The sequence below is a fragment of the Magnolia sinica genome, chromosome 10 (assembly GCF_029962835.1).
Source record: "Magnolia sinica isolate HGM2019 chromosome 10, MsV1, whole genome shotgun sequence".
In the NCBI taxonomy this organism is placed as follows: Eukaryota; Viridiplantae; Streptophyta; class Magnoliopsida; order Magnoliales; family Magnoliaceae; genus Magnolia; species Magnolia sinica.
Genome location: NC_080582.1, coordinates 75,928,233 through 75,991,693, shown reverse-complemented (window position 1 = coordinate 75,991,693; position 63,461 = coordinate 75,928,233). Strand labels below are relative to the sequence as shown.

Genomic DNA, 63,461 nt, shown 5'->3' with positions numbered 1-63,461 from the left:
TAATCAAGGACTTTATGAATATGCATCAATTGTGTGGTTAATATAGACAGATCCAAGGGATGGATGTGGAAATGTGTGTGACTTACCATTGAAAATGGGATCACAAATTTGGTTGAAAGCAGCAAGGTGCTTCGTGGAACAGTGTGTTGATAAGCGGGGCAAAGGCAATTCCAAGAGCTACAACTACAAACAACCTAGCGTATAAGAGTAGGTGGACAAATTACAAGACTAGGCCTTCATTCAGATCTGGCGTGCTAGCACAGATGGAAGGGTATTACAATTACTGGATACAACTATGAGTTGGTTCAATGTGATCGCAAGGATAGACTGAGAACTATTATCCAAAGGGTCCACGGTTGATGAGCGGTGGATGGGCTAATCCTAGTCTAAGATAAACAACATCGCAGTGGATTAATTCGGCTTCATGTGCAGGATTTCAGGTTTGATTTCAGGGTTGATGATCGAGGATGCTTTTCTTCATATCTGCATCCTCTTTATATAGCCTTCTTTACAACGAAGAGAGAATAACAAATTATCCTTGTCGAATCCTCTTGTGTAATCAGCTTAGAAAGAACGATTATACCTTCTTCTTTTTTTAAAATTTTTAAATTTATTTTTTTTATCATGGTATGCTGTTAAATGTACTCCATTGCTGACGTGGCTTTAACAATTGTTCACCCATATTCAGAGATTTCTTTAATATTGAGGCTTCACCAAGACAAGGTCTATTTCCCTAATATTTGGTGCATATTTTGGAGATATCAAATATGGATATGAGACACTATTTGCACCATTGATCCAATTTGAAAGATTTTGGTACAAACACTGCCCCCACATTTCTTATCATTCGGCAAAGAATGACAAGAAACGTGATATACTTTGCCGAGTAATAAATGACTGGCTATTTCTTATCCTCTTCATTTTCTTAATTAATCTTTAAACATCGTCTCTGTTATATCATTTTTTACCATACACCACCACGCATCGAACGGGGAAGATTTCGTTGTATCTCCATGCAGATTTTGTCTCAAAATTTGTGAAAACTATCATACAATAATTAATGTGATGCATGCAACCTGCTTATAAATGTCAAATTCCATTCATTTCCTTCTTTAGTTTCACAATTCCAATCTTTTGAACCCTAACCTCTTTTCTTTCACTACACTAATCGCCATGGCTCTAAAGAAGTTGAAAACTTTTGATATTCCAATGTGATGATTATCTTATTCTCTTTTACCTCTAGTGGAACCTCTTCATGAATCGCCTTACTTGTAGAAAATTTTCGAATTCGATTTTTCTTTCTATTTAGGGCATACATTTCCTCTTGCTTGTATTCCAAATCTTGAAAACGTTCTTCCCTATTTTCCTTCTGATAAGGAAGAAGCTTTTCTGCATAGCTATGAATCCTTTAACTGGACCTATTGAGAACCTAATAAAACTCTTAGATCATGCTCGACATGTCTCGAAAAATGGGGAGAATGGTATAAATGAGTTAAGGTTGGGCATAAGGACTATTGGGATAGACTTGGTATCTCAATGTATTCATCCTGTCTACGTGTGATATTAAGCCTAATCATTCCATTCTCATCATTGTTACATGTTTTCGAAGCTATTCAACAAACTCTTTCCACTTTAAATGCGGTCCAATGAGTCCAACAATTATGGATATTTGTGCTTTAACCGGTCTTCCTCCCATCGGTATTGCAATCTTTCCAAGATACAACCCAAGAGATACTCTCGAGTCTACCTTTAGTCATTTTAGCATTTGTAAATCCTATAGTACTTTCATGACATTGGAGGCGAAGACTGAAGAGGAGGTCTCTCATAAAGAACATTGTTCTTGTCTCTCAATATGGATATGCCGATTCTTTCTTTATGCCCCATCTGATGAAGTGACCAAAGAATACATTGGTTTGGTTGAAGCTTTAGTTTATGGCCACAGAGTAGCTTTAACTCCTTTTCTTTTATCACACCTTACCGAAGTCTTCATGAGCTTTCATCCCAAGGTCCTCACTCGGAAGTGGGTCTCTTTTGGATTCTTTAATTGTAATTATGTGAATGCTTCCCAGATCTTAGGAAAGAAATCACCTCACCCGTGGATCAATTTACCTCTTATGGTCTGCGGCGGGACTCAACCCGCATTAAGCCTTTTTCTTTCAGCGAGAGCTTCGAGTATTTTTATACTCTTCCCTTCGACCGTTACGAGCAAACTTTCAGGGAGATATATCCATCCTGACTGATTTACTGACAGGGGATTCGATGCAAACTACTCATTTATGGTAGCAACTCTCTGTCAAATTTGAACGAGTTATCTAATTGATCAGGATATATACTAGTTGGCGGTGCTAAAATTAATAAGGGAAAGAATACTAAAAACAACATAGAGTTCTATTCTCCCAATCTTCGTGCTCAGCAATTTGATTTCGACCAAACCATTTCGTTTTCTTTATTGCAATGTTCTCTCAATTTACTCCCCTTCAAAAGTTGTCATATTAAATTGATCAAAAAGATCGCTTTTGTCCTTTCGAGCTATAGTGATGTCTTTCGTTAATTCAAGCTACTTGTCATCCCTGATAAGCCTTCATCTACAACGTCAGTCAAAGCTTGGTAGGCCGCTTATTACAGCAATTGGTGGACTTTACTGATCCAATATATTATCATGAGACTTTCACCTCATTCTTCCTCTCCTAAGGCGTGAACCGTCTTCTAATCCTCTTTTTCAAAAGAGAACCGGTTCTTCGAAATAAACCACTCTTTTGGCTAGCGGAACTTCATCTCAGCCCCAATAGAATGAAAAACAAAGAAAGAAACTGAAACGTATTGCTCTGGTCTAGCCAAAATAGGTATGTGTAATTAAATTTCGGCCATACAAAGATTTGAACAATTCAATCACTTGAAGTTCAACCCTATGATACCCTTCGAGGTATATCAGCTGCATATGCAAGTGTAATGCCCTGAGATTTTGACTCTTATGGACAACACGGTAAGTCGAATTTCAAGATATTAATGAGTATGTCAGAGTATAAATACTTCAGATTTTCCGTACAATCATATAAATTCACATTTTCATGGAAATCACGTCATAAATGACATAAAAATTAAATCTCATTCCATTGAAATAGCCACTTTAAGTTCCATTCACCACCATTACATCAACCATAACAATATAGTACATGCTCGGTCATTTCATACGACTTATTACAAATTCAAAATTCAAGTAACTACTACTAAGAAAAAAAAAAGAAATAAAAGAATGGTTTGAATAGTTTAGGTCTGATAATTAGATCTTTTACTTAAATTTGAGGACTAAGTTCATTAGTATCAATTCAAAATTTTTAGTGTCGACCCTTGGATTTGGGCTTGGATCCAATCGCTAACACATTGCATAAGGCACGATTCCGCACTTCCACGTGGGTGATTATTATGACGTTGTGGGAACCATTATGTATACTCCCAAAACATGTATAAAGAAAACATTAACAACCAATCACCCAAGACGAGTAATAGCAATTAATAAAACACCAAGACCTATGAAGTTCCATCTATTTTTCATCACCAAACCTACAAAAGATCTAATGTGAAGTATAAAACAGAGAAATTCACTGGTAGAAATAATTTTGAAACATGAAATGTGAAGATGAGAAACCTTTTAGTTCAACAATGATTAGAAGACACTTTCCTTAGTAACGCAAAGCGTCCAACAACTATGATTGATGAAGTGTGGGATAATTTAGATGAGAGAGACATGACCTCGATATAATTGTACTTGTCTGTTAATGTTCTTTATAATGTCTTGAATCAAAAGTCCAGAGGTTTGGATGAAACTTGATAGTTTGTATATGAAGAAATCCATGAGTAACTGTTTGTATCTTAAGAAACAACTTTATAATCTTAAGATGACGGAGATGTCAATCCCTTACTCAAAATCCTAAGTCATTGATCATGAGTCATTATAAAACAAAGAATTTTTGAATTCTTTGATTTTTAAGGATTCTAAGAGTTTAACTGATGCAGAGCGGGTCGCGGATAGTTTCATGGTGAAGATGGATTAGAAAAGGCCTAGTCGACGACAAAAGTGATCTGGACCGTCGGACCTTAAATCGGGCGTATCTCACAATCTGGAATGAGTTATCAGGCATAAAATATATGATTTTAGGGTAGAACGAGCTACTTTAGCGAACCAACTCTGCTATGCTGGGTTACCCAAGCCAGATTTGCGAAATACTCTTGGATCGACGGTCGTTTACCTATTTTAATTCCGTTTTTACTATAAATAGTAAGTTTTAGTTTGATTATAACTCTTCATCCGTTGGGCTTTAGGAGTTGCGCCCATGAGAAGAGCTTAGAATAATTAGGAGGATGGTTTGGTGAAGCTAAATAGGACACTTACTATTTTTGGCCAAAAACCTTGCGCACTAGTAGACATCACGACCGTCTATAAATAGTAAGTTTACTATTTATAGGAGGTTGCGAATTCTAAGAGTGTTAGTTGTAGTTTGCTTCTGATTTCTTTCCCATTGCTTTGTACCCTTATTTAAAGTGTTGTGAACTCGTTTATTTCATTCATTAATCAACTTCGAATTTTATAGAATTTATTTTCTATATATTTTGCTTAACTTTTTTCTCGTGGATTTGAGAAGCCTTGTGAGGAGTCCAGAGAAGTTCCATGGATTCGGAACAGTTATCCTCTTGAGGAAGATGGTGCTCGACCTCATCACATTCATCCCTGCGTCAGTAACCGACTATATAAATCTGAATTTATTTGGCTAATGGCAACTCCAAATCAACTATTTCCTACCATAAGTTAAACCACGTAACCACATAAGCAAAAGCCTAATAAAGCCCCGGGATTCCAACATTCATAGCCACCAAACATATTTTCACATTTTCTGCTTATTCATCTTCAAAACTGTTCCAACTCAGGCAGACCCTGTATTAAGATCACAGGTCGGGCCCACACTAGACTTTTTTAGCCCAACATGGGCCAGGATGGGTTTGGACATAGGATCAACAATGCTAGCAGATGACATCAAATTAAGAATCAACGGTGGTGAGATCTTCCTGGGGTGTTTAACCGTGGCCCGCATTTATGATCACAATAAAATGTAGAGATTACATGAAAAAAAAAAAAAAAAAAGAAGAAGAAGGAAAAAGCCATTTTACAGGAACCACAAAAGAAGAAAAACAAATAACCTTAAGCTGAAACATTAACTGCAATCCAAGCCATCCAGATCGCTGTGGATGGGGCACTGCCCTAAAACCACCCAATGGCACCGCCATCCAAACCATCCAATTGGTGGCCAACGACATGGACGGTTAAGAAACAATGTACTGTCCAAATTCAAACAATATCTATGGCTAACTTGGTCCAACCAGTGTGATCTTGGACTGTACCCATCCACAATAGAGCTCATGATCTGGACGGTCTGGATCCTTGTACATGCTTGATTGTGGTGGAGATGAGTCACGAGCACTAGCAGTAGATCAGAAGTCGTAGATCAGCTCACGGAAGTAGGCCATGTGGTCTGCGTACAGCGAAATGGCCACAGTCAAGCTCCCATCACTGGTTGGGCTGGGAAGGACATAAGCAAGGCCCTCATAGGCAACCCCACCGGGCCCCATGAATATGGGCCGGCCCCACCCAAAATCCGCACCGTATATCGGTAGCCTGGCCCAGCTTGTGATCCCGAGATTCGGGCACCCGAAAGTGTGGGGCCCACGTACTAATGCATTCAGGTCTGGATGTAATTCCAAGTAGTCCAATGCGGACCTCAGGTACTCATCATCAGCCCGTGCCACTGTGTCGTGAATTTTCCCCGCCGCATACGCAAGTGGGCCCACTACAAGGTCTCCAGCATTTGCAACCGGTGTCGTCGTGAAAATGGCATTCCCAAAGAAGCCCGGCGGGAGTGGTGGGTGTAGGCGGGTCCGGCCGTCTACTGCAATAAACAACTTAGTCTGTTGGTCTTCGGGCAGGTCACGGGCCTTCGATACGCATCGCCACACATGGCCCGCCAACGAATCGTATGAGCTGTAGCTGACATTGCAGTGTGGCCCATCTCTGCATTTGGCCTTGAGGAGGTTGAGCTGATCACGTGAGAATTTGAAGGCTGCGATCGTGGGGCTGGATTTTTGGGACTGGGGTGGGGCCTTTGAAGGAGGAGATGGCTCATATTCAATGTGCTTGAAACATGGAGTTGGTGGGTCCCGGGCCCACAAGAGGGTTCGGTCCATGAAGGGAGGGATAGTGAGATCGAGCCCACGGGCCACATCAGACCAGTGGTTGATGAAATGTAGGCCCGAGCAGCCATCTGCTGCGTGGTGCTCCATGCCCACACCAAGTGCTACGCCCCCACATTTGAAATATGTTACCTGTTATTCAGATCAAGAAAAAAATGAACGGTCAGGATGAGGTGATATAGATGGGAGTATTTCTATTAGGAATAGGCTTGAATTTTAAGCACGAGCCTGGCCATTGGACCTGATAACCAGCCATAGCTTTTCTTGTGGGCCCACTGTGGTGTTTATCTTTCATCAAAACTGTTCATGAGGTGTAAATCACCATATGAAGGGAAGACATTAATCAAATGGGCCACACCCAAAAAGTATTTTGAACTGAAAATCCTAATAATCAATGGCCATGAAAAGGTATAAAACAGGCAGTGTCATCCAAGTAACATTTCTAATAAAATTAAATTTTTTAATTAACTTTTTAAAATTTGCTTCGCATGGAAATATGCTTTAATTTTATTATTATTAATTTTATTTTTTTCAAGAGTCTACCAAACGGGCCCTAAGGAGATTGTCTGGTGCTGGTTCAACATAAGCCCACTGTTTTGATCTTTCAAAAACTACCTCAATACTTTGGTCTCTTGATAAATTTAGAATTATTCTGTTATTTGGTTGGGAGTGCTAGGGTTTGTTCATTAACGCTGATAATTTTTACTTAATGTGGAATTTAGAAAGCACTCGCATTTAGTAGTGTTTGCTAACATCGAACTTAGAAAGTGCTCCATAGAGGTGAATCCAAAATGTGCTCATTGAACTTTAAAAAATTATATAAAAAAAAAATCCAAATTTGTGAGAGATTTTCTCCATTTCATTATACAACCCAACTTTTAACGTGTGGCACTTCCCCGGGTTATCATGATTTATATATTAGATCCACATTATCCAGCAACTTTTCTATATCATTATATATGGCATGATCCCAAAAAATATGTACATCTAAATCTCAAGTCAACCATGCCACAGAAGTAGCGGGAATGGAATGACCACCGTTGAAACCTTCCTGGGATCCACTCGTGAAGCTTTTTTGCCATCTAACCTATTCATAAGGTCATACAAACTGGGATGAAACGAAAAAACAAAAATCAACTTGATTTGTGTGGTCCCAATAAGCTTTCAATGGTATGCACTCAGTTCCCACTATTTCTACTAGTGTGGCCTACTGGAGCCTTAGACCATTGTTTTTCTGTCTTATTTGCTAGAATGATATGGAAAATTAGGTGGAAGGTGTGGAGAAAACATACACATCGTTAGGCCCCACCGAACCCTTTGATAGAATGTCTGTCTCTAGCTGGATCCCTGTGAGGGTAGTAGGCAATCCTCGCCCGATTTGGGGGAGTGGATTAGGTGAGACCCCGAATGCCTGAGGTGGGTGGGACCCCTAACTGTGGGGCCCATTGTGATGTATGTGACTACATCCACACTGTCCATCCATATTGAAAGCTCACTGTAGGGCATGATCCAAAAAATGAAGCAGCTCCAAATCTTGGATGGAAGTAAAGGAAACAATAGTGATTGACAATTAAAAAATTCTTATGGGCGACAAAAGCTTTGGATTAAGATGTTATCTGTGTGGTCTCTTCATCCAGGTGTTTGTAAAATAGGTTGGATGGCAAATAAACATTTTAGTGGAGTAATGCTCACCTGCGCCACCTTCTTACATGAGCACATGTGCACACCTTTGCACATGATGCGTCACCCCTTGAAACCCAATGGGCCCAATTTTCAGCCTTATCCAAGACTCCAGTGGGCCATAGCAAAGAGAAATGCAAATCACAGGAGGAAATTGTTTCCTTTTTCCATGGCTCACCGGAGTTCTTATCAGGTTGAAAGTTGGGCTCTTGGGGTTTCAAGGAGTTCCGCGTCATGTTGACCATTTAGATTATGTGCATATGACACGTGTGCAAAGGTGCACTCAGTGCTCACGTAAGAAGGTGCGCACATGAGCATTCCTCCATTTGGTGGAACCATGAAGTTTTTAATGATGAGAATAAAATAACAACTGTTTCATATGGTGTGGTCTGCCTAAAATTTTGTGCCAGCTCCGTTTTTGGGATAGTGCCTTAAAATGAACTTTCAAAATGGTTGGATGGTGTAGATTTAATGTACACGCATCACTGTGAGCCCCACAGTCAGGGTCCCACCTATGTTGGTGGATCCAGGGTCTCACCTAAAGACATCCTTTCCCAGGAACTTCCTGGATGCTAGGTGGGGATCATCATGATGTTTGTGAGAAATCCACCTAATTTATACATTTTGCGAGCTCATTTTAGATCGTGATACAAATAAAATGAAGTGGATCCAAAACTAAAGTGGGCCACACAAGAGGAAAGAATAGAGATTAGGTGACCACCATTGAAACATTAGTATGACTACAAAAGTTTGTATTATCCCAAGTTTTTTGTCTTTTCACTTCTCCCCATGGCAATGACCTTATAAATAGTTTGGATGGCTTATAAACACCAAGGTAGAGCCCAAGAAGGTTTCAACGGTAGGCATGTTTTTCCTCATACTTTCCCTCTCGCATGGCTCACTTGAGTTTTGGATCCACCTCATTTTTTTGTCATGTGTCTTAAAATGAGCCTCCAAAATGGATGGACAGGTGGATTTCTCAACATCATGATGGGCCCACCTAACATCCCACCGCAGGAACTATTTGCAAAACTCCTTGGCTGGATATCCTTATCCGACCGTGATGTGTGTAACTACATTCATGCTGTCCATACTTATTGAAATCTCATTTTTGAACATGACTCGAAACAGATCCAAATTCCATGTGGACCATAATAGAGGAAACAATGGTAAATTACCATTAAAAATTTCTTGTGTACTAGGAAAACTTTGAATTAAGAAGATATTTGTGTGATCCCTTCATCCAGGTCTTTTTTACCTTATCAACAAGTTAGATGGAAGATAAAATATCAATAGAATGCATGAAGTTTTTAATATTAGGGATTCAATCACGATTGTATTTATCAGGATAATTAATATATTAAATTAACATATTACAAACATTCAAGAGGTTAGTTAACAAATAAGTTGATCGAAATTCACCGCTTAGCTTTCAATTTCAAATTCTGACTTTAGATCCAGATTTTAAATTCAACTTAAGACTTCAGATTTAATAAACAGGCCCTATAAAGCAGTCAAACAAGCTCTCACCTAAGGGCTACCTTGATGATATGTTATATATCCATGCCATCCATCTGCTTTTCCAGCCCATTTTAGGAAGTGGTCCAAAAAAATAAGCAGATCCAAATTTCAGGTGGACCACACCAAAGGAAACAGTGGTGAATGGACGCTGACCACTGAGCCGAGTTGACTTGGAAGCCTGATTTTCAGTTGAGCCAACAAGATAGCTGGAACTGTTTGGTCATGATCCACCAAGAAGTGGGGCCCACTAATTCTACCAACGAGTTTCCTTATTTAATGAGGATTGCTTTCCTGCGAGCTTCCCATCACCACTATCTCTCTTCATGATTGCTGGCCACTGAGTAATGCCATCAGCTGTCCATTGATTTTGACATTGCACAGCACTTTCATGTATGCATGCATGTAATCATCATGGTGTGGTCCACCATTTCATCGGATCAGATATTCTACAGACGTGACATTTTGCCAGGAAAGATATGGTTGCATTTGAAAGGTAACATGGACCACCTAAAGCAAGTCCGAGGGACTACCTAATCCGGTGGTCCTGCAGGCTCTAAAACACTAGCCATACGTTAGAATGCTTACCTGTAGCACCAAAAGGGGGTAGGAAGAGCTGTCCCCAGAGTAATCAATGGTGGGGATGAGCTTCTTGAGTTCCATGGTGGGTGTGAAATCCCCAAAGTCGTCGATCACAGCGCCAGTGTCCGCCTCGACGAACAGGACACCTTCACCGTTGCAATCTATCTGGATCCGACCGTCCACGTCTCTGCCGAGCCTCCCAGCCATTGGATAGAATGGGACCAGGGCCTTGCTGAGGGCCTCCTTGAGCACGTGCGTATCAAAGAAATTGGACGATCCATTCGGACGGTAGAAATACACACTCGGCGTATGCATTCTCGACACCACCAGGTCCACGTTAGAATTCCATAGGCTGCGCTTTGGAGTATCCTGCGCCGGGCGCACGATAGTCGACTCCCTTACGTTAATGATCATCTTCGGCACCTGCGAGAATAGATTGGTGAATGAATACCGTTTCAATCTCACGACGTGTATATATAATAAAAGCCGGCACGTGCAATGCACGTGGAAAAAGAGGAGAAGTGACACGTGCAATATCCAAGCCATTCATTAGATGGTTCTTGCCATGCTGATGTTCTCTTCTAGAAATAAATCTGGTCCATTGAGAAGGTGGGCTACAATGTCAGAAAATTTTGGACAGTTAAAAATACTTTATCAAAGTATTTTCCTGAGTGTAAATTGGTTTCGTAAACTGTGGCCCACCTGACGAATGGACGGATCTGATTCTTGGACAAGAGCATCTAACTGATGGTAGGCAAGGGCAGCGTGTGCATTAACAACCTTGTCCGTGCGTGAGCTTACATAATCATGCTGGGACTATAGCCGTTGGATCTAGATCATATTTAGTGATGATCAGGGTGGTAATGGGTTGGGCCCACTGGCTTCTTAAGCAGTTTGGACCAGCTAAATGGGTTGGTGGTCAGGCTCGGGTTAAAAAAATGGTCCATTCAAGTAAACGGGTCATGATTAGGTTGAACCCATAGAGCCTGGACAGGTGCTCTGTGATGTATGTTTTTATCCACGCCGTCCATTCATTATTCAGTATCATTTTAAGGTATAAGCCCAAACATTAAGGCAGCTCTAAGGCCCAAGTCATATAAGTTTTGGATCAAGTTAGATATTTGTGTTTTCTCTTCATCCAAATCCATGTGACCTTATGAACAGATTAAATGGCAATTAATAATCAAGGTGGGCCGTAAGAAAGGTTTCAATGGTGAGTGTCATTGTCATCGCTGCTTGCTATGGTGTGTGGTCTACTTGAGCCTTAGATATACTTTGTTTTTGGAAGTGATGTGAAAAAATTGATGGACCGTGTTTGAAACCCATGCATAGCTAGCGCTCATGAGCCACTATCGGGGACGCGGATTAGATACTGACGGGTGGAGTAGTGAGCCCCAGAGTGACGTCACCATGTTATGTGGGCCCCACTATGATGTATGTGTTGTATCCACACAGTCCATCTATTTTTGAAATATCATCTTTGGGCATGAGCCAAAGAGGACGCGGATAAAAATCTGTAGTGGACCCCAACACAGAAAACAGTGGGGAGAGTGATTCCCACCATTGAAACTATCCTAAGGCCCACCATCATGTTTACTTGAAATCCAACCTGTTCAAAAGTTAAAAAAGATATAAAAGAAGGGAAAACACAAATATCAGCTTGATCTAAAACTTTTATAGCCATTAGAAGTTTTTAACGGTAGGCATCACTGTCCCACTGTTTTCTATGGTGGGGTCCACTGGAGCTTTATATTTAACTCATTCTTTGGGTATTGCCTAAAAATGATCTTTTCAAATGGATGGAAGGTGTGGATACAGAATTTATATAATGGTGGGGCCGATGGAACTTGGTGACGTCACTTCAGTGGAGACTCTCCCTACTCAACCTGTCAGTAGCTAACCCGCGCCCCGCTACACTGCCTGAGGACGGGTGGGGGTAATACTCCATCTCCATTCTAGGATTTGGGTGGGCCACCTACCCTTTTGATGTAGAGTGGGTCACGGATGATTTCATGACCAAGTTGGACTATAAAAGGCCCGATCAGACACGAAAGTGATTCAAGCCGTCAGAATCTTCAAACGATCATATCTCGTGAAATGGAATGAGATATCGAACATGCCATTTATGATTTTAGGGTAAGACGAGCGACTTTAGCCACCCAACCCTGCGACGTTGGGTTGCCCACGCCGAATTTCATTATATTGATAGTTGAATTTTTATTTTATTTTTGTTTTTACTATTTATAGTAAATTTTAATTTAATTATAATTCTTCACCCGTGTCGAGTTTTAGAAATTGCGCCCGACATGAAGAGTGCTTGGAATAATTATAAGAATAAGAATCACATGGTTGGGCCTAGTAAGACACTATTTTTGGCCAAAAACATAGATGCCTGATAAGAATCACGATCGTCTATAAATAATAAGTTTACTATTTATAGTAAGTCACGGTTTCTAGGAGTTTTAGTTGTATTTTTAACTCCAAAACTTCTTCCAAGGTATAGTATCCCTATTTAAAGGGTTGTATAATAGTTTATTTCAATTATCAATCAATTTAGGAATTTCTAGAAATTATTTATATTTTCTTCTTTTTCTTATAGATTCAAGGTATATCTCTGTGAGCACTCCAAGGAAGCACCGTTGATTCGGAATAATTATCTTCCCGAGGAAGATGGTGCTCGACTTCATCACCTTCATCTGTGATAGTAAGGCTGGCCACCCTTTACTGTGTGAACTTTGTAGGGTCCACCATGATGTGTGTGTTTTATTTACCCCGTCCATCTGTTTTTAAGCTCATTCCAAAGCTCAAGTAACAGAAACACAGGAAACAATAGGAATTTAACGCCCATGGTGGAAAACTTCATGAGGGAAATGAATTTTAGATCAAGCTGAAATTTGTGTTCTCTGTTTATTCAGGTTTATGTGACCTCATGCACTAAAATAAGCTGGAAAATGGATAGATGGTATGGATAAAATACGCATCATGGTGGGCCGATAAAGTGTGAACGGTAAGGGGTAGTGAGTGCCTCTGTATACAATTCACCCACACCCACCTCTTATAGCCACATGTGGGTGGTACCTGCCTACTTGAATGATGCATCCACAAGCTGGTTGGCTTCCCTCCCAAGCCACAAGTCATAAAGAGCGTTTGCACCGGCTCTGCATGATAAAGGGCTGGAAATTTTATAGGAGCTTCCTACAATGGGAAGCTAGGTGGGGCTCACCACGATGTTTATGATATATTCACCTGTTCATCTGTTTTGTCAAATCATATTATGACATGAGCCTAAAAATAACACAAATCCAAAATTCACGACCTTGAACTGGCCACGATTGTCTTTACGTTAAAGGTGTGGAGATACCACTTGTATGGGGAGAAATTCAAGTTATTTCTAGATTATAAGAGTTTAAAGTACTTATTTTCTCAGAAGGAGTTGAATATGTAATAGAGATGGTAGATGAAATTTTTGAAGGACTATAACTTTGAATTACAGCATCACCCTAGAAAGGCCAATGTCGTGCAAAACACATTGAGTTGTATACCACATGCTGTCATAGCCTAAATGCAGATACAATGATGTAAGACTTTAGAAACCTTAAGGGTTTAACCTTAAGGGATTTCAAAAGCTAAGTTGAGGAATAGGAAACCAGGATGCATTTATTTAATTTAAAAATCTAACCAAATTATAGAAGCCTAGTGATCAAACCCTTGGTTATAAGTGCAAATGGTAAAAATAGATAAGAAGCCTGAATGGTAAATTGGTATAGATGGAGGACTTAGAATACATGGGAGGTTGCGTGTAACGTTTCAGATTTTCGCATTTTGGATTTTAAAATTCATCAATTTTTTTTCGCTATAATAGCTTATGTTGTCATTTACTGACCCTTAACACTCGATGTCAACCTATACGCGGTTATTTCCAGTAAAGAACGGTACAAATCTAGTAAATTAACCATAGAAAGCTATCGAATCCACCCGATTATTTAAACTTCGAGTCTAGCCTCGTGATTTATTCATCTAGGGCCCAAATCTAGTCGACCTATTACTGACTAATCAAGACAGTCGTGACTAAATAAATACATACCTAAAGCCGAGATAACTAGGGGTTAAATCTTAATTAACAAACCAAATTGACCTAGTTACTCTTTTATCTTAAGAATCAATAATTTATTAGGATCAAATTACCATTTTTACTAATTGTGGATAGGCTACACTATAAACTCAGTTAATCTAAACCCTAATCACCACGCACAAGAAATTTTGTTACCCAATGCATTCCAGAAATGACTCGATTATCCGAATAAGCTCTATATCGTTTGTTAGTAGGCATGATCAAAATAATGAGGCAGATCCAAATCTGGAGTGGACCCCACCATAGAAAACAGTGGGGAGAGTGACATCCACCGTTGAAACCTTCCTAAGGTCCACCATGATGTTTATTTGAGATCCAACCTATTAATAAGTTAAAACAAACATTAAAAAAGGGAAAACACAAATATAAGCTTGATCAAAAACTTTTGTGGTCCTTAGAAGTTTTTAATGGTGGGCGTGACTCTCTCCATAGTTTTCTGTGGTGGGGTCCACTTGAGATTTGGGTCTGATTCATTCTTCGGTTCATGCCCTAAAATGATCTCTCAAAATGGATGGATAGTGTGGATACAAAAAATACATCATGGTGGGACCTATGGAACTAGGTGACGTCACTTTAGTAGGGAGTCTCGCCCCACTGTTTTTTGTGATGGGTCCACTCTAGATTTGGATCCACCCAACCTTTCGATAGCCAATCCTAGTCCATTTTTATCTCACTTCCCTTGAATGGGACGCGGATTTCCTGCCAAAGCCTTTTGTAGGAAGTTCTGTGGTAGACTCTCAGGAGTTTCAACTCCCAGTCAAGGGTTCAAGTACCCATAGGTGGTGAAATTCCACCAGCGTGAGTGTGTTGGGTGTGTGTGTGCGTGTAAAAAAAAAAAAAGTTCCTGCAATGGGAACCTAGGTGGGACCCACCATGATGTTTATGAGAGATCCACCGCGTCCTTCCATTTTTGAGATCATTTAAGGACATAAGGCCAAAAATGAGCTAGGTCCAATAGTTAAGTGGGCCGCAAAAGTGAGGATTTAAAGTCCACATTTAAAATATTTATGGGGCCAAAAAAGTTTTGAATTAGTTTAATATTTGTGTTTTTAGTTTATCTAAGCAGTAATGACGTTATGAACAATTGGATGGCATGCAAACATCATTGTCGACTGAGATTTCAACAATAGGAATTTCCCTATCACCTTTTCCTTTAGTACGGCCCACTTAAGTATTGGATTCGACTCATTTTTGGCCTTTTGTCCTTAAATGATCTCAAAAACCGGATAAACGTAGTGGATCTCTCATAAACATCACGGTGGGCCCCACCTAGGTTCCCAACATAGGAACTTCCTACGAAAGGCAATTGGAACCTAGGTGGGGCCTACCGTGATGTTTATGAGAGATCCACCACGTCCTTCCGTTTTTTGAGATCATGTAAGGACTAAGGCCGAAAATGAGCCGAGTCCAATACTCAAGTGGGCCACAAAAGTGAGGATTTAAAGTCCACAATTAAAATTATTTGTGGGGTAAAAAAAGTTTTGAATTAGTTTAATATTTATTTTTTCAGTTTATCCAAGTAGTAATGACGTTGTGAATGGTATGGATGGCATACAAACATCACTGTCGACCCAGGGAGATTTCAACGGTAGGAATTTCTCTACCACCTTTTCCTTTGGTACGACCCACTTAAGTTTTGGAACTGACTCATTTTTGGCCTTATGTCCTAAAATGATATATAAAAAAAAAAAATGAACATAGTGGATCTCTCATAAACATCACAGTGGGCCCCACCTAGCTTCCCAATGCAGGAAGTTCCCACGAAAGGCAGTGGGAACCTAGGTGGGGCCCACCGTGATGTTTATGAGAGATCCACCACGGTCTTATGATTTTTGAGATCATTTAAGGACATAAGGCCAAAAATGAGCTGGGTCCAACACTCAAGTGGGCTGCAAAAGTGAGGATTTAACATCCACAGTTAAAATATTTGTGGGGTAAAAAAAGTTTTGAATTAGTCTAATATTTGTGTTTTCAGTTTATCCAAGTAGTAATGACGCTATGAACGGTGTGGATGACACGGAAGCATCACTGTCTACCCAAAGAGATTTAAACGGTAGGAATTTCTCTGCCACCTTTTCCTTCACTACAGCCCACTTAAGTATTGGATCCGGCTCATTATTGACCTTCTGTCCTAAAATGGTCTCAAAAAACGGATGACCATAGTGGATCTCTCGTAAACATCATGGTGGGCCCCACCTAGGTTCACAGCGCACGAACTCCCTGCGAAAGGCTTTCGCAGGAAATCCGCGTCCCCATTCAAGTACCTCTCGGACGTTATTGGGTCACGAGCTCTGTCAAAGACCGCCTATACAGAGCAATCAAATTCATCCATACACGTGGCAGTCAAACGGTGGATGGAACTATAAATGTAGACCGTTGGATGTCCTTAAAACCGATGGAAGAAAAAAGGACTTAAAAAAACAAGAGAGTTAAAAGAATGGCATTAGCAAGCTAAGGCCATTGAGATATTTTTCATTTTAACCGTCCATTAAATGTAATATCTAAGATGAGACCACCCTTCAATTTCAACAATTAATAAAAGCTAATTGGATAGGTGGGCCTGCAGGATTCCATGGCTTATAAGATTTAGAGGCCTCTGCAAAAGCTTAAGATGGACAGTTCACAAGATTAATAAATAACTGTTATTTTCCTATATCTTTTGAATGGTATTAATCAGAAAACGTCTCTCGCATTGTGAGAGTTTTATATTATGACTTTAATAAGGGAGGTATGAAAATTATCACCACTTATTTCTCAACCGTCCGTATGCAGTGGTTAGTTTTATTAGGCTAGCCCACTTTCCAGATCACGCTGCAATCCATGGTGGGTCCACATCGAACGGTGGGGACTTAGCAATGCCATAAGAACCCCTATAACGTGAGTATATGCAGAATGCAATAATCCGTGTACATTATAGTTAATAAGGATTTAAAAATGAAAGGCCTCCAAAGGGTACAACATCTGGACCGTTCATCATGTGTGCCCCACCACAAACGTACCGTGGCCCGAAAACCATCATCTACTTCCATCTTAAAACGACCGGTCAAAAAATGGATAGTGCGGATTCGATTTCCTCAAATCAAGCAAGCGATCAGGATCATCCGGTCTATCTAATCCTGGGGACATGTGGGGCCCTTATGTGTGCAAAAAGCTGAGTACTGTTACTGATCTTCAAACATGTAATAAAATAATAAGCTGCAGAAGATCAGAACATTTACCTTGGAAACTTATCAAAGCTCGAACCCGATAGTCGCGAGGAGACCCGAACCAATACCCGAGAGGTAGGAGAACCTACGAGGGGAAATGGGAAAGGAGAAGGTCGAGGCTCGAACGCTGAAACGCAGCCTCTATTTATGGGCTCCGAATGAATTCCATGGAATCGTCTCCACTAAGATAACGTGCGACCAATCTCCAACCGTACACGTGGCAGTGTCTAATAGGGGATAGGGGATAGTGATTTATTAATGCGTTGAAGCTTGGATGGGGCACGGTTTCAAAAAGGGGAGCTGATTACGTCCTGCTGCCGCTGGACGGAAATCGGTCCACTCAGGGGATTGTGGCCCACTTTGATGTATGTATTTTATCCAACCCGTTCATCCATTTTTTCAGATCATTTTAGGGCATCACCCCAAAAATTAGGCCGATCCAAGGTTCAAGTGGACCAAAAACTGGAGATTAAATGCCTACCGTTAAAAACTTTATGAGGACTACGGAAGTCTAGGATGAAGATGACATTTGTATTTTCCATTCCTAAATGTTTGTCAGAACTTGTGAACAGGTTGGATGACAAATAAACACTGGCCGCGTTTGGTCCGGAATTGATTGATATTGAATGTGGTTAGGTGACATTAATTGCATCTATGAAAATACCATCGTATCGTAGCCATCTAATTTCATGATTGGAATAAATAATTTGCTATTTTATATTATTAAGCAAAATTACGTTTGATGCACTATTAAATTGTAATCAATGGATCAAATTCACAAATGAAATCATTCGCTGATACACACACAAACACACACACACACACATATATATATATATATATCTATATATACACACACACTAAAATAATACAATTATAATTTAATAGTTTAAGTTAACAAAATGATTCATATTAATAAGTGCATTTGTGTATAGATTTTAAAATCCACATAAATCGTGCGTGCGACCAAATGAAATTTCAAGGACTAAATGTAATTGCATCCCACCTAATCCTATCCTTTCTCATTCTCTCCCGTTCAAAATGAAATTGTATCGACCAAATATAATTCTATCCCGCCTAATCCCACCTAGTACCATGTGCCAAACACCTCCTAACACTAAGATATTTTACAAATATATTTCAACTTCGGGCGTGATTATCACTTATTTCCCGTGATTTGGTCTACTTTCTCGAGAACGTCTCACATCTGTATATCATTTTTTTTTCTTTTTTCTTTTTTTTTTTATTTCAATCATTGTGGTTGATTTAAACCGTTGAATGGCTTGATTATTGCCATTAGTTCAAGAGAAAACTGTCGATTAGGATGAATAAACGGTCAGATGCATCCATGAAAGAATCGATACGTAGAGTCGTGGTCTGCACGTATATAATAAAGGCATGTAGAATGTGGGAGCGTATTAGATGATACCCCGGCCTCACCCAAGACGGTGCGACCCATACCTGAGCCCACCTTGATATGTGTAATCATGCAATCCATCCGTTTTTCTTTCTAGATAGTTTCAGGGCAAAATGAATCAGATCCAATTATCAGGTGGACAATACCATAAGAAACGGTAGTGATTGAACGTCCAACCATTAAAATCTTTTTAGGGCACACCTTAATGTTTTGGCCGTGTTTATTTTCCATCCAATCTATTGATAAGATCACGTAAGCCTGGATGTAGGGAAGAAAACAAATATCAGATTGACTAAAACTTTTATTAGTCAATCACCACTGTTTCCTATGGTATGGTCCACATGATTATTGGATGTCCTTTACTTTTGGAATAATGCCCTAAAATGATATGTAAAAACGGATGGACGGTATGGATACAGAATACATACATAAAAGTGGGCCCCACGGTAAGTGCCGCACGATCTTGGGTCAGTCCTGGGTCTCACCTAATCCGCTCCCCGTGGAATGAAGGCTCAGTTAAGACCGCTGGACTGTAGGGTTAGAATACATTCCTACGTATTCTAGTACAATGCGCCTAGACTTTATCCGTTCGACCAGGGTAATCTTGCAATGATCTAAACCGTTTATATGGTGGATCACAGTTTCTGACAAATTTTTATACGGGATTATCTTAACCGTTCGATCACTGGACCCCTTTCATTTGAATACGGAACTTTTGGATCAAATGCTTGTGTTTTCCCCTCATCCATGTCCGTGTGAGCTAAGCAATTGGTTGGATGGCAAATAAACGTTGCAGCGGGCCCTAGCAACATTTTAATGGTGAGCGTTCAATCACCTATTGTTTCCCTCTGATGGTCCACCTAAGATTTAGATGTGAGTTAACAAAATCAGACTAAGTGGAGATACCTCATTTCAACACCTGCGGTCCTGGCATCGATCCGTAGCGGGGGTGGCTAACATGGAGTGCGTGTACTGACATGGGTGTGTACTAACCAAAAAAAATAAAAGAAGCGTGAGTTAACAAAATGAGTTGGCAGCGTGATAAAACACACACATCATGGTAGAGCCCACATAATACTAGGGGTGTACATCGATTTGAAGCGAGTCGAGCTGGCCTCAGCTCGACTTGGCCCGAACAATAGCCGACCTCAGCTCGAACTCAGCCTGGCTCGGTCCTCAAGCCTGATTGGCAAGCTCGGCTTAGTTCGGTCAGCAGCTCGAGCTAGCTGAGGCGGAGTTTGAGCCAAGAACGAGCTAAGTTCGCCATTGAGGCATTTCCACAAACACCTTAACTGCAACTTCAAAATCTCACTATTTTACAAACAGAGGCAATGGTTTTATAGGTATTTTCTCAAACACCTTCTAAATAACATTAAATTATTATTATTATTATTTTAAAAGGGTATTTGTTTCATGTACAGACCTTCCTTGCTACCTTGCCACCAGCCAAACCTTCCTTGCCACTAGCCACATTTCGTTGAGTCATTTTATCACATAGTTGGTGAGCAACATCAATGGCAAAGTAATCGAGTCACTGAACTAGTTTGATTTGAGCTAGATTCGATCCAAGTTGAGTCGAGTTGGGGCCTGCTCGAACTCGGGTCGAACTTATTTTCGAGCTCAAAAAATCAGCTCGACTCGGCTCGAACTCAGCTTCAAACCAAGTCGAATCGAGCGAGCTAACCGAGATAGCTTGATTCATGTACACCCCTACATAGCACCAACCAGCACGGTCAGAAAGTAATCCGCCTCCATCAGATGAACCATTCGGCTCACCGACCAAAGGCTACAGTCGCAGGACATGGATTTCCTAGGGCCCACCGTTATGTTTGTGAGAAATCCTCTTCATCCATCTATTATGCTAGCTTATTTTAGAAAATGCGACCCAAAATGAGCCGGCTCTAAGACTCAAGTGGGCCACATGGTAAAAATAGTGGGGATTGAACAAACACTGTTGAAGCATTGGTATGACCATAAGAGTTTTGTATCAAGCCCAATGGGAATGACCTTATAAACGTCCTGGATGGCATATAAACATCAAGTTGGGGTTTCGAAGTTTTCAAATAACAACATTTTCCCCGTTTTCTCTGAGTGGCCCACATAATTAATCTTATATCTGTCGAAATGAGTTCTTAAAATAGATGAATGGAGTAGAGTTTTCAAAAACACCAGGGTGGCCCACCAAGGTTCCCATCACAGTAACTTCATGTGAAAGCCTTTGGCAGAAAACATGGATCCTCCGAAAACGGATTGGCTACTTCCCAGCCACCAGCCAATGGCCGATGGTCAGTGCTATGGCCCCACCATGATGTATATGTTTCATTCATGCCATTCATCTATTTTTCTAGATCATTTTAAATATAAGACCAAAAATGAGGTATATCCCAATTCCAAGTGGACCAATTTATAGGAAACAATGTTGAATGAGTGTACACCATTAAAACTTTTTGAGGCCAATAAAAGTTTTGGATCAAGCTGATCTTTGTTTTATTCCTTTCATCTATGTTTGTATGACCTAATCAACAGATTAGATGTCAAATAAACGGTACAATGGGCCTTAGGAGGATTTTAACAGTGGATATCCAATCAATATTGTTTTCCTGTGGTGTGGTCCACCTGAGATTTACATCCCTCTCATCTTTGAGATCAAGACCTAAAATGATCTGTAAAAATGGATGAACAGTATAGATGAAACACATACATCATTGTGGGGCCCACAGAGCACAGACCACCGGCCACCGGGCTAGGGGAGTAGCCAATCCGTTTCCGCGTCCTCTGGGCGGACGCGGATTGCGTCCTACCCCTACCCCGCCCTTCCCCAGCTGGGAACATTGGGAACGGGCAGCAGCTTCCCTTGATGTATGGGTATTATCCACACCGTCCATCCATTTTTTTTCCTATCAATTTAAGGTATAAATCCAAAAATAAGACAGATCTAAGGCTCAAGTAGACTTCACAATGGAGATTAAACACTTACCATTGAAAACATCTTGACAGCTACATGAGTTTTGGATGGAGCTCGTATTTGTGTTTTCTCCTCGTCTATATAAATTTATGAATAGGTTTGAAAATAAACATCACAGTGGGCCCTAGAAAAGTTTTAACGGTGAGAATCATCATCACCGCTGCTTCATATGGTGTGGCCCACTTGAGCCTTGGATCTGCCTTATTTTGGAGTTTATCCAGTAAAATGATGAAATAATAATAATAATAATAAATGAATGTGCGGTGTAGATAAGACCCATACATCACTGTGGCTACTCAAATCTTTTGCCCGCTCCCAGCAGGAATACGGAAGGTAGGACGCAATCCGCAATCCGCATCCCTCCTGTCAATGTATTCCATCCGGACGCGGACGGTTGGATGTGCTGCCCACAATGATGTAAGTGTTTTATCCACGTTGTTCATTGTTTTTCTCAAATTATTTTAAGATATGATCCAAAAACTTAGCTAGGTCCATAGTTTAAGTAGACCACAAAGTGGGGATTGAACTTCCACCATTAAAAACTTCTTGGGAGCTGCAGAAGTTTCGGATTAATCTGATATTTGTGTTTTCACTTCATCCATGTCTACATAACCTTATGAATAGGTTAGATGGTAAAAAAAACATCATGGTGGCCCTTAGAAAGGTTTCAACGGTGGTTGTCATTATTAGTACAGCTTCCTTCGATGTGTTTGCTTGGAGCTGTGGTTATGCTTTATTTTTAATCTGATATCTTAAAATGATCTGAGAAAAGTGATTAACGGCTTGGATAAAATACTTATGTCACTGTGGGTCCCACGGGTAGGACGCAATCCGCGTCCATTCCATCCAACCTCCTCCTTTCTGGCAGCTACGACGTCGTTCTTTTATAAACGGATTGCTTGGTGTGCCACACACCATCCCCCTCCATGCTGTGTTTACATCACCAAGTTCTGTGGGCCTCACTAAGAAGTATATGTTATATCAAAACCCTCTATCCACTGGGCAAGAAGGTTTTAATGCTTGAGCTAAAAAAAGAGAGAGATCCAAAGCTCAGGTGGACCACATTACGGAAACCATAGCGATTAAACGTCTACCGTTGAAAATTTCTTAGGGTCAAAGAAGTTTCGGATCAATATGATATTTGAAGTTTTGGATCATTTTGATATTTTTTTATTTTATTTTTCTAAAATCTAAGTCTTATAACTATTTAAAGATAGTTTATTAGTTTGGATGGCAAATCAACATCAAGGTGAGCATTAGGAATGTTTCAACTCATTTAATAACATCATTCAAACATTTAAACATATACAAATCTTAGGTGGAACACACTATTAAAAAAAGTGATAAATGATAATTAAAAGCTTTTTTAGGCTACTAAAGTTTTACATAAAATTAATTTTTCTATTTTCACTTCGTCTAGTTAATTTTGCCTTTATCAATGGGTTGGATGACAAATAGACATTAGAGATCTTCTTAAGGTGGAACTTAGAATGTTTTTAATGGTGAGCATTCAATCACGGCTGTTATGGTTTGATCCACTTGACTTTTGGTTGTGCTTAATTTTTGGGACCAAGTCCTAAAATGGATTAAAAAAACCAAATGGATGGAGTGGATGTACAAAATATTACGCCCTAAGTAAGGGTAATACCGACTAAACAGTTTCCTGTGGTGTGGTCCACCTAATATTTGGGTCACATTCATTTTTGGATTCATGCCCCAAAATGAGCTTTCAATAAGGAAGGACGGTGCGGATATAGTCACATACATCACAGTAGGCCCCACAATCAGGGGTCCCACCCACCACGTCACCTAATCCTCTCACGAGATTGCACGTCTCCTATACTCGTACATGTATGGATATGCAGAAGATACGCCTTATTCAGCGGACCAAACCTCATTCTTTAGAATTTTCTTATTTAAATGCAGAATTAAGTCCCAAAGTCAGTCAATGAAGCATATTAACTTGCATTTCCAACCATAAATGATTGAACCCAACTTGGGTGGGACCCGGAACCAACGATGTAGGTGGGACCCTGACTATAGGGCCCACCTCGATGTATTCATCGTATATCCACGCCATCACACGGAAAACGGATTGGCTACTTCCCCCGCTACTAGCCCGGTGGCTGTGGTCGGTGCTCTGTAGGCCCCACCATTATGTATGTGTTTCATCCATGCTGTTCATCCATTTTTACAGATCATTTTAGGGCTCGTTCCCGAAAATGAGAGGCATATAAATCTCAGGTGGACCACACCGAAGGAAAACAATAGTGATTGGATATCCAGCATTAAAATCCTCCTGAGGTCCACTGTACTATTTATTTGACATCCAGTCTGTTAATTATGTCATACAGACCTAGATGAAGTGAAAAAAATAAAGATCCGATTGATCCAAAACTTTTATGGCCCCCAAAAAGTTTTTAATGGTTGACGTTCAATCAATACTCTTTCCTGTAATGTGGTCCACTTGATTCTTGGATATACCTCATTTTTTGTTTTGTACCATAAAATGATCTAAAAAAATAGATGGACGGCATGGATGAAAGACATACATCATATCAGGGCCCACAGAGCACCGACCATTGGCCATTGGCAGTAGGGAGTTGCCGATCCGTTTCCCCATCACATAAGGAAACAATGGTCACGGAACTCTCACCATTAAAAACTTCCTAGCATTCATGATTAATTTTTATTGAACATCCAACTTGTTAATAAGGTCACACATATCTGAATGAAGGTAAAAAAAAAAAATATCAGCTTGATCTAAAACTTTTGTGACCCACAAAAGGATTTCAATGGTCATTAACCACTGTTTCCTGCGGTGTGGTCCACATAAAATTTGTATGTGCTCTTTTCTTTTGGGACTATACTTTAAAATAAGCTGAAAAAACAGATGAACGGTGTGGATATACATTGAGATGGGCCTCTATGGTCAGGGTCTCACCCAAGTTGTATGATATGAAATAGGAAACATTCCAAATTGGGTAGCCTTTAACTGTTTTGAAAACCCGTGCCTTCTTGGAAACGTTGCCTCTTCAGGCAGACCATGACATTTCAGCCTTGATAAGAGTAGTTGCAGGTCGTCCCTGGTTTTAAGTAAGAATGTCAACTGCCAGATATAATATATACCAGAACGATAACCATGTCTGCAGAGAATGTAACTTGGAATATATGAAATAAAATAATAAAATTGATAAAAAAGACAAGTTGACAATTAAGATAATGTTTGTCATTGGAAATAAAGTTTTAAATGCTAGCATTCAGGTGGTTTGTGAAATGATTTCTAGATGAGATGCACATTCCAGATAATACAATACCAAATACCAATTGTCTTTTAAGCGTCGACTCTAGGCTTCTTCATGTGGAGAAGAAAGATCACCCTAATATATAACTGGGTGCATTGGGTCAGTACTCATTACTCATGCCTCAGTGGTAGATTCACAAGAGTTTCAATATAGGGTTATGGGTTCTGAGTACCCATTGTGGTCTGAGTGTGTTGGTGTGTGTAGGGGTGTGACCTTATGAACAGGTTGGATGGCAAATAAACATCACAGCGGGCTCTAGGAAGGTTTCGATAGTGGGGGCTGGGTCATTGTCACCACTGCTTCCTGTGGTGTGGTCCACTCAAGCCTTCAATCTGGTTACTTTTTAGGTCATGTGCTAAAATGATCTTTCAAAATGGATGAACAGCTCAGATAAAACACATATATCATGGTGGGCCTTGCAAAGCCCCTAATAAGATTGTTCATCTCTAGCTAGGTCCTGAATTTTTGGATTGCAAAAAGTCAGATTAATAAAATTAAAATTTTAATTTTTTAATTAATAATAAAACTAAAACACTTAAAACATTGGTAGAGATATTTTTGGTGGAGGGTAAGGTCAGTGGATCGATCCCTATCATTGCAGGATTTAAACTCCTTAGACATACACAATGAACAGGGTGGATTGCTCCTACATCCATTGTCTTGATTTATGATAGGTTTTGGATAAAAGTAGAAGACTTTTAGCGAGATCGGGAAGGGGTCGTTCAATGGTGTCAGTTCAGATCTATTCAGATAATATGCATGTTTTCTAAGGCCAAAATACGCCAAGGCCCTGACTTCTAAAGTGTTCTGAGCACCAAGCAGGCTACACTGATTAAAATAAATCTCTATAATTGTTTTGCATAATTGTTGATTCGAAGATTTTTCGATGTTTCAAATCAATCTACATTCACATTGACTATAGGTTAGATCTGAGATGTTACCCAAATTTTGGATGAATCTGAATTTTGGATTGTCTACATCGATCAAAAGATTGTATTAGTGATAAATCATGCTATGTGATGATTTTAGATTTTGGATGGTTCGGATTTGAACAATCCTTTGGCTTTTCCTAAAACTTGTGGTTGTAGATATCAATGGATGGTTTGCATTTAAATAACGAGTGTGATGTTGAGGTCAAATATTGCATATTAGATCCTAGTTATTACTTGGTTTTACGTACATTATAAGGTTTAACGTCCTACTTTGATCATGTTTTTTGTTACAAGGTGAATTTAGGAGCTTGGACTTAAAAGAGTACTAAAAGCATAGATTTGATGTTTAAGAATCACCAAGGCAAGGAACGGATCTTAGGAGACCGAGATTAAAGAATTCACACTCCAAAGATCCAAGAAAATCAAGTAATCGACAATAAAGAGGCCTGAAAGTTATCCTGAATGCAAGATCACAGGGTTCCCACCATCCGTTTGGCTCAACACTTTATATCTGGCCTGAGGACCCTAAATTAACCATACATGTAAAATTTCAGCCATTGGATCTTTGTACAAGTGGCCCAATGGTCAACATCCCAAAACGTTCATCCAAACGCAACTTGTTTGTATTTTGTTGTCGCTGCACACGCTGTTGCTGTGTGACCTGTATTCCCACTGACTTGGCCGAACTAGCCTCCTTTTAACTATAAAAGAGAGAGAGGCAGAGACGTGAGAGCCATCATAAGCATGGAGAGCCATAGAGGCATTCTTGGGACGTGGGACAAGAGGGAGAGAGAGCGAGTGTGGAGACGACGGTTCTTCAAGAGTTTTTCTTCCATCCCTTCTTTTTTTTTCTTTTTTTTTTCCTGTTTCTTTTATGTTTTCTAAGAGATAGCCTAACCATTTTTATGATTGGCTAAACCTCTTAGCTAGGGCTAAGAGGTGAAGCTTGTAGTGTGATGGGTTGCTTTCTACGACGTTGCTTCATGTGATAAACTCTCATTGATACTAGTTTGATTATAAGATATACTTTCAGTTTTTAATGATTTATTGTTACTCAAATTATAGTAGATCTGCAATAACTTTGAGTATATTCTTTTCATTATAAGATTATGAATTTAGGAGGTCCTGTTGTTCACCATCGTCTCCCGGACATGGTTGGGTGATGGAATCCTTCCTAACTTTTACAATTCTCTTATAATTGGTTGTGAGTTTGGTAAATTGTTGTTGTTTGCCTTGTATCCTGTACATGGTTAGGTGACGGAATCACTTCCAAATTTTCACCACTCTTATCTATTGATGATTGGATCCATGAGAAGTTCAGATATCTAACAAATCTCCTCTTACCAACTGGATAAGATAGGACTCTGATTCCATTTGTGTCCTTGAATCATGCAAGGTAATTTCTCAATTGCTACAAGTAGATCCTTGGCACCCTAGTTTCCCACCTTTGAATTTTACTAGTTTTAGTTTAATATTTCACCATTATTTTCTTAAATATTTCAGATTTAGATTTCATCTTTTCCTAGTTCTATTTCTAGTTGTTTTCAGAAAACACATGAGATTAGTCCCTATGAATTTGACCTCGGTCTTACTGAGATTATTACTACATCGCGACCCTACACTTGGGGTTGTGAACAAGTTTTTGGCGCCGTTGTTGGGGACTAACGGTTGCGTTTTTATGAGATTAACTAGTTTTGGAATTAGTTTAAGATTAGAGTTTTTATTTTCTATTTTTTTAAGGATTAGGATTTTTTTTCTATTTTAGAAACTAACGTAACTTTCCTGTTTTGTAGGATCCTAACATAAAAACTTCTGATTTGGTAATCTCTTCCTAATTTTTCTTCCATTCTATTTCTAGATTAGGATTTGTTATATATTTTTAGAAACTTTCTAATTTTAGGATTCCTATTATCTTTAGAATCTAACTTAGTTTTCTATTTTTAGGTTTAGAAATTTTCCTTTTTCTAGTTTTAGAAACTAACCCATCTTTTCTATTTTTATTTTTAGAAACTTTCTAATTTTAGAATTTCTGTTTTAGAAAGTAACTTGTTTTGTTTTGTTCTATAGGATTTTAATATAGATCTCCTCCAATCTGGTAACTTCTTTCTAATTTCTCCTCTATCTAGATCTCTTATTGCTATAGGATTTTTCTTTTATTTTCTTTTAGGATTAGATTTAGAGTTAAAGCTTCACGATGCAAGAGTGGGAACGTGTGTATGCTGAGATAACTAAGAAATCTTAGGAAAGGATGTATGATGATTATGATGGGAAACAACCTATGTCTCAAATATTTTCTGAAAATTTCTTCAACTAATCGAAATATGATGCTCCAACGATTAAGAAGTCCTTTAGTGATTATCTACGGGGGAATAATTGCACTCCACGAGTTAAGAAAACAGTACATGATTATTAGAATGATGACGCGTATCAACTCCCGACCTATGACCCATATGATTATGATCAGTGGAAACAGAAATATTTCAAAGTTAAGTCAGTAAAACATCATAGTGAAAACCTTCTTGGATCAGCTACTTTTGAATATCTACCAGAAACGATCCAAGAGGAGTCATCTTAAAGTTACACAGACTATGTTACTGACATGAGGAAATTATTAGAAGCACTTGAATCATGGCTTGATAGGCTAATGGAGACTAATTCATCCAAACCGCAACCCAAATTACAAATACAGTGCAAGGAAAGTGATTTCAACTCGACACATTGGAGAGATGAACCGCCAATTGATTTTGTTAATTACTCCTTCAGATTCCCTACTTATGATGAGATAGTGGAGGCTAGTTTGTCCCAGCCACAACTCCATTCAAAAACACAATACGAGGAGAGTGATCCGAACTTGCTTATGAAGAACTCTGAAATTTGGAATAAGGAGTTGGAATCCATTAATGAGCATATGGCTCAATTTTTCGATGAGTCGATCTCGACGACGGTCCAAAGGAATAATCCAGAGATATTGTTGGTTTTCAAATGTAATGATATTGACACACTTCACTCAAATGACATACCTGATTTTAATGATGAGGAAGATGTTAGTTTATTCGAACCTCAACCCAATCTAAGAATAGAATGTGAGGAAAGTGATCCCATTCCAAGTGTGTACTGCACTGAATTGGAAGATGATGTGTATTGGGATTCAATCTCAAGTTTGGCCCATATCAATGATCAAGAGGTTAAGGAAGTTGTCCACCATAGTGATCTACTCCGCCTATCTGACATGGCTAATTTAAATTTGGAGGATGAACCACTTTCACCTAAACTTTCTAACTTTTGTGATGCATGTTTAGACAACTCCCCTGAATTGACTTATAAGATAGTTAGTGACATGGATGAATTGCCTGATAATTTTCTAGAATTTGAAACCACCCAGTTGAGATCACCATCTGAACCATCAAATTTTGACGATTCAATGCCTCTTTTGAGTAGTATCAATGAACAAAGTCCTCACATCAATACTTTGTCACTGACCCTCAATCTGTCTATGCAGGGCTGGAGTAAGAGAGCATACCTCCATCTACTTTTAAAGACGATGGAGTCCTTGAGTATCTCATTACAGATTTCAATGTGGAATTTCTCAACCCCTTAGATGATTACTTGACATACCTTGTAAATTCAAACAATCCTATGATAAAAGAAATAATGGATGCCTTGCAAGACAATACCTCAGTGGTTGTCATGGATTGAGAGAACCCTTACTCTGAAATCCTTCCCTCCATATATCTTGAATGTTTACCATTAAGGGAGGAGGAGCTGAAAATTGAATCGAAGTCTGAAACTTCGAAATGTGTTGAGACTACATCATCTGCTGAGAATTTTTGTGAATTATATCTACCTGTAGTCTCATGGAATACTAACAATGTAATCACAGGTGAATCATATATACTTTAGATACCTCAGGCGATGCAACGACAATTTTTTGATGATGTGTATATATTTCTCTGAAATTTCATGCTCCAAGGCATCTAAGCCTATTGCAAAACGGGCTTTTAGATGATCTTGTTGAAAAACCTACTGAGAAATTTATCAAGATATTGGCCAGAAGAGGAATATTGCGGTATGACTGAGTAGCTTTTTACCTGCTTTCATAGGACTGGGGTCATTTAATTTTTATCGTTCTAGGATAGTCGGTTTTATGCCGTTAGGATAGTTTGCTTTCCAGTGTGCTAGGATAGTTTACTCTTGTGCTGACCCACTTTCTCGCTGATATCTCTTTGGAAAAAGCCGTTCAATTTCCTTCGTCAGGTACTATCTTTCTATCACTTCTCCGTTACTTTCGTTGTCACATGTGCATTGCATGCTTATATCTTTTACATTAAGGATAATATAGATTTTAGGTTGTGGATAAAAGATTAGGTTACCTAATCAGTACTTTCTTAGTTTGAGTCTTGAGCAAAAATTGTGAAAATTTTTTAAATTTTTTCTGAAAATTCTTATGAATTCGAAGTGATTTTGAAGGCCATCTTTGATCTAGAAGTATAAGATACGTAATGTTGGTGATTTATGACTTTTAGATTCAGTTACCTGTTAGATTTCACAGTTAAATTCGAATTATTAATCCATGATTAGAAGTTTTAAACATTGATTGAGCCATGACTACACATGTCACATCTAGCTTACACATTAAGGTTTCAGTTCGATATTGAATTGTCAACATGCTAATCAGTAAGCATGGAAGAAACTAACCTGGAGAATTTGTCCATCATGTTCAATAAGAATAATTGAAAAAAATAACAATAAAAGAATACCCAATTAAAAAACAGTTGTCGTCGAAAATGGCTACCTATTGAAGATCATTGAAAAGATGAACATAGCGTGAAAGCCATCAATGGAAAAATCAAAAGCTAGAATAATGAAAAGATGAACTGTAAAGCAGTTTTGGTTTAGGTTATGGTTTTCCTGAATGTTCTTTTGATTATCAATGTTATCATGAAATAGAGAATTGAACATTTGATTGTGATAAGTTTAGGTTTCACTATGCACCTATGGAACTCAATGTTTATAAGTGTTCTAATTGATGGATTAATACTTTGAACTTAACTATGAAGTTTACCGTGCGCTTGAGTTCAGGAGAAAGTAATGCTCAACATTCATGAATCTTAGAATTCTAGTATCTGGATTGTTTTCAAAAATCACTCAGGTTTATAGAAATTGTCCTGTAATTCTTAAAATATTTTTTGCCTACTTTTCTCGGGACTAGCAAAATGTTAGTTGGGGACTGTGTTGAGGGTCAAATATTGCATATTAAACCTTAGTTATTACTTAGTTTTACATACATGATAATGTTTAATGTCATATTTTAATCATGTTTTTGGTTGCAAGGTGAATTTAGGAGCTTGGACTTAAAAGAGTGCTAAAAGCCTAAATTTGATGCTTAAGAATCACTAAGGCAATGGACGGAGCTTAGGGGGTCGAGATTGAAGAATTCACACGCCAAAGATCTAAGAAATTCAAGTGATTGACGATAAAGAGGCCTGAAAGTTGTCCTGAATGCAAGATCACAGAATTCCCACCATCCGTTTGGCTTGAAACTTTATATTTGGCCTGAAGACCCTAAATTAACTGTACACGTAAAATTTCAACCATTAGATCTTTGTGAAAATGGCACAACGGTCAGCATCCCAAAACGTTCATCCAAACACAACTTGTTTGCGTTTTGTTGTCACCGCGCATGCAGTTGCTGCGTAACCTATATTCCCACTGACTTAGCCGACCTAGTCTCCTTTTGACTGTAAAATAGAGAGAGGCAGAGACGTGAGAGCCATCATTAGCACGAGGAGCCGTGGAGGCATTCCTGGGACGTGGGACAAGAGGGAGAGAGAGCAAGTGTGGAGACGATGGTTCTTCAAGAGTTTTTCTTCCATCCCTTTCTTTTCTTTTCTTTTTTTCTGTTTCTTTTATGTTTTCTAAGAGATAGCCTGACCATTTCTATGATCGGCTAAACCTCTTAGCTAGGGCTAAGAGGTGAAGCTTGTAGTGAGATGGGTTGCTTTCTACAGCGTTGATTCATGTGATGAACTCTCATTGATACTAGTTTAATTATAAGATATACTTTACGTTTTTAATGGTTTATTGTGACTCAGATTACAGTAGATCTGCAATAGCTTTAAGTATGTTCTTTTTATTGTGAATTTAGGAAGCCCTGTTGTTCACCATCGTCTCCTAGGTATGGTTGGGTGATGGAATCTTTCCTAACTTTCACAATTCTCCTAGGATTGGTTGTGGGTTTGGTAAATTGTTGTTGTTTGCCTTATCTCCTAAGCATGGTTAGGTGACGGAATCACTTCCAAATTTTCACCACTCTTATTTATTGATGATTAGATCCATGAGAAGTTCAGAGATCTAACAAATCTCCTCATACCAACTGGATAAGATGGGACTCTGATTCCAGTTGTGTCATTAAATCATGTAAGGTAACTTCCCGATTGCTACAAGTGGATCCTTGGCACCCTAGTTTCTCACCTTTGAATTTTACAAGTTTTAGTTTAATATTTTACCATTATTCTCTTCCTTTGTTTTCAGAAAGCACACGAGATTAGTCCCTGTGGATTGCGGCCTTACACTTGGGGTTGTGAACATGTGAGAGATCTATGAAAACTAAGAAAATTGAGAAAAAACTCTAAACATTGTGAAAATCAGATTATAACTAGCATGTTCAAGCTCTGTCGATTCAATGAAAAAGATCTTCAATCAATCGAATCAGGCTAAAATATGTCTAACGACTTAAAATATGAAATTTGGATTTTCATTTATTTATTTATTTGATTGATCTATGTTCGATTCGATCGAAGTGTCTTCAATGGGACTCGATTTAATTGAAGGGTCTTCAATGAGATTTGATTTGATCAAAGATGCTAAAAATTGTCCAGCAACCAAACCAAATTAATTCTGATTTTTTTTTTTTATTAATGACTTTAATCTGGCTCGATTGATTGATATGTTCGATCGACGAACCCCCTTGTTGATCTATCCGATTCTGAAACGTGATAATTAGATCATTAAGATATAATATGTATATAATATCTTGGATTAATAACCAAATTGACAAAGGAAAATAGGCAATCTTGAGTTGGTCAAAGGTGTGCCCATTAAATGGAAAGATGGGATCAATTCATGATTGGTTTAAATTATATATTAGGGATCATAGATTCAAACATGTACAACTGTTCGACAGATTTATCTCTACCAAGAACACGTGAGTGAATCTCAACATATCTTATATATGCACGATTAAGATAGACGGTTATGATTGCTATGATTAATATGTTTGTCATGTTACCATGCTAAGTTAATTATTGATATATGATTTTATGCTTTAAACAAGTATTATTGTGAATTGAATACATTGACATGTAAATCATTACAATCATGAATTCATAAGTTTTCTCTCGTATGGATGGATGTATATGACAATTGCATATGTTGATGCATTGTGTAATGAGCAATGCATTACATAACGCTTATGTGCTAATTTATATAGTCCCGCTTTATATTACTACATGCACACCTCATGCCTTGGTTCCTAGGGAATCTCCCTAGATGGTTTTCTTGTAGAATCGTTATCGAATGCCCACGATTAGTGGAAGCCTACTCAAAGGAGTATATGCAAGCCTTGCCCATGCCTACTTTATATGATAGAAGCTTATCAGGTGCAAATGTGGGTTGACAGATATCCAACCAAAGCAAGTGGTCAATTATCCCACTTGGCATGCATTTCATTACATCTTTGCATTCATATTCATATTTGCATAGAAGAAATTGAATGACATTTGTACTATTTTATGTGTTGTGTATGAACCATGATGTGTTCACTCACTAGCCTGACCAACTTACATTGTTGAATGAGAATCGTATAGAGGTAATCGAGATAGGAAACATAAGTCTGGCACAAGGGAATGAGTCTAGATTGACAAATGAATCACATGATCAATGGTTGTATTTAGAAGAAGATTAATTAGTTGTGTTGAATTAATGAATTGTTCATATGAATTGTCATTTAGGAGATTAGATTTCTTCACTATAGTTATTGACCGTTGGGCCTTAATTCGATACTTGTTTTATAAATGTTTTATGTTGAATGATATTTGAATTTATGATTAAATAAAGTCCCAAATGAATTGACTTAGTTAATTTTTAGATTAGAGAAGTGTTTTGAAAATATGATAGTGGAAGTAACGAAAAAGTGAGATATTGTATAGTATGTGTGGATATATGAATGTTAAACTCTAGTGTAAACTTATAATACATTTAAACTACACCTCTAAGCAACTATATGAATTGTTGATTTATGTACATTTGGTGCACGAGTCATGAATCGTAATTGGGGTTTGAGGGTGTACACTCTGTATCTGAATGGCGAGGTGTAAAAGAAATCAGAGTGAGGCTTTCATTATACCTAGAGTGACCTGTAGGTTATGTTCCAATACTGTTATGCCTTAAAAATTGACACTCGAGTAAAGAGACCTCGGTCCCGAATTCCCCTTTGTGAAACAAATGAAAACACACATGTGACCTCGTTTAGATTCACATTTATTTTACACACGAATAATCAGAGTAATACAATTCAACTCAGTAGATCTAAAACAAGGTAAAGATAACAAAAATTCATAATATAATGCTAACAATTAAAGTACAATTTCAATAGTGGTAATTGTCCAAAATAGGAGTTATACAAGCCACAAAGCTAATACAAGAAAATTAACACATAGAGCACTCCCAGTTAAGGACTCCAATATATACATGTATAAAATTTAAATAAAAGCAATATCATCCACTCTCGCCCTCTTAAGACATCATGGCGAAAGTGCAAGCCGATTTAAAAATGAATGATTTTAATTGAACGATTTTCTCATGATGCAATTAGACATCAATCGCATGGAATTCACTCATCTATTATGCTTAAAGTCTACAATAGATCAATAAACTTTACAGATTGATTCCTTTTCTAATTAAGCTAAGCAATTGCTAAATCAAAGCATGGTTAAACCTAAGATATGACAGCCTCAAATGCAGGGTTGCGATGTAGTGATAACTTGGTGAGACTGAGGTCGATCCGTAGGGAGTGTGAAACACAACTAGAATTAGTCTAAATGTTTAAACAGGTTGTCTATGTTTTTAATCCAGCGAATAGGCTAAGGGCAAAAATAATATAAATAAAGAACTAAGAATCAATGTATTCACTTCTACCAATTATAATGTTTAATTTATCGATTCATCGTTTATAACTCAACTAAAACTAAATTTCAATTCGTTCTAATAGGAAGATTAAACATTTAAACCAATCTCAACATCTAATAATATATGATATCAATTGAATGATTCTCTCATGGAACACTTAAACACCAATCGTAGGGAATTCAAAGCGACTATTGTGCCCGGAGTCTACAATAGATTAGGTAGTTTTATAAATTAATTCTTTATCTAAACAAGCATTATAATTATACTTCCAAGCATCCAATGTGCTTAGAGTCGACAATGGACTAAAGATAAAACAACACAAAACTTCAAAGTAAAATTCAAACCAACTTCAATTAACTAATCATCATTCAAATCCAAAATTATGAATACATAAACTAAAACATAGCAATAAACTAAAAGCTTCACCCCTTAGACTTAGCTAAGATATTAACTAGACATAATTAACTCAAAAATAAAAGAAAAAGAAAAAGATTTATAAGAACCCGTGAAGCAATCGAAGTAGAAGAATGTTACCGGTGCTACACCTAATCATTCTCTCCCTCTCTAAACCCTAGAAGATGATTTAGGACGTCTTAGGGACCCAAATTTATAGTTTTGGAGATTCAGCTCTCGCACCACCTCCGAAAAATTACAAACTGGCTTTGAATTTATGTAGTCACCCACACCTTCGATGGCATCGAGTAATGAATCAAACAACTAGATTGGAAAATTTATAAATTTCTCGATAGGATCGAAGTTGTCTTCGATGGCATCGAAATAGTTCTCAATGGCATCAAATGGTCATTTTTACAGTTTTCAGTATTTTGTTTTTCTGGTCCTGAAATTTTAAAATTCGATTTCCTGACCCTAAATTTTCAGGACTCATTTTCCTTGGTTTCTTAATTTATTTTTAAGCATCATTTGACTTCCTCTAGATCTCCTTTGGTCCACGTGATTAAATATGATTAATCTTCATCACTTGAGCTCTTAAATCTTCAAATACCCTAGTCTCAATTATCTTTAGACTTTAAATCCTCACCTTTAACTCTAATTTGGTCTTGGACTTCAAATCTCTCATTGCACATAAAACGCACATACTTATAACTAATTTACTTGATGGATATAATAAAAGTAATGTACAATAGGGGATAAATATTCAATATGTAGGTATTATCGAAGCATCCATTATAACCAAAGTTCATAACGGATCTAGAAATAAATAATTCAAAGGCTTTAAAGTAAAATTTAAATCAAAATCAATTAAATAATAACCATTCAAATCTAATATATAAATCAATAAACTAAAATATCATAATTAAATAGAAGTTTCAATCCTTAGCCTTAGCTAAATTTAATGAAAGAAAAAACAATTTATATACTAGAACCGAGAAGAAATCAAAGTGGAAGGCTGTTGTTGGCACTCCACCCGAGCCTTCTCTCTCTTCAAATCCTATAAGATGCTTAATAATATCTTAAACAACCCTTTAAATAGATTATATTTTTGCACTTTTGCACTACCCTTGAAAAATCGTGAACTTACACAGTCACCGCCATTATCGATCGATGCATTGATTGATTGATCGATGGATCCTAATAACTTCCAGTAACTAGAATTCAAAAATCTGTTAACTGTTGATCGATCAAGGGATCTGTCAATTGATCGAAGTTGATGAAATTTGTTTAGAAAGAAATATGAATAAATCAGGAGAGTTTCGATTGGTTAAACATTGGTTGTCAATCGATCGATAGGATTTGTTGATCTGATCCTGCAGTTTCAGAACTTTATTTTTCTATCCCTAAAATTTTAGGACTCATTTTCATTAATTTATTAATTTATTTTTAAGCATCGTTCAACTTCCACTGAATCTCCTTTGGTTCAAATGCTTGAATACGCTTGATCATCATTCCTTAAGCTTTCAAATCTTCAATCACACATCTCTTGATCATCTTTAGACTTTAAATTCTAACTTTTAACTCTGATTGGGTCTTGGACTTCAAATCTCTCCTTGCATATATAACGCACATAATAAGGATTAATTAACTTGATGTATACGATGAAAACAATGCAAAATGGGAAATACATAAATAATATTTAGTCATTATCATAGGGCTTTCCTTTCTATAAAAGGAGAATCATAGAGAGAATTCTCTTATGAAAATACTAAGGAAAAGAGCAAAGAGAGGAAGAGAGAGGAGGTTTATGACAAAAGCTTCTGCTAGTACGCTTCCTAACTCCTTTCTTTTAATTTTTTTTTTTTTTGTATTTATTTATTAAAATCCTTAGACCTACACAATGAATAGATGGATCAAACTTATGTCCATTATCTTGATCTATATGAGGTTTTGAAGAAAAGTAGAAGACTTTCAGTGAGATCTCTTGTCGTAGAGATTGGACGGGGGTCGTCTAGCAGCATGAGTTCAAATTTGTTCAGATCATGTATTTTTTAAGGTCCAAATATGTCAAGGCCCCGAATTATAGAGTGATCTGACCACTGAACGGGCCACAACAATCAAACAAAATCTCGGTTATTGTTTTGATCAGTTGTTGATTCGAAGAATTTTTCGATGTTTCATATCAATGTACATCATTCACATTAACTATGGGTTAGATCTGGGATGTTATCCAAAATTTTGGATGGATCTGAATGTTGGATTATCTGCATCGATTAAAAGATGGTATTAGTAATAAATCATACTGTGTGATGATTTTAGATCTTAGATACTTCAAATATGCATAAACCTTTAGCTTTTTCCAAAACTTGAGGTTATGGAAATCAATGGATGGTTTGAATTCAAACCATGAGTGTGAGAGATCTTTGAAAACTAAGATAATCGAAAAAACCCTAAACCTTGGGAAAATCAAAGTGTAATTGAGCAAATTTGACCTCCGTTTATTCGATTGAAGGGATCTTCGATCAATCGATGTAGGGCAAAATATGTCCAGTGACTTAATATACGAAATTTGAATTCTTTTTCAATCCAATCAATCTATGTTCAATTCAATCAAAGGGTCTTCAATAGGACTTAATTAGATCGAAGGGATCGATCAAAGATGGTGAAAATTATTCAGCAACCAAACTGAAATAATTCTAATTTTTCAATTTGATTGATCAAAGATTGATTCGATTTATCTCAATCGATCGACTGATCCATATGTTGATCTATCATATTTTGAAATGTGATAATTGGATTATTAAGCTATAATATGAAAATATATAATATATTGGATTAATAACCAAATTGATAAATGAAAATGGGTTATCTTGAGTTGAACAAAGGTGGGCCCATTGGATGGAATGATTGACTCAATTCATGATTAGTTTAAATTATGTATTAGAGATCTAAAACTTAAACTTGTTTGACTGTTCGACAGATTTATCTCTTCAAAATAGCTAGTGAATCCTAACATGTCTTATATTTATATGATTAAGATAGATGATTATGATTGCTATATATCTAGTCATACTAAATTAATTGTTAATGTATGATTTTATGCTTTGAATAAGTATTATCATGAATTAAATATGTGGACATAAATCATTATAATCATGAATTCATAAGTTTCCTCTCATGTAGAGAGACATATATGACAATTGCGTATGTCAATGTATTGTGCGTCGAGCATGCATTACATGCATTACAGAACACTGATAGGTTGATTCCTAGAGGCCCGCTCTATATAACTGAATGCACACCTCATTCCTGGGTTCCCAGGGAATCTCTCTGGATCGTTTCTTGGTAAAATCGTTACCAGATGCCCATAAGTACTTGAAGCTTAAGGAGTAGATATGGGCCTTGCTCATGCCTACCTGATATGGTAAAAGCCTTCCACGTACAGATGCGGCTTGATGCATATCCACAACTTAAGCAAGTGGACGATTAACCCACTTTTCATACATTTCATGACATCTTTGCATTGATTATCATATCTGCATACATGAAATTGAATGATATTTGCACTATCTTATATGTGCTATGTATGAACCATGAAGGGTTCACTTACTAGCCTTGGTCAGCTTATGTTATTGAATGACAATCGTTCAAAGGTAATCGTAGGTGTTAGGAAATGCAAGTCAGGTACTGGGGAACGAGGCCGGATTGGCAGATGAATCACAAGATCAATGACCATATTTAGCTGAAGAAAAATTAGCTGTGCTAAATTAATGGATTGTTCATATGAATTGCCGTTTAGGAGACTAGATTTCTTTATCGTAGCTATTGATAGTTAGGTCTTAATTCAAAACTTATTTTATAAATATTTTATGCTAAATGTTAAAGATCACACACTTGTGTGAGCAAGGAGGTGCGCAACACATTCCTCTTTTATTACCGTGATCCCTTACTTAAAATCGAATGTCATAAATCTTGAGTCATTATAAAACAAAGAATTTTTAGATTCTTTGGTTTTTAAGGATTTCACAGTCTAACCAACTATCGAAATCTAAACTTACTGGCTAGTGGCAACTCCAAATCAACTATTTACAAGTTAATCCACATAACCACATAAGCAAAAGCCTAATAAAGCGCCGGGATTCATAGCCACCAAATATGTTTTCAGGTTTTCTGCTTATTCATTTCCAAAACTGTTCGAAATCGGGCAGACCTTGTATTAAGATCACAGGTTGGACCCTGACTAGACTTTTTTAGCCCATCATGGGCTAAGACGGGTTTGGATTTAGGATCAATAATACCGGTCAGTCTTAGAATTACAATATGGTGGGCAATCGAAATCCCATGAAAATTTACTATTGGCAGATCTCATCATTTTGTTGGATGACCCACTGCATCTTCATAAGACCTAATCTTGTACAATCATAGCTGGAAATATAAATTGAGAATCAACGGTGATGAGATCTATGTGAGGTGTTAAACCGTTGCTTGCATTTATGATCACAGAAAAATGTAGAGGTTACATGAAAAAAAGCCATTTCACATGAACCAGAAAAGAAGAAGAACAAATAACCCTCATCTGAAGCATTATAACTGCAATCCAAGCCGTCCGATGTAACGACAAAATGTCAGTCTACTCGGAAACAAGCTGATTGGACATACCAGGGCCCGATCAGAAGTCGTAGATCAGCTCCCGGAAGTGGGCCATATGGTCTGCGTGCAGCGAAATGGCCACAGTCAAGCTCCCATCACTGGTTGGGCTGGGAAGGACATAGGCAAGGCCCTCATAGGCGACCCCGCCGGGCCCCATGAATATGGGCCGGCCCCATCCAAAATCCGCACCGTATATCGGTAGCCTGGCCCAGCTTGTGATCCCAAGATTCGGGCACCCGAAAGTGTGGGGCCCACGTACTAATGAATTCAGGTCCGGATGTAATTCCAAGTAGTCCAATGCGGACCTCAGGTACTCATCATCAGCCCGTGCCACCGTGTTGTGAATTTTCCCCGCCGCATAAGCTAATGGGCCCGCTACAAGTTCTCCGGCAGTTGCGACCGGTGTCGTTGTGAAAATGGCATTCCCAAAGAAGCCCGGCGGGAGTGGTGGGTGTAGGCGGGTCCGGCCGTCGACGGCAACATACAACTTAGTCTGCTGGTCTTCGGGCAGGTCACGGGCCTTCGATACACATCGCCACACATGGCCTGCCAACGAATCATATGAGCTGTAGCTGACATTGCTGTGTGGCCCATCTCTGCATTTGGCCTTGAGGAGGTTGAGCTGATCACGTGAGAATTTGAAGGCTGCGATGGTGGGGCTGGATTTTTGGGACTGGGGTGGGGCCTTCCAAGGAGGAGATGGCTCATATTCAATGTGGTTGAAACATGGAGTTGGTGGGTCCCGGGCCCGCAAGAGGGTCCGGTCCATGAAGGGAGGGATAGTGAGATCAAGCCCACGGGCCACATCAGACCAATGGTTCATGAAATGTAGGCCCGAGCAGCCATCAGCTGCGTGGTGCTCCACGCCCGCACCAAGTGCCACGCCCCCGCATTTGAAATATGTTAACTGTGATTCAGATCAAGAAAAAAAAAATGAACGGTCATGATGATGTGATGTTGATGGGAGTATTTCTATCAGGAATGGGCGAATTTTAAGCACAAGCCCGGTCGGGCCTGATACCCAAGCCCAATTCCAGCTAGATGAGGGCTAGACAGGCTAACCCAGCCAGGCCCTGGGAAAGTTTCAATGGTGGGCGTCATTCTCACCAATGCTTCCTGTGGTGTGGTGCACTTGAGAATCCGATCCGCCTCATTTTTGGGCTCATGCCATAAAATGATCTTGTAAAAATGGATGGATGGTGTGGATAAAACACACATATCATGGCGGTGGATGGACGGCATAGATAAAACACATATCATGATGGGCCGCATGGAGCTTTTGCCAGGACCGTCCGTATCTTACTACGCCCCTAGGGGTAGTACCCCATCCGTGCCCATATGCAAAAGGGAGGGAGCTGTTGAGTTTTATAATTCCCTACGTGCATGGGAAACATACGTAATCACATGCAAGCTCACGTGTCACAATGTGACAAGTGTGTGTGATCTGAGCTTTTCATTAGGTGAATGATACTATTCAGATGTTCTGTCATAAAAATCAGGCTTTTACATAATCGAGGTGAGCCACAACGTATTAAAATAATTGATATTTAAAAAAGGATTTGTAACCATTAATTTGATGTGTACGTTGTGTGGACAACCTAAAGAGCCTGTTTGATTTTTAGAACTAAGGATCTAAGCAGCATTTCCAACCTCATGGAAAGCCCAAATCCAAGGCATGTGTTTCATATTTGTATGTGTGGTCATGTTGAAGTGCTCATTTTTACTGCAGATTTTATACCTGCCTTCAATAATAATAATAATAATAATAATAATAAGAGAGAGAGAGAGAGAGAGAGAGAGAGAGAGCTCTAAAGTCTATGTTGTTTCAAAATTTCCAAAAATCTTAATGTGAGACCACGGTATATAAGTTTCATCGTCGAGAGAAAAATAGCCCGGATCACTAACTAAGGCCCCTAAATGACCGCTCAGTGATAAAGGAGATAGGGGTGTAGTGACAGCCAAAAGGTTCACCCGAAGACTGGCCACCCTACCATTATTTCTTGTATGGAACGAATCAATCATATACTTTCCATCTTACTGGATAAAAATAGTGATATTATTCTTTCATTGATCGAGAATTATAATTTTTGGAAAGTATCCTGATCATCCAATGAATGTTTTATTCAATTGAAAATGATCACAGAATGTATAGGCCTTTAGGAGTTCTAATAAGAAGATACAATTAGTATACCATCAAACCACCTTCGAGGAAAAAAGAAAATTAATGAACTTGCATATGCCGGCAATATGGTGCCTAGCTAGTGATTTTTTGGCATTGATTTTCGTTAGAAAATTTTTACACAAAACCACCTGTTTAATATAAAATTTACAATTTTGTACTTTTTTCAAAAAGGTTTTCAATAAGTTTTCCATAAATAATTATCAGGAGTACCTTAGCAATTTTAATCCCAACTACGGGTTTGGACGTGCGAGCAAAGGGGTTAGCGCCACAACAAAAATCAGCCCTATCTGTGATTCAGGTGGACCACATGATTAGAAGCAGTGTACAAAGTAACCCTCACCCTCCAACTATTTCCCATAGCATGGCCCACCTGAATCACGGATGAGCTGAATTTTTGGCCCTCTTTATTAAATTTGGTATGACATCTAATGGTTGGAATGTATTTTATATAATCATCATGCTAGGCTCTCTTCAAACGTTTTCTTTTGGTGTAGTCCACCTGAATTAGAGGTCAGCTTGATTTTTTTTTCCATGGAATGTGGGATTACATATCTAATAGCCCAAGCAGATCTCAAATAAACATTTCGACTTGCCCCTCGAAAATTAAGGGTGTGTTCCTGTAAATTCCCTTTAAATCTTTATTAGTTTTTTTTAACAATTGGAAGATGGATGTCATCTTCGACTTTTGACCGGACCCATGATGATGTGTATGTGAGACCCACTCCAACCATCAAATGGCCGAAGGCCATAAAATCAGGCTAGCTTTGATTCAAGTGAATCACACTAAAGGAAATTTTGGGAGAGATGTGGACACACTTTATTTTTACAAGACCCACAATGATGAGTATCTACTCTAACCATTAGATGCCACAGTAAATTAGGCCTTCGGCAAATTAATGTATGATTTAGGGGGGCCATACTAAGAAAAATAGTTTAAAGGGTAAGGGTTGTCCTTTGCACTACTTCCAATCATGTGATCCACCTAAATTAAGGATGGGGCTAATTTTTTGAGCCCTAAACTTAATATGGGGTGACAAACTAAAGGCAAATTAATATGGTAGCTTTTTTGAAAAAGGTACGAGTATAAAGTAGCTTTTTATAAAATTCCCTTTTCATTATTCGCCACAAATGGAAACACCTTTAGAAAATTAGTGCAAAATCACTAAAATATCTAAAACTATAGAGAGTGGGGATCCACAAATTGAAACACCTCTAGAAAAGTGTTGCAAAATCACTAAAATATGTAAAACTTTAGAGAGTGGGGAACAAAAGTTTCTAATAAATTGTTAAGGTGAATGGGTGTATCTTATTCAGTGGTCTTTAGACTATCATTCTCTTTTAATAGTTTTAAATTAAAAAAATTAAAAATATTATTTTAATAATTTTTTGCAAAGAAAAAAAAAAACGTATAATACAGTGAGTCTTCTATAAAAACATAGAAATTCCATTAAAGAGACTATTACGTGCAGTGGCTGCATGTTTCACGTACAACCAATTCTCCCCCCCGGCGTGTTGTATATGTCGAATATGCCAACGGTACAAAAGGTGGATCACACCTGGATGACTTTCTAAAGTCATGCAATTAAATAATCTGGTCGGACAATGTTAATTCACTGGACAGCTAATGACATGGATGGGTGCACTGGTGGAAAGTGGACTGGATGACCACGTGACCGAAGTGCTGGATGGCATGTAAACATCACATTGGGCTTAGGAAGGTTTGAATAGTAGGGTTTTCATATATATATATATATATATATATATATATATATATAGTCGAATGCTCATCTACAGACCGGTTCGCATGGAATGGAACTCCCGTGCGAGCTTTTTTGAGAATTCATTATTAATGATATGATTCTAAAATCTGAATGGTCCACGAAGTAACAACTCCTAAAATCCCTAGAGCCCAATTTTTACTTTGATCCAAAACTTTAGTGGACCATGAAAAATGAAAACATCTTCCTCCGTTGATTTGGATTTCTCTTTGCTATAGCCCACCAAAATTTTAAATCATGGTGAAAATTTGTCCTTAGGGTTTCATGGGATTCCGCATCACATGAAGCATTCAGATTAGAATCCCATGACATGTGTGCAAAGGTGCGCAAGTGAGCATGCCTATATGGTCCCATTATGAGGAAAAGGTTCTATATGGTCGAGCTCTTGGGAACTCCCCATGAGGTCGAGTTGTGAGCCCCATTATGATGTATGTCGAACATCAACATCGTGCATTTGATGGGTCCCATTAAATTATGGGATATCCCAAAAATCAGCTGTATACGGAACTCTGGTGGGCCATACCATCTAAAATCATGTGAAGACATGTCTAAAACATATAAAAGCACTTGGTGGGGCCCACCTGAAACTTGGATGCATCTGAAACTTGATCTGACCCCTCATCCAAGTGGGACACACATAATAGATGGGCTGAATTTCTGAACCACATCTTGGTGGGCCCAAAAAATGATTATGAATGTTTTAATGGAGGGTAACCCCTCTCAACGTTTGTATGTGGTGTGGCCCACACAAGTCATGGATTGACTTGATTTTTAAGCCCTAGGCCCACCATGGAATGGTGCATCTGACTAATGGGGTAGATGTTCACCTCATGGGGAGTTCCCATGAGCTCGACCCTCTAGAACCTTCCCCCCCCCCCAACACACACACACACACACACACACACACACACATAAATTTCCTATGATGAGGCTCTATTTTAAGCACCCAAATTGTGTTGGGCCCACTGAATATATACGTGAAATCCACTCCGTCCATCAAGTGAAACCAACCCTAATAATCATGTGCATCAGTACCCCATGTCAGGCAATGGCAAAAAAAATCAGCCCATCTATTATTTAGATGGACTGGATGATTGGAAGCAGCTTACGAAGCAACCCTTATCCTCTAAATCTATCCCTTAGTATGGCCCACCTGAATCATGAATGAGCATGATGTTTTGGCCTAGGCCTAATTTGATTTAACATATAATGGTACGAGAGCATTTCATATAATCATCATGGCAGGCTCTCTCCAAACTTTTTCCTTTGGTGTGACCCACCTAAATAAGATATTACTTGAGCTTTTGGCCATAGGCCTAATATGGGATTACCCATCTAATATTCCAAGTGGACCTCAAATAAACATCGCAGTGGACCCAAAAAAAATCAAGGGTGCGCTTACCATTGATTCCCTTTAAATCTTTGTTAGTTTTGGAGAGGAATGCCACATTTTATTTTATTTTTTTAAATGGGGCACACAGTGATGTGTATGTGAGATCCACTCCAAACCATTAGATGTGCAAATCCATGTCAGTCCTCTGATTTAGGTGGGTTGCACCAAATAAAAAAGTTGAGCAAGAGACATCCACCCTTGATATTTACAAGACCCATCATAATGATTATACGAAATCCACTCTAACTATAAAATGCCACATCAAATTTGTGCCCCGGGCTCAAACATTTGATTCACCTGTAATTCAACTGGGAAACAGTTTGAAAGGTGAGGGTAGCCTTGTATATTAATTGTTTCCAATCATGTGGTTAATCACAAGTACAGCTAATTTTGGGGCATTTAGCCTAACATGGGGTGATACTTGATTGTTGAGGTGAATTTCATATAAACATCATGGTGGGGCCACTCCAGCTACCATCCCATTTGCATGCACCCAAAACCCGACTTCTTTTTTAAAAAAAAGAAGAAGGGAAGTCATTCCATTAGACAATTAATTATTTTCTAAAAAAATTGGAATATAAATACTACATTAAGTAGTTAGTTTTTTTCGTCTTTATATATATATATATATATCCTTTTCATTATTCTCCACGAAACTTATGAGAGCGGGAACAAAAGTTTCTAATAAATGGTTAAGGTAAATGGGTGTATCTTACTCAATGGTCCATAGACTATCATTCTCTTTTAGTAGTTTTAAATAAAATAAAATAAAATATTATTTTAATAAATTATCCAAAAAAATAAAAAAATAAAAAGTATCATGCACTAAGACTTCTATCATGAGCAGTGGCTGCATGTTTCACATACAACCAATTCTTCCTCTCGTCTGTCACTTGTCTGCAATATTTAAACCGTACAAAAGGTTGGCCAGATAATAATATCACCTACTACCAAAATCATACAATTAATGAATCCAGCAAGGCAATGTCAAATCATTGTACAGCCAACGGTATGGCTGCCTAAACATGAGGAACATGGATTCGGTGAGGCCGGAGCCTGAGGTGGGTCCACCTAGTGTGTAGGGTCCACCAAGTGTATCTGTGAAATACATTCTGTCCATCAAGTGAGGTCCTAAGGCTTTGAGGCCAGAAATCAGCCACATCGACAACTTGTGGGATGGGACACCAGCCATAGCTTTTCTTGTGGTTGTGGACCTTCTGTGGTGTTTTTCTTTCATCAAAACCGTTCATCAGGTGTAAATCACCATATGAAAGGAAGACACTAATCAAATGGGCCATCCCAAAAAATAATTTGAACTGAAAATCCTAATAATCAATGGCCATGAAAAGGTATAAAACAGGCAATCTCATGCAAGTAAACATTTCCAAAGGGTTCTTTACTCTTTGCTCGGGTGGTAGACTCTCAGGAGTTTCAACTCCCAGTAAAGGGTTCGAGTACCCATAGGTGGTGAAATTCCACCAGCGTGAGTGTGTGGGGGTGTGTGCGCGTGTGAAAAAAAAAGAAGAAAAAGAGTAACATTTCTAAATAAAATTAATTTTTTTAATTAACTTTTTAAATTTTGATTCCAATTTCTTTTCAAGGGTGTCTACCAAACGGGTGTAAGGAGATTGTATGGTGCTGATTCGACATAGGTCCACGGCTTTGATCTTTCAAAATCTACCTTAAACAATAAAAGCTGACGAGGAAATTGTTTTTAAGAGTGGATTAGGTGTGTTACCCTTACCATGGGGCCCACCTTGATGATGTGTTATATATCCACGCCATCCATCTGTTTTTTCAGCCCATTTTAGGACGCGGTTTAAAAAATTAAGCAGATAAAAATCTCAAGTGGTCCACACCACAGGAAATGGTGGTGAATGAACGCCCACCATTAGAAACTTTCTAAGGCCCACAGTACTGCTTGTTTGCCATCCAACCCGTTGATAAGGTCAACCAGAACTGGATGAATGGAAAATAGAAGGATCATCTTGATCCAAAACTTTTTGGCCCAAAAAATGTTTTTAATGATCACTTACCACTGTTTTCAGTGGTATGGTCCACCTGAGATTTGGATCTGATTAATTTTAAGGATCACGACATAAAATGATCTGGATAAACAGATGGGCGGTGGATATACAACACATTCATCAAGGTGGGGCCCTAACTCCGGGGAAAGCACAGGGTGTTAATCCACTCCCTTGATTTTCGGCATTATGACTCCGTAACTTTTGGGACATGTCTAGAAACATGAAGTCATAATTCAAAAATCCAAAAACTTCAGCCGGGTCGAGCTGACCACTGAGCCGAGTTGAATTGGAAGCCTGATTTTGAGCTGAGCCAACAAGATAGCTGGGACTGTGTGGCCATGATCCACCAAGGACTGTTGCACCGAATTTTGATGAAGAAATGCCAGGTGATCATCATGGCGTGGTCCACCATTTTCACGGATCAGATATTCAACAGACACGACGCTTTGACAGGAAAGGAAGCGGATTAGCTGGTGTACCACACCACCAATCTAGCTGGTGTGGGTACGTGTCGTCCAGCTCTGAGTCGTAGGAACGGTTCAAAGGATATCAAAGTTACATGGGCTCCGAAATGATGTATTTATTATATCCACACCGGTTATCCATTTGGAGAGATCATTTTATACCTTGATATCAAGAATGAGTCATATCCAAAGTTTAAGTGGACCACACAACGAATAACAGTGAGAACTCTCACTGTTAAAACATTCTTAGGGCCAACGGTAACGTTTATTTTACATCCAATCTGTTAATAAAGTCACATGTATCTGGATGAAGAGGAAAAAAATATACATTGATGCAAGATTTCTGTGACCCTCAAAAGGGGTTCAATGGTAGACGTTAAATCCCCACTAGTTTTTACAGTGTGGTCCACTTGATAATTGGATCTGTCTTATTTTTTGGATAAAGCCTTACGAAAATCTCGCCAAGTGAATGGACGGTTTAGATATAACTCATACCTCATAATGAGACCACATAACTTGGTGACGTCAACACACCAGCCAGGTCGGACGCCGATTTGCTGCGAAAGCCTTTGGCAGGAAGTTCCTGCGTATGGGGGGTGAGATCCATCGCTATGTTTGTGAGCACTCCACTCAGTCCATCCATTTTGTTAGCTCATTTTATGACATGGAACTAAAAAACGGGAGAATTAAAAATCCAAGTGGCTCTCACGAGATGGAAATTTGGGAAAAGAAATTCCCACCGTTGAAACCTTTCTGGGCCCCACCTTGATGTTTATAAGTCATCCAAACCGGTTATAAGGCTCTTCCCACTTGGATGAAGTAAAAACACAGCAAATTTAGACTGATACAATACTTTTATGGCCAGTAGAATATTTCATCGGTGCTTGCTGAAAACCCACTGTTTCCTCTCGTGCGACCCACTTGAGTTTTTAATCTTACTGATTTTTGGTTTCATGTCATGAAATGAGCTTGCAAAACTGATGGACGGATTGGATTTCTTACAAACATAGAGGTGGATCCCACCCACCATCCTCGCGCAGGAACTCCATGCGGAAGCTTTTCGCAGGAAATCCGCGTCCAGCCAGGTCCGTTGCGTGTGGTACACCGGCAAATCAAGGGGCGGATTAGATATTGACAGGTTGAGTAGCGAGACTCGCTACTGAAGTAACGTCACCAAGTTATTTGAGACCCACAATGTGTGGTATCCACACATCCATTTGGAGAGATCATTTTACGGCATGAAACAGAGAATGAGTTAGATCCAAATTTGGAGTGGACCCCACTATAGAAAACAGTGGGAAGAGTGACGCCTACAGTTGAAAACTTCCGTAAGGTCCACTATAATGTTTATCTGAGATCCAACGTGTTCATAAATTAAGACCGACATAAAAGAAGAGAAAACACAAATTTTAGCTTGATTGTGAACTTTTGTGGCTATTAGAAATTTTTAATGGTGGGCGTCACTCTCTCTACCGTTTTCTGTGATGGGGTCAGTCATTCAAAGGTTCATGCCCTAAATTTACATCTCTAGGTGGTGCGGATACAACACATACATCATGGTGGGTCACACAGCGCTTGCAACGTAACTTCAGTATCGAGTCTCGCTATTCAACGTGGCGGTAGCTAATCCGCGTCCGCCAATTAGCTTCCAGCGAGAAAGGAAAGGTCGCAGGTGAAAGGTAAACGCGGATGGCGTCCTATCCCCGCCCGTCTCCTGCTGGGAACGCGTGACGCACGGGTTTAGCTGATGTTTGTGTTTTCCCTTCATCTAAGTCTACGTGACTGTATGAATAGGTGGAATGTTTAATAAACTTGACCGTCGGCCATAAGAAAGTTTCAACGGTAAGGATCATCGCTACCACTGCTTCCTGTAGTGCGGTCCAGTTGAGCCTTGGATTTTCCTAGTTTTTAATCCATTTCCATAAAATGCCACGGAGAAGTAGATGGACGGTGTGGATAAAACCCATACATTACGATGGCCACTCAGAGCTCCTGCCCGTTCCTAGTTGGACCACAAGATGCAAGTCCGAGGGAATACCTAATCCGGTGGTCCTGCAATCTCTAAAATAGTAAAATACCAGCCATACGTTAGAAATGCTTACCTGTAGCACGCAGAGGGGGTAGGACGAGATTTCCCCAGAGTAATCAACGGTGGGGATGAGTTTCTTCAGTTCCATGGTGGGTGTGAAATCCCCAAAGTCATCTATCACAGCGCCCGTGTCCGCCTCAACGAACAGAACGCCTTCACCGTTGCAATCTATCTGGATCCGACCGTCCACGTCCCTGCCGAGCCTCCCAGCCATAGGATAGAATGGGACGAGGGCCTTGCTGAGGGCCTCCTTGAGCACGTGCGTATCAAAGAAATTGGACGATCCATTCGGACGGTAGAAATACACACTCGGCGTATGCATTCTCGACACCACCAGGTCCACGTTAGAATTCCACAGGCTGCGCTTCGGAGTATCCTGCGCCGGGCGCACAATAGTCGACTCCCTTACGTTAATGATCATCTTCCTTCGGCACCTGCGACGATAGATTGGTGAATGAACACCGTTTCAATCTCACGACGTGTATATATAATAAAAGCCGGCACGTGCAATGCACGTGTAGAAAGAGGAGAATTGACACGTGGAATATCCAAGCCATCCACGTTTAGAAAACGGATTAATGGGTAGATTTCTCACCAACATCACGGTGGGCCCCACCTAGGTTCCTAGCATAGGAACTTCGTGCCAAAGGTGGACGCGGATGAGATGGCACGCAAATTCAAGGCGTTGGGATTCGGGAGAGGATACCCTGTATGGGTGCGCGGATTAGATACTGACAAGGTCAGTAGCCACGCGGCTGCTGAAGTGACGTCACCAAGCTTTGTGACCCACCATGATACCACGATGAATGTGTTGTATCCATACCGTCCAATCATTTGTAGAGATCGCACGATGAAAAGAATAGATAAATCTAAGGTCTAAGTAAAAAAAAAAAAAAAACCGTGAGACCGTTGAAATATTTATAGAGCCCACCATGATCCACCATGATGTATTTTTTTTAGAGCCAACCTATTTATAAGTTAATGCAGAGATAGATGACGTGAAAACAAAAATATCAGCTTGATGGGAAAATACATACATCTCAGCTGGGCCACGTAGCATTGACACCAGCTAGCTGGCTGGTGTTAGCTCACCAGCCAAACCGCGTACGGCCATTCATCGGGTTATGTAGAACCCACGTGTAAAAGATAAGTATGGCCCACTCATAAATAGCAAAATGTGTCGGAGAAAAATCTACGGTTGAAAGAAAATCACCAGCAACCTAGATCGCAGGTGTGCGGTACACCAGCCAATCCGCTTCCATAAATTTATGTATGCTACGAAAGCCTCTTCCAAACACTAGTAAGAAACAGCTTAAAGTCGATTGCGTGCTGTCCCTGACAGCTAAAGAATGGCATTTGTGAACTAGGACCACTGAAATATATTTCATTTAAACTAAATGTACACCGGTCCTACAGTCACCCAACTAAATAAATATGACGTTGAGTTCATGATATGTCTAAATCAGAACCCTCAATTTCAACAATAAATAAAAGTGCCTTAGGATTCTATAATCTATATGATTTAGTAGCTTTCTAAAAAACTTAAAATAGACGGTCAACTAAAGATAAGATCTTTTAAATTATGATCAATAGCTTAGATCATATAACGGATGGACAAGACTGTTCTTAGATTAACGGCTTAGATCATATAAAAGATTGATGAGATTTACATAATACGAGTATAGTATTTCTCCCTCTTTCTTTTGAATAGATTAACCAGAAAACGCTTCCCTCTTTCGTTTGAATGGATTAACCAGAAAACGCCTCCCTCTTTATAGAAGAGGTTAGCTTTATTCGGGTACCCCACTTGATGGGTGGGGCCCACTGGACGAACGGTGATGACCTAGCAACGTCACAGGAACCCCTACAACGAAAGGGTCCAACATCTGGACCGTTCATCGGGCGTGCCCCAGCATAAACGTTGCATGGCCCGAAAATTCACTTCCATCAGAACACGACTGGTAAAAAAATGGACAGTGCAGATTCCATTTCCTCAAATCAAGCAAGCGATCAGGATCATCAGGTCCATCTGATCCAGGGGTCATGGCCCACATGGTGGGCCCTTATGCGTGCAAAAAACTGTGTACCGTTCCTGATCTTCAAATATAAAACAAAATAAGAAACTGCTGAAAATCAGAACATTTACCTTATAGAAACTTATCAAAGCTCAGACCCGAATCAATACGCGCCGGAAATTGAGAGTATCGGTTTTTGAGAGGTGGGAATGGGAGACCCGCAGTGAAAAGAAAACCCGAAGAGGAAATGGGAAAGAGAAGGTCGAGACCCGAACGCTGAAACGAAGCCTCTGTTTACAAGCCTCCGAAAGGAATCCCCTGGAATAGTCTCCAGTGAGATAGCGTGCGACCTGTCTCCAACCGTACACGTGGCAGTGCTTGTTAGGAGCTCAGATATGACCATTTTAATGCGTTGAAGCTGGGATGGGCCGCGTTTACGTACTGCCCGCGCAGGACGGAAATCCGTCCAAGCAGAGGCTAGCCCCACTGTGATGTATGAGTTTTATCCATACCGTTCATCCATTTTCCCATAACATTTTAGTACTTGGGACAAAAAACTAGAGAGATCCACGGATCATGTGGACCACAAAGTGGATATTACCATTGAAAACTTCTGTGGGGCCCCGGAAGTTTTGGATCAAGCTGACATTTGTGGTTAGCCTTTATCCAAGTTGGTATGATCTTATCCACGGATTGGATGCAAAAAAAAAAAAAAAAATCAAGGTGGGCCCATTGGAAGGTTTCAGCGTTGGGCGCCATTATCACGTTGCTTCCTCTGTGGTCCCTTGTATGCCTGCACAGAAAAAGGAGAAAGGAGACCCTGGCTAGCGCAGGGGACCCTCCGATGCCAAAGTCAGGCCTGGACTCGGGGTCTTAAAGTATTGAAAAGTCTTTTGGAGGAATTTGTTTCGTACCTCTCAAGGTGAGGGCCCCCCCTTCTTTTGCTGGGGCATTTAAGCGTACGAGGAGTCTCTGCCGGGTATTGCGCGCGAGATCTTCTCCGGGGCTCACGGAATCTTCTCCTGGGATCACGGAAACAGGATCGTGTCCGTCTCATGCCTTCATCCGATCCCGTGAGCTTCGGGATCGGGAATCTTATCCCAAGACATCCGGAGTGCGGCTTCATCTTGTGACGGTCGATCCGATAAAGAGGTCCGCCCGAAGCATGCCCGAGACACGGACCCGTCGGAGCCGACTCAACCTTTGCCTCGGTCTAGCGAATAACTCCTCGGATTTGACACATCCTTTGGTGGCCCGAGGCATTTAGTCCGAGTCTGCGGACTTGTATGTTTTGTCCCCAACAGTAAGCCCCCTTACTCCGAGTGTTTTCATATGACACTGAGGAGTAGCGAGTGCTGAGTCGGTTCATAACTTAGTCCGAGACGAGAAGTAGTCGTTAAGCGCATTCATTGAGACCTTTGATGGGGACGGTTCAGCTTCTGACATCGTATGCGCCGTCGGCCATCAAATCGCAGGTCCCGCCAATGAGGATTGGACACGTAGTAAAGCTATTATTGTTGCTAGTCGGCGTGCTCCACGTGTCGAGTGGGGGAATCGATGCAGGCGTCGAATCATTTCCCCATTAATGTCTCCGCCGTAGGGCGACCTTATAAAACGTCAGGGGTCCCGCACTTAGAACTTTTACTGCTCTAGCCCTTCGCGCGCAGCGTGTACTCTGGGATTTGCGTACCCTTTCAACTCCTTCCTTTCTTCTCTCTTTATCGTCGGCGCTTCTTTCCGCCATTGTTCCTTTCTTCCGGTGAGTGTCTCCTTCCTCTTTATTACATAATAATAATGGCGGATAGGAGTTCTCAAAGCCCCCAGGTGGGAGTTTCCGGAGACGAAGGCGAAGCGCAACGTTTTTGGAACGTTGCGGAATCGCCCTCTTTACTAACGGAGATAGCAGTGGATGCCAACGCTGCTTGTATGCCTGAGAGAGTCACCGACGATCAGGCGGAGCGCCCTGCTTCCGTCGTTCCTTCCCGTGGCGGGTCATCCTTATTAACCCGCCCGGGGAGGCCCAACTTACCAAGGGACATGGAGGAAGATGAAGAGGAAGAAGATGAAATTTTAATCGCCGGGGGAACCCCGACCCGTTCTGGCGATGAATCGGCGCGGTAGAGTCGAAGGAAGAATCGGGGAAGATTTAAGCGGTCGGTTCCTTTAGTCTTGGTGAGGCGGACTTGGGCGAGAATCCAGTCGGGTATCATATCCCCAGTCGGTCATCACGTATCTTCCTCGCCCGAATGACCTGCCAGATCCTCCTGCTGGGGCAGTCGCAATTTACCAAGTATCGATGCAGTGCGGCTTGCGTCGGCCCTTCAGACCATCGTCAGGGGAGTTTTATCTCGCATACAGATTGCCGGGCAGATAGTCCCGAATGGGTGGAGGAACTTACTCGGATGTGCGGTGTTGTGGTGAGATGGAGCGACCACCGCTCACAGTCGACGAGTTTCTCCACCTGTACCAAGTGCGGGTAAATCCGAACTACCCTGGCTTCTACGTCTTTGCTGCTTGGCGAGGCGGAGGCGGTTCCCTGATAACCGACCCTCCCACTTCCAACAAACATTGGAAAGAGCGTTGGTTCTGGGCATGTGGTCGATGGGAGACGGACGAGTCCGGGTCTTGCGAGGCTCGTGTCCCTCGGACATTTCAGAGAGCAGGTGACTTGGGTCTTCTCTCCCTCGCCCTTTTTCATTTTTTTTTTTTTGTTTTTGTCTGACGGACTTGTGTTTGGCAGATATTCCGAAGAAGAAGCCGAAGCTCGGCAGCACTGCCTCGGCTCGGATCAAAGAGTTGAAGTCGTTGGATCCGAGGGACAGGTCTTGGAAGGTGCTTCTACAGCCGGAGCGCCTTCACCTTGCAGGTCTGGACTCGGAAGTTACAGGTAATTAAGAACGAATCTTCTGAATTTTCCAAATTTCCCCCGACTTACTTCGCCTTACTCTCCCCCTCCTTTTTTTGTTTCTGCAGATCTGCCCGAAGCTCGTCCCAACCTAAGGATTGTCCGCGAACCGGAGATGACTGGGGCTCGTCCTGCCCTTAGACCAGTCACGAAGTTGAAGGCACCTCCGCGGTCAGTTCTTCTTTCAGAGCCTCGGCCACCGAAGAGGCAGAGGGTGCCGCGGAAGGAGAAAGAGCCAGCGAGCTCTTCTGCCCCTCCGGTCGTCGTGATTCCCGACCCGGACGAAAGGGCGGAAGAGACGGCGATTGCTGCTTCGGAGCCGCAGGCGGCACCTGACTCGGCACGCGTTGAGACGGCTGTGCCGAGTCGGGAAGAAGAGACCGGGGCCGCGACCTCAAGGGGGGAGGAAGAGACGAGGACTGCGTCCTCCCGAGGGGAAGAGACGAACCAGGAGGGGCCGTCAATCCTGCAGCAAGTGGTGTCGGGGATGGTTCCTTGGGCCCTGGCCCATGGGTGTGAAAGAGAGTTCGTGAAACTCTACAACGCCCCGTCGTCGCAGACCGTCAGCCACGCTGCCCGGATGCTTTTTGAACTCGCTCCTTGCTTAATCAAGGCCAGCAAGGAGCTATCCTCAACTCATCGGCTGCAGGCTCTTCTGTCTGAGGCCGAGATCCGGGTCGGCGTCCTGACAGGCGAGGCGTCCCTTGCTCGGAAAGCTGCCGAAGACGCGAGGGCGGAGGCGGCTTCTTCCAGAAGGGCCCTGGACGAAGCGAAGGCAGAGGTCGCTCAGGCACTGGTTCGACTCTCCAAAGCCGAAGAGGAGAATCAGCGAGTTCTGGCAGTCCATGCTTCGTGCGCGGATGACTTAGCTCGGGCTAAGCTTGAGGCGGCGGAGCGCATTCAGCAGGCCGAGGAGAAGACTCGGGAGGCCGAGACGGCTAGGGACCAGGCCGTCCAAGCATTCCTTGAGTCGGCCGAGTTTGAGGACGAGAGGGATCGCCTGTTCCAGAGCGGATATCTGGAATGCGTCAAGGATATAAAGAAGTCTTTTCCTGACCTTGACCTTCCGGACGCCACCGCTGAAGACACAACTGCCGGGGATGGGGCCGACGCATGAAGACTTTGGTTTTTTATATGTATATATATATATATATATATATATATATATATATTTTTATATTTTTGCTCCGATGTATTCGGTTGCTTTTGTACTTACACATATTCGGACGAATGAAAAAGCATGTCTTTAAACATCAAATAGTAAGCTAAGGATAGTAGACCTTGAGGTGTTCAGCGTTCCATGGATGAGGCAATGACTGTCCGTTCAGGTCTTCCAGCCGATATGTTCCTGGTCTAATGGTGCCCGAGACGATATAGGGTCCTTCCCAATTGGGTCCCAGTGTACCCGACCCAAACTCCTTAGTGTTGGAAAACACTTTCCGAAGAACCATATCTCCCCTTCGGAATCTTCTAATCTTAACTCGGGTATTGTAGAACCGAGTCACTTGTCGTTGTCGAGCCTCCGTGCGCAGCCTCGCCCTTTCCCTTTGTTCGTCCAGAAGGTCGAGTCCGAGTGCAAGGAGTTCTTCATTCTCTTCTGCATTGAATAAGGTGATTCGAGCCGAAGGTAATCCGATTTCGACGGGAGTGACTGCTTCCGAGCCGTAAGCGAGTGAAAACGGAGTTTCTCCTGTGGCCGTTCGGGTTGTAGTTCGGTAAGCCCAAAGAATTTTCGGGAGCTCTTGGCCCATGCTCCTTTGGCCCGGCCAAGTTGGTCTGAAGATGTTGCTTGATAATCTTGTTAACCGCCTCGACTTGTCCGTTGGTTTGAGGGTGATGCGGTGATGAATAAATATTCCTGATTCCGAGGTTCTTGCACATCTCACAAGCTCCTATTATCAAATTGCCTTCCATTTTCTGTAATAATGGTACGGGGTACTCCATCGGCAGATAATGTTTTTCCATACAAACTCGGTGATCTTACGCTCGGTTATTTTGGCTAATGGTTGCCTCGGCCCACTTCGTAAAATAGTCAACTGCTACCACAAACTTGGTATGCCCTTTTCCCATAGGGAGCGGTCTATGAGGTCGATGCCCCATTGTGCGAAAGGCCAGGGACCGGTCATCGGCGTCAGTGCCTCGGGTGCTCGCCTCGGAATTGCCGGAACCGTTGGCATCTGTCGCATTTTTGAGCGAGCTCGCGGGCGTCGTGTTGGATAGTGGGCGAGTAATATCCCTGTCGTAGGACCTTGTGGCGAGAGATCGCCCTCAGTGGTTTCCGCAGATTCCTTCATGAATTTTCCGTAACACATAGTTTGCCTCTCTGGGTTTGAGGCAGCAACGAGGCGTAGTATCCTTTCTTATAAAGGGTCCGTTGAGTATGGTGTAGCAGGAAGCTTGATCTTTCGTCGGGCCTCGGTGCGATCCTCGGCAACTTTCCTTCGTCGAGGAATTGGCGGATTGGATCAATCCAGGATGGTTACGAGTCGAGTATTGACGGCCTCGCTAATTGGCTCGTCTATACTTGGTTTATCGACGTATTCGACAGGGACGGACATGGGTATATCTCTTCTGCCGAGGCGAGCTTTGCTAGCAAATCGGCTTTTCTGTACGAGGGATCCGAGTGACACGACAGAGTTGAAATCCGTTGATAAGTTCTTTCGCTTTCTCCATGTAAGCCCTTAGCCGGTCTTTCCGTGTCTGGTATACACCGGTAACTTGGTTAACAACCAACTGAGAGTCGCTGAAAACACTTAGGTGCGTGACCTCCATGCTAGCGGCGAGTCGGAGGTTATCCCAGCCCCACTGGCCTTCGAGTTGGAAGAACCGTCGACATACAGATTCCATGGAATAGGGCAAGGGGAAGCGGTCGAGGTGGGCACTGCATCGACCTTCGGCGTATCGTTCACTGAGAGTTCGGTTGAAGGTGTTCCTTCGGCGATAAAATCAGCTACGGCTTGCCCTTTGATTGCTGCCTTTGGTCGGTATTGAATATCAAACTCACTCAGCTCGATAGCCCATTTGGTGAGTCTGCCGGAAGCTTCTGGTGCGAAGCGGAAGGTCGGTCATTACAATGATGGTGTGGGCATGGAAATACGGCTTAAGCCGCCGAGATGAAGTTATTAAAGCCAAGGCAACTTTCTCCAAGCTTGGGTATCTTGTTTCTGCCGGCAGTAATGCTTTGCTGACATAGTAAACCGGCAGTTGCTTTCCTTCAGATTCTCGTATCAAAGCCGAGCTAACAGCTGCCTCGGACACGGCTAGGTAGAGGAGCAACGACTCACCGGGTTCGGGTTTTGATAAGAGAGGTGCAGAACCGAGATATGATTTTAATTGCTGGAATGCTGCTTCACACTCTTCCGTCCAACCCATCGCTTGTCTCCCTTTCAATTGTTTGAAGAAAGGGAGACATTTATCCGTAGCTCTGGACAGGAATCGATTAAGTGCTGCGACTCGTCCGGTCAATCTTTGGACGTCCTTAATGGTTTTGGGGGATTCCATATCAATCAGAGCCTTTATCTTCTCAGGGTTTGCCTCTATTCCTCGCTGACTGACCAAGAAACCGAGAAATTTACTCCAAAAGCACATTTACTTGGATTCAGCTTCATCCGGAACTTCCGTAGGATTAGAAACATTTCTTCCAAATCATTCACATGATCCGCCGCGTGTATGCTCTTGACAAGCATGTCGTCGATGTATACCTCCATGGTTCGGCCTATAAGTCGAGCAAAGATTTTGTTAACTAACCTTTGATAAGTTGCCCCGGCATTCTTCAGACCACATGGCATCACTCGGTAACACTAAAGGCCTTTGTCGGTGACAAAGGTAGTTTTTGATTTATCTGTTTGATGCATTACAATTTGAGTATATCCTGAATAAGCATCCATGAAGCTAAGGAGCTCATGTCCGGCTGTACTATCTACTAGCTGGTCTATCCTCGGAAGCGGAAAGCTATCTTTGGGGCAGGCTTTATTCAAGTCGGTATAATCAGTACAGACTCGCCACTTTCCGTTGGACTTCTTTACAAGCACGACATTCGCGACCCACTCTGGATAGTGTATTTCTTCTATGAAATTAGCCTGGAGTAGTTTGTTGACTTCTTTCTCGATGATGGCGTATCGTTCAGGGCCGAGCGGTCGTCGCTTCTGTCGGATCGGTCGATATGACGGATCGACGTTAAGTCGGTGAGTCACCACGGAGGGGTCGATCCCTTGCATATCTTCATGATTCCAAGCGAATACGTCGGCGTACTTTCGGAGCAGGGCGATCAGCTTTTCTCTCAAAGGGGACTGCAGAGATGAGCCAATTCGCACTGTCTTGGATCCATCTGTTTCGACTAAGGCGATTGAGACAAGATCTTCGACCGGCTGTCCTCGTTCATAATTCTCGCCCCGAGGGTCCAACGATTCGATTGTTAATATGTTGGTCGGATTCTTGTCGGCGGCTCCTTTTACAGCTATCATGTAACATCGCCTTGCGTCTTGCTGGTCTCCCTTAACAATTCCGACTCCTGACTCGGTCGGGAATTTCATTGTAAGATGGTATGTGGATACCACTGCCTGGAGGAGACTCAATGAAGGTCGGCCGAGTATCGCATTGTATACCGAGGGTTGATCGACGACCAGGAAGTCAATCATCATCGTCGTCTGATGTGGGGCATTGCCAGCAGTGAGTGGTAATGAGACAGTTCCTTCAGGCAGCACCTGTCCTCCGGAAAAACCGATCAACGGGGTCCGAACTGGGCGCAGTGTGGATCGTTCGATCCCCATTTTGTCGAACGCATACACGTCTGCAGATGACCCGTATCGACGAGTATTCGAAACACCTTTCGGTTAGCGATAGTTAGTCAGGGTGACAATCAATGCGTCATCGTGGGGGTGATAGATGCCTCGGGCATCTTCTTCTGTGAACGAGATGCAATATCTTTCTCTTTTCTTCTCCTTTGATGGCCGATCTATAATCATGAGCTCGGACTGAGGCTGACTAAGTTTTCGTGCGTGATTCCTTCGCGCGTTGTTTGAGTCGCCCCCACATTGTGGACCGCCGATAATCGTCCGGATTTCTTCCATCTGCTGACTCTCGGTCGGGCGCGCCTCAGATGCCCCAACTTTGACCATATGTTCTCTGAGTCGGCCGTCTTTTATGAGTCTTTCGATCTCTTCTTTTAAGTGACGGCAATCACTTGTGTTATGCCGTGATCGCGATGATAATGGCAGTACTTATCCTTATCCCGGATTAGGATTACTCCTGAGCTTCCTGGGCCAGTTGACAAAGCCTTCGTTTTTATTTCCATCGTACCTCTTCCCGAGTCTTATTCGGGAGTATATGTGGAAAATTTTCGATCCGGCCGTTTTCGACCTTCGCTCGTCACGTGCTTGATCCTCTTTGCGTTTCCTTCCCCCGGTCGCCTTTTTTGCCGACTCTTTGGCCGAGGTTTTGGTTTCACGCGAGGATTCGCGCTTCCTCGGCGTTGGCATATTTATCGGACCGTGCCATAAATTCTGCCGGAGTATCGGGCGGAGTTTTGTCTAGAGATGCCAGAAATGGCTTATCCCTAACTCCTTGCATGAGTGCATTGAGGGCCGTTTCTTCCATTTTTGAACTTGAAGGGATTCGAAATTAAAACGCTTGATGTAATCTTTCAATAGCTCTCCCTGCTTCTGAACTAGGTTATTCATATGTGCAGGGGGCTTTAATTTTTTCTTTCCGCCGATGAAGTTGGTGAGGAAGGCGTTGCTTAGCTCAACGAATGAACTGAGGGATTTTGGCTTCAGCTGTTTGAACCACAGTCGAGCTACATCGGTCAATGTAAGAGAAAAGGCCCGACACATTACTGCATCCGAGGCATCATGGAGTTCCATATAGGTTCTGAAGCACTCAATATGCTCGGTCGGGTCGGTCTTGCCGGTGAAAGGAGTGATTTGAGGTAATCGAAACCTCTCGGGCAATCGGGCTTTCATTAGGAGTCCACAAAGGGGACGCTTTCGCCGGACCGGTTGAATATACATTGGCCGTGCTTTATGTCGCCATCTCTTTTGCCATCTCTTCCCGCACTTCTTTTTGAAATTTTGAATGTCGGCTTTCCAAGGTTAGCCTCACTGCCGTGCCTTCCATGGAAGGGCGGTTGCGCCTTCTTCGTTCTATTTCGTGCCGAAGATCGGTCGGGGGCAGGGAGGCGTTGGACTGCGCTGGAGATGGTTCTGACCCGCCTTGGGGTTGGCTCGGCCGGAAAAACTGCGGCGCAGAAGGTTGAGTATCAACCGCCGCCGTCGGTACGTGCGCTCTCCCCTTGAGGATGCGGGAGTGGCGGCATTTGCTGCTACATTCGTTCCAGCATCTGTTTCATCGTATTCATATCGACGGATTTCTTGAACCTCCTTGTCCAACCGCCCATCGTCGCGACCCGGATTGTTGCTTGTTCCGGTCGCCCTCGTCGGCGGTTGTTAGGTGGGTTCTGGGCAGCGATTGGACCGGGTGGCCCTGTAATCGCGTTCTCATTCAAATCTTCTTGGACCGTCCTTCTAGTCATCACCATTGGACTCAATATAGAGGTCAGGATGGCTTTTTGCACGTTCCCACAGACGCGCCAAAGCTTTGATGCAATTATCTGGTTCGTCCTCCTGGACCCTTGTATGCCTAAGAAAAGGACAAAGGAGACCCTGGAAGGGACCCTCCATGCCAAAGTCAGGCCTGGACTCGGGGTCTTAAAGTATTGAAAAGTCTTTTGGAGGAATTTGTTTTCGTACCTCTCAAGGTGAGGGCCCCCCCTCTTTTATAGCTGCTGGGGCATTTAATCGTACGAGGATTCTCTTCCTGGTATTGTGCGCGAGATCTTCTCCTGGGATCACGGAATCTTCTCCTGGGATCACGGAAACAGGATCGTGTCCGTCTCATGCCTTCATCCGATCCCGTGAGCTTCGGGATCGGGAATCTTATCCCAAGACATCCGGAGTGCGGCTTCATCTTGTGACGGTCGATCCGATAAAGAGGTCCGCCCGAAGCATGCCCGAGACACTGACCACCCTGCCGACCCGTCGGGGCTGACTCAACCTTTGCCTCGGTCTAGCGAATAACTCCTCGGATTTGACACATCCTTTGGTGGCCCGAGGCATTTAGTCCGAGGTGGGCCCATTGGAAGGTTTCAGCGTTGGGCGCCATTATCACGTTGCTTCCTCTGTGGTCCAGTTTCTCGATGACGACTCAGATCTGCACATCATTTAATTTCATTCATTGTGGTTGATTTAAACCGTTGAATTGTTTGGCAACAACCGTTAACTCGAAGGAAAACCGTTAATCTGAAAGAAAACTGACGGTAAGCAGAGGTCTTTTTGCACCGTGGATTTTGAGAGGGTTTCAAATGCCTTGATATATTTGGCACCATATACTAATATAGGGTTTCAAATTCAAGGGGTTTCAAATCCCCTAGGTTACATCTAATATCTCTAGGGGTTGTTTGGATATACGGTTAAGATTGTTTTGCATTGTTTTAATTATTAAATAAATGCATTCAATCCATTTGAATTGGAATTGAAATAAAAAAAAATGTTCAGCTTCTTGTTATAGTCGGCAAGAAAATCCTCGATCTTTTGTTTATGTGGACAAAGTTTCGGTCGTATTCTTGCACTGCTCCGTATACCTCAAGTCCTCCTTCATTTTCTTACTCAGATAGAGCAATCTCTCTATGTGGGGCCTCCTTATCCACGATGAAACATTTTTGGCCGAAAGAGGAACACTCAGTTCCCCATTTCTCGGATTGTCATCTGTTAGCTCCTCCACCACAACCGTTTTCCGTTGTCTTCACCTGCATCACTATTTCAACTTTTGAGGTAGAGTTCAATTTACCAAAAAGAGAGATGCATGTAGAGTACCGAAAAGAGAGATGCATGTAGAGTCCATCACTGCAGAAAACTCCTACAACCACATTGACAGGGGTTATGTCCCAGGTGAGATGATCATAGCAGTATATCTATTGTCTTCCTTTTAAGCTAGTTTTTATTGTCACCTCACTCCAAAAGGGTGTATACGATAGGGTGGTAGTCCTCCAGTTTCTTACAAACCCTAAAGTCCACATATAGCAAGGTTTACTGCTGTATCCAGCTATTTTGCAGGTGAATCCTAGTGATTAGGGGTGTACATGGACAGAGCTAGCTTGGTTAGCTCGCTCGACTCGACTCGAAAAAGCTTGATTTGACTCGATTCGAAGTTGAGTTCGAGCTGGCCCTGGCTCGACTCAACGCGGATCGAACCCAGCTCGAATCGAACTCAGATCAAACCAATTCAGTGACTCGGTTACTTTGATATTGATGTTGCTCACCAGGTGTTTGATGAAATGACTCAACGAAGTGTAGCTAGTGGCAAGGAAGGTATGTACATGAAACAAATACATTTTTTTTCTTAGTTTT

At 40.9% G+C, this 63,461-nt stretch overlaps 2 protein-coding genes across 4 annotated transcripts; both read right to left on the bottom strand.

Annotated features, from left to right (window-relative positions):
• Positions 1-5,049: 5,049 nt before the first annotated feature.
• Positions 5,050-52,487, bottom strand: LOC131217034 (shikimate O-hydroxycinnamoyltransferase-like). 3 transcript variants are annotated; one of them, XM_058211719.1, is made up of 3 exons: positions 52,286-52,487; positions 10,027-10,443; positions 5,050-6,372 (listed from the first exon to the last, which is right to left on the bottom strand). In XM_058211719.1, exons 2-3 carry the CDS (start codon positions 10,432-10,434, stop codon positions 5,485-5,487), a joined length of 1,296 nt encoding a protein of 431 aa, XP_058067702.1. In that variant the 5' UTR covers positions 10,435-10,443; positions 52,286-52,487; the 3' UTR covers positions 5,050-5,484. The 3 variants fall into 3 exon arrangements, with proteins under 3 accessions (XP_058067702.1, XP_058067703.1, XP_058067701.1); XM_058211720.1 differs by lacking the exon at positions 52,286-52,487 and adding an exon at positions 17,371-17,503; XM_058211718.1 differs by having other exon boundaries at positions 5,051-6,372; positions 10,027-10,445; positions 52,290-52,487.
• On the bottom strand, positions 40,023-50,573 carry LOC131217033 (shikimate O-hydroxycinnamoyltransferase-like). Its single transcript, XM_058211717.1, has 2 exons — positions 50,153-50,573; positions 40,023-41,113 (listed from the first exon to the last, which is right to left on the bottom strand). Exons 1-2 carry the CDS (start codon positions 50,558-50,560, stop codon positions 40,226-40,228), a joined length of 1,296 nt encoding a protein of 431 aa, XP_058067700.1. The 5' UTR covers positions 50,561-50,573; the 3' UTR covers positions 40,023-40,225.
• Positions 52,488-63,461: the final 10,974 nt, after the last annotated feature.

Excerpts from the sequence above, each read along its gene's own strand:
- LOC131217034 (XM_058211719.1), bottom strand. The coding sequence starts at position 10,434 with ATGATCATTAACGTAAGGGAGTCGACTATCGTGCGCCCGGCGCAGGAT. Across the intron at positions 6,373-10,026 it reads ACCCCCTTTTGGTGCTACAG|GTAACATATTTCAAATGTGG; the intron begins GTAAGCATTCTA and ends TCTGAATAACAG.
- LOC131217033 (XM_058211717.1), bottom strand. The coding sequence starts at position 50,560 with ATGATCATTAACGTAAGGGAGTCGACTATTGTGCGCCCGGCGCAGGAT. Across the intron at positions 41,114-50,152 it reads ACCCCCTCTGCGTGCTACAG|TTAACATATTTCAAATGCGG; the intron begins GTAAGCATTTCT and ends TCTGAATCACAG.